General features: G+C 40.3%; 1 protein-coding gene across 1 annotated transcript; it reads right to left on the bottom strand.

The window, feature by feature from the left end:
* Positions 1-16,165: 16,165 nt before the first annotated feature.
* On the bottom strand, positions 16,166-40,560 carry LOC124269050 (monocarboxylate transporter 5-like). Its single transcript, XM_046704062.1, has 6 exons — positions 40,414-40,560; positions 34,515-34,853; positions 33,752-33,895; positions 17,347-18,345; positions 17,031-17,081; positions 16,166-16,265 (listed from the first exon to the last, which is right to left on the bottom strand). The coding sequence occupies exons 2-6, from the start codon at positions 34,711-34,713 to the stop codon at positions 16,201-16,203; spliced, it is 1,458 nt and encodes a 485-aa protein (XP_046560018.1). The 5' UTR covers positions 34,714-34,853; positions 40,414-40,560; the 3' UTR covers positions 16,166-16,200.
* Positions 40,561-72,089: the final 31,529 nt, after the last annotated feature.

Genomic DNA, 72,089 nt, shown 5'->3' with positions numbered 1-72,089 from the left:
AGGGATACTACCTGAAAATATTATGAAGTAAATATAGGATGGCTACGATTGCCATGATGGTTGGTGGGGCGTTAGTGAATGCCCTGGCATTTTCCGGGAGTAATTTCCTCTTCTCGAAACTACGAGAGTCACACGCGGCTGAAATACAGGAAGAAAGAAAACGGCACGATCTCGCTATTGAGAAATTACAAACAGCACAGACTGAGTACGCTAAAAAACGCCTCCAGAGGATCGATTACATTAACGAACAACTCAGGCGTGAAAACCATGCCGTTCAAACATTCCACGATGTCGACGATGCAGCGAAAGAATACTACTTATTAACTGGTAAACAATTGGAACCACTGAATAAACCCACACTCGCTCAGTACTACACACCATCCAAAGGGCAAATGGACCGTGAACTGGTATTCATAGCGCTGGGTATTGCAGCGACTGCGTTGGTTGCGAAACAATTAGACTAAATACTCATATAAGTATGCTAAACATGAGACCTGCTCCATACCGATGCGAATACATACTTATGGGGAAGAAAGAAGCCTGTGATAAGAGATGCAGGACTCAGGGGTACTGTTGTTTCCACATGGGAAGCCCGAACTACACGTGTTCTGTGTGTGGCATAGGGTCAAAGGGCACTACTGTTTATGTAAAGCTCACGGAGCGAACGTAGTCAGACATCACCTCATCTACGAGAATAAAAAGGCCTACATAAAAGAACGTAGGCGACTTCTCAAGATAACAGTGTAAGGCGGGAGGAGTTACCTCCCTTTGCCAGTGACCCAATTAGAGATTATACACACATACGTATAGCTATGTTTGTGAAAATTGAGCCCAGGGAAGTTTGCCTGAGTATCTCTGGTTAAGAACATACTCAAAGAGAAACTGAATTATGGGGACGCTATAAGGATTTCAGGTAATATCATGGTAGTGGTATGGATTAAAGTGCCATGTTAAGTACACTCGTCCCTTCACATGTGATGGGGGCATCACGACTGTGCATCAGATATATTGATTTACTTGTTACATGAATACAAGTAATACAAAACACCCTACTATATTTCAAGGATGTTCCGGGTGGGTCGAGGGAATACTCGATAAGGTGTATCTTGATTTTTTACCTTACTGTGGTCCAATTAGACATTAATTCTCTTAGGTGTGTACGCAATTATGAATACTATACGCGAGCTTAAGAATATCGCCAGAAGCCGTGGTGTGATCGGGTATTCTCGAATGCGAAAACCAGCATTGTTGAGATTACTAGGTTTAGAAGCCCCTCCCACGGTAAAACAATTAAAAGCTCAAGCAAAACAGCTTGGGCTCACGGGTTATTCAAACCTGGGGAGAGCCGGGTTAAACGCATTGTTATCACATGCCCCCGTAGCAAAACCTCCCACTGTAAAACAATTGAAAGCTGAAGTTCGTGATTTGGGGTTAGGTGGGTATTCCCGTATGAGTAAACCACAGCTTGTAGAACTGTTACGGCAGAATAGAGCTATCGACCTACAGTTCGTGCGCACTGAGCGCGCTGTAGGTAACTATTTGAGAGGTTGGCGCATGCACGTTGATAGGAACATAAACATTACAGATATTAAGCCACTGATAGCTGATAAAATAAATCAGGAACTAACCAGTCTGGGAAGTATCAAGTTTCAGATCACAGTTAAAATGTCACTTGATAAGCAGGTAGGGGGAGGGGTCACTGAGTACGTTCAACCTTACTTCAGAGGTAGGCAAGAGGTCGTGACCCATATAGAGACCATAGACGTATCTATCGATACCAGTTTTCAGCAGATACGGGAATACCTAGAACGCTACACACACTTGGGGTCCGGGTGGGCTGTAGATAAAATCGATAATGTCTATCTAGACATAGCTAACTACGTGCCGTTCAGAGGCGGGTCATACCTAGACTTGCCCCCCCTACTATAGGAAAAAACAGGCCATGGTAAACGTTAAGAATAGAGGAGACGATTGCCTGAGGGTAGCTATCAGGTCAGCCTTGTTTCCAGCTGACACTCATTCAGACAGGCTTTCTAGCTATCCCCAAGACGATGGGCTCAACTGGGATGGTATAGATGAACCAACCCCCATATCCCAGATCACTAAAGTAGAAAAACAGAATAATCTAGCTATAAATGTCTTTGGACACGAAGGTAACACAACAATAGTACACAGGGTCAGCCCAGTGTTGGGGGTCCAAGTTATCAATATATTCATGATCCAACGAGGTGAAAAGTATCACTACACGTGGATAAAACATCTCAGCCGGTTGTTGCACGACCAGTCGAAACACGTTGGGAAAAAAACACTTTTGTGTGCGATGCCTACACGGTTTCAGCCGAGCTGATTTATTAGAATCCCACCGGGAGGATTGCCAAGGTGTGGGGCAGACGGCCATACGGGTCGACATGCCAAAGGAAGGTGACAATATCCTAAAATTCGACAACCACAAGAACCAAATGTCTGTGCCTTATATCATATACGCCGACTTTGAAGCCTTGGTCAAACCTGTTACAGGTGGGACCCCAACTACACAGAAAACACAAGAGCATGAAGCCTGTGGGTTTGGATACATTGTCGTCCGTTGTGATGGGGAAACGAAAGCTCCGGTAGTGTACAGGGGTCCCGACGCGGCTGAAAGGTTTCTAAAGTGTTTGCAGGAGGAAGAAAAAATTATTAGGAATGCACTGTATAGAGTCGCTCCCATGCGTGTGACCCGAGCCGACAGGCTAGCTCACGCCTGTAGCAATAACTGTCACGTGTGTGACTCACCACTGAATGGTGATTCGGTGAGAGATCACTGCCACGTAACCGGTAAGTATAGAGGCGCCGCTCACAGCGCGTGTAACCTCAAGCTTAGAATCAACCCTAAGATAATAAACATCCCCGTTGTCTTTCACAACTTGAGAGGGTACGACTCTCATTTGATCATGCAGGCCATCGCGAAAATCGATGGTAATATAACGTGCATCCCCAACAACATGGAGAGATACATCTCCTTCAGCTTAAACTGCCTTAGGTTCATAGATTCAGTACAATTTCTATTGTCTTCATTAGACAGTCTGGTCAAGGCCAATGATACCTTCCCTATCACTGACCGATACACAGACACCGAGACTAGACCCCTGCTTATGAGGAAGGGGGTGTACCCCTATGAGTACATGGATAGTTGGGCCAAGTTCGCCGAGACCAGACTACCCCCCATCAGAGAATTTTACAGCAATCTGACAGACTCGGAAATATCCCAAGACGATTACTCGCACGCGATTAACGTATGGAATAAACTGGGTTGTAAGAACCTGGGGGGATTATCACGACCTGTACTTGAGGACAGATGTACTGCTGTTAGCCGACGTGTTTGAGACGTTTAGGCGGACATGTTTCAAGCAGTATAAACTCGACCCAGCATGGTATTACACCAGCCCAGGTCTGTCGTGGGATGCCTTGCTTAAAAAAGACCGGAGTTAAGTTGGAATTGCTTACTGATTACGACATGCACCTATTCATTGAGAAAGGCTTGCGAGGTGGGATCTCCATGGCAACCAAACGATACGCGAAAGCAAATAATCAATACGTGAAGGGCTACGACCCTAGCAAGCCAACCAATCACATTCTCTACCTCGATGCCAACAACCTGTACGGATGGGCCATGAGCCAGTATCTACCCACAGGGGGATTCGAATGGGCGTCACATGAGGTCGATGTTATGAGCATCGCACCGGATTCGAACAAAGGTTATATCCTCGAGGTTGACTTAGAATACCCCAAGGCATTACACACATCACACAACAGCTACCCCCCTGGCCCCCGAACGTATGAGGGTTAACCCAGACTGGATGTCTGAGTACCAACATAACTTGTTAGGTGGGCGGGTGACAGACGTTGAAAAACTCGTGCCTAACTTAATGAATAAGACCAAGTACATAGTTCACTATCGCAACCTACAGCTGTACCTGTCGTTGGGTATGAGGCTGACCAAAATACACAGGGTGCTCGTGTTTAACCAGAGCCCATGGATGGAGCCCTACATCAGAATGAACACAGACCTCCGAAAGCTTGCCACCAGTGACTTTGAGAAAAATCTCTATAAGCTCATGAACAACTCGGTGTTCGGTAAGACTATGGAGAACCTGAGGAAACGCGTGACCGTGAAGCTGGTTCGGTCGAATGAGGAAGACAAGCTCAGGAGACTGATAGCCAGTCCGGCATTCAACCGTAGCAAGATATTCACCGATGACCTAGTTGCCCTACACATGAAGAAAAGCCACATAAAATTCAACCGGCCTGTTTACGTGGGGATGAGCATCCTCGATTTATCCAAACACCTGATGTACGACTTTTACTACAACGAGCTTAAGAAACAGTACGACGACAGGTGTGAAGTGCTGTACACTGACACGGATTCCCTGCTGATGGAGATTCAAACCGAGGACGTGTACGAGGACATGAAAAAACACCTCGATTTGTACGACACCAGCGACTACCCCAAGGACCATGCCATACACAGTACGGTAAATAAAAAGGTCCTAGGTAAGATGAAGGACGAGTGTGCTGGCACGCCCATAGCCGAGTACATAGGGTTGAGGCCTAAGATGTACTCCATACTGAAAGCCGACAATAGTGAGATCCGGAAGGCTAAGGGTGTTAAGAAGTACGTGGTGAAACAACACATCAAACACGCCAGATTCAAGGAAGCCCTGTTCAAGACCCGTACCTTTAGACATAAAATGAACACACTTAGAAGTGATGGCCATAGGATATACGGGCTGACTATAAACAAGACGTCTCTGTCGCCTATGGACACTAAACGTTGGATAGCTATTGATGGGATAAACACGTATGCGTATGGGCATGAGAAAATTGAACCAAGACATGTCACGGAACCAGAAAAAAGTTTGAGGCTATTTACTATAGCCCGCGTGGGTACTGGAAAGGAGCTAGCGCTGTAGATAAGCTGGCTAAAATGGCGCGAGTACCGCCGGAGGAAGCCAAAGCGTGGCTTGAAAAACAAGCCCTGTGGCAGATCTATTTGCCACCACCACGCTACGTGCCTAGAAGGAAGTTCGGTATTAACATACCTAATAGCGTTCACCAGGCAGACCTACTGTTCCTACCCCACGATAAAAGGTACAAGTATGCCTTAACAGTCGTGGATGTGGCCAGTCGCTACAAGGAAGCCGAACCCTTGACCACGAAAGATTCGGTCCAGGTAGCCAGAGGATTCGAACGCATATACAAACGCAGTCCGCTGACGTGGCCAACAGAGCTGCAAGTTGACCCAGGGCGGGAGTTCATGGGTGCCGTGTCACAACTGCTAGCCAAACACGATACAAAGGTCAGGCGTGGCACGGCCGGAGCCCATCGCAGCCAAGCCATAGTTGAGAGATTTAATAGGACTTTGGCTGAGCGCTTATTCGGCCATCAGTATGCTAGGGAGATGGCCACCCCGGGAAAACGATCAACTGAATGGGTCACGAGGTTACCTAAGGTGGTGTCGGCAATAAACCATGAGGTCACCCGTCTCACCGGCAAGAAACCGGCAGACGCTATCAAACTAAAATCAATAGTTGCACAGTCGGCCGCTCCTTTGCGTGGGAAGGAGAAACAGATACCAGACAGGGTCCTAGTGAGGTATCTATACCAGCCGGGGGGAACACGAGGGTGATAGCCGTAAGCGAGCCACCGATCCTATATGGTCAGTCAAAACTTACAACATAGATAAAGTGGACATTAAAGCAGACGAGCCTAACTTGTACTACTTGAGGGATGGGCCGGGCAGAGGGTTTGTAAGAGAAGAATTATTGATCGTACCGTACGGCACAGTGTTACCGCATAGTGTCACGTGATCAGGAAAGTGCTAGTTCAGGATAGACCCGTTAAACCGAGATGATTCAGCTATGTCCCCGGTAGCTCAATCGGTTGAGTGGTGCGGCCCATTATGTATAGTTTGCGCGAGCTATACATGTGGGTTCGTATCCCGCCGTTGCCTCAGGAGATTCCTTGCAACTTTGTGTGATGTGAGGTGTTTCGGTAAGGAATCAAGATCATATCAGTTGGGTCGCTGAAAAGCACTTAGCTGAGCGGGGCACTCTCATGGTGAGAGAAAGGCAGCCGGCACAATTCCCAAGGGGAGGAAGCGCAACATCATCTTTCGATTTCACCCTTGGGGAATTGTGGCTGCCGGGACATTTTACTACTTTTTAGAACCTTTCTATCTTTCTATGTCATAGCGGCACGTTATACACACTTCAGCCGCGGGAGTTCGCATCCCGCTAGCGTCCCAAACTTTTTCATAGTAGGGGTAATGGTAGCAAGAGCTAAGGGTCCGACCAAAGCCTTATTTGGGGAATAAGGCTTTGCAGAGGCTTTTGTTGAACCTGGTCCCGGACAATCATTCCCTCTACTACTCCTTCGCAATGGTCAGAAGGTATTAATTTCCCATTGCACAAAGGTGGATCTCGTGATTGTCCAGATAATTATAGAGGTATAACGATGTTGTCAATCTTTGGCAAAGTATATATTGGTATTATTAACAGTAGAATAACTAACTGGGCTAATGATGAATCTCTTATTTTAGAATCTCAGTCCGGGTTCAGAGCCGGATATTCTACGGCTGATAATCCTTTTACTCTGTGTGCACTTGTGCAAAAATATTTATCCAAGAGGAAATGTCAACTCTATTTTGCCTTTGTCGATTTCAAAAAGGCCTTTGATAGTCTTAATAGAAATAAGTTGCTGTAACTTCTTCGCAGAATTGGTTTGGAGGGAAAGTTGTTTCGTAACGTTAACAGTATGTATGAGGTATGTAAATGCTGTGTCAAGACAAATGAAGGTTTTTCAGATTTCTTTGAATGTCCGAATTGAGTAAGGCAAGGCTGCGTCTAGAGTCCTGTACTATTTTCCTTGTTCATTAATAAGTTGGCGAATGGAATAATTAAGTAAACAGTAAAGGTATCCAGTTGTATCCTGATATCATTGAAGTTTTTCTGTTAATTTTCGCAGATGACGTTGTTCTTGTTGCAGATAGTGTAAATGGTCTGCAGAATCGTCTTGATATTCTCCAAAGTTATTGTGAATCATGGGATTTGACGGTTAATATGTCTAAAACTATAATAATGTTTTTTCAGAAAAGGTGGACAATTATCACGTTTAGAAAAGTGGACCTACAGTGGGAATGTAGTTTCTAATTATCACTATCTGGGTCTAGTTCTTACAAATCAAGTTTTTCACAGAGCTGCAATTTTGTTGCTATAAAGGCCAAGAAAGTCTTATATGAAGTTTTAAGAACGATGTATCCCTATGGGCAGTTTACCGATAAGGTTTGCTTAACAATATTTGATTCTCAGATTATGCCAATGTTATTATACGGTTCGAGTTGTGGGGCTTTCGGCGTCTAGAGTGTTAAGAGAGAATAGAACATTTATCGATTAAACGGTTTCTTAACATTTGTACAAGAGCTCCGAATGTTTTAGCTATGGGCGAATGTGGCAGATTCCCAGTTTATTTGGCTTCTTTGTTGAGATGTGTTAAATGTTGGCTTAGAGTTACTCGTATGCCTAGTCAAAGGTATCCACGTAAAGCTTATGAGATGTTGTACACATTGGATAATGTTGATCGCCATACATGGGCTTCATCGGTTAAGCAAGTTTTAATTAGCTACGGATTTGGTTACGTTAACTATTTTTGTTAGAATTTAAGCAACGTGCTACTGATATCTTAACTCAGGAATGGGAATCTAGCTTGCATTGGAACAGTAGATATGACTGTAATTTTTCATTCAAATTGAATATACTACCGGAATTGGATTTAACTCATTGCGACTGTTCCTTGTATCGTCGTGACTTTGCGAAACTGCGTATTGGCATGGTCAGATTACAAGTTGAACTTGGTCGATATTATAACGTAATAAGAATTCTGCAACTGTGCAAAGTGTGTACGTTAGACATGATTGAAGATGAATTTCATATTGTTATGATATATCCAGCTCATGAGAGCTTAAGATCTAAATACCTACCGTTTGTCTGCACATCCTATGATATAAAAACTAATTTCATCAACCTAATGGCATCTAACGATACAAACGTTATTATTAAGCTACAACTTTATGTTGTCTGTGCTCTACGTCTGAGACATCAAAATTTGGTAGCATGCAAATTCCAACCTGCTGTATCATCTGTATATGGGTCGGAGGCCACACATGCGGAATAAAAAACGATTGATTGATATAAAGAAAGTAAGAAGAAAATCTGATATTACAATGTTTTATTCATTACGTTTACAGTGCCAATACGTAAGCATGCACAATATGATGTACCAATATGCCTGCATGTCTGTATTATGGGCCCTTGGCCTAGAAATACAGAAATAAAATATGTCTGTCTGTCTATCATATTCTATTGGTAATAGTAGAATTACAAAGTGGCTAGAAATTACAAAATGAGGTGGTGGTTCAGGAACAGAATGGCTTCCAATCCAAGCGTAGTACTCAAGAACACATTTATAGTCTATATTCTGTAATCAACAACAGAAAGGTAATTAGGAAATCTACCTTTGTGTGATGAAATGAAAGCGTTTGATAAGGTAGATAATGGTTTTGTAATGTCGCCGACTCTGTTTCTATTTTCATTAATAGTGCACTTCAACAGTGCAGTTTGGTTGTGGTGATATGATAATCAAATATTGTGTTCAATATAAATATTTAGCTATGTGGATACATGTATTTTGTGATTATAAAAAATCAGTGCAAGAAGTGTCTAAATCTGCCAACAGAGCACTTTGTGTGATAATGACCAAGTTCAATGCTCTTGGTGGCCTCTCTGTTTATACTTAATATAATAATATTTATACTGCCTATACGTAATTACAGTGCTTTTGTCTGGGGTATGAATATGTACAAGGAAATCAAGTATATACTAAATAAGGCCATCATAATTTTCTTGGCAGTGAGGCAAAAACAGTTCTAACACAGCTGTCAGAGGTGACATGGGGTGAAGAAGTTCATACTAAAAAATCAGGATTGAAGTGTTGAGATAGTTTCATAAAACTGTAACAGCCCATAGTGATTATTTACCAGCTGTTGTTCATAAATGGTCAGTCAGAGGAATGTCTTCATGGGACTATAGACTCATGGAACTTGTGAAGAAACTTCAGATTCACGGAGATCAGGATGTAATTGATTATTCCGTATCAACCAACAGATCCAACTTCCTCAGCTGTGCTTTACATGTGTTAGACATATTGGATAGAGAAAATTGGAACTCAGATTTATTTAATGACAACAATACTTACTTAAATGGTAATAAATTAAGAACCTACAGACTGTTTAAAAAAGGAAATATCTACTTCAGCATTTGCGAGCATGCCATTTTGAAGAAAACAAAGAAGATTAGTAGCGTCACTGAAGTGTGGAAACCTACTTCTCAACATTGAAAGATTTAGATACAGCAAACCTATTACTCCCTTACATGAAAGATTGTGTGTACATTATGTGCCAAAGGTCAAGTTGAAATTGAGATTAATTTTCTGCTGGAATGTTCATATTACAGTGAATGGGGCTTACACCCCAGAGGCATATGGGGGTATTGTCTGAGACCTGGTTGGTGTCCCTGTGTTGGAATAATTTTGTATATTTCTGTATATGTGTATATTTGTATAATTCTGTATATTTCTGTATATGTGTATATTTGTATATTTATGAAAACAAATATATTTATTTATGACTTCATGTAACCATTTTCTGAAAATGTACCTAATGTGTAGAAGAGAAATATACCAAATTGAATTGCTGAAATAGAAAAATCGATATGAAGTATAGTGTGTTAGACCGTTTGTTGGATCGAAAGAGATTCAGAACAAAGCGTCCGGCAAAAGGTGAGTTAGTGAGTCCGTCCGAGTGAGTTGGTGTGTCTGTTCGAGTGAGTCCGTGTGTCTGTTCGAGTGAGTCGGTGTGTTTGTTCGAGTGAGTTGTTGTGTCTGTCTGAGTGAGTTGGGGTGTCTGTCCGAGTGAGTGGGTATGTCTGTTCGAGTGAGTCTGTCCGAGTGAGTTGATGTGTCTGTTCGAGTGAGTCCGTCCGAGTGAGTTGGTATGTCTTTTCGAGTCTGTGTGTTTGTTCGAGTGAGTGGGCATGTTTGTTCAAGTGAGTTAGTGTGGCTGTTCGAGTAAGCCAGTGTGTCTGTCCGAGTGAGTTGGTGTGTCTGTCCGAGTGAGTTGGTGTGTCTGTCCGAGTGAGTTGGTGTGTCTGTCCGAGAGAGTCCGTGTGTCTGCCCGAGTAGGTGGGGTGTCTGTTCGAGTGAGTCGGTGTGTCTGTCCGAGTGGGTTGGGGTGTCTGTCCGAATGAGTTGGTGTGTCTATCCGAGTGAGTCTGTTCAAGTGAAACCCTGCGTCTGTTAGAGTGAACCAGAGCCTGACCGAGGGAGTTGGTGCGCCTGTCCAACAGAGTTGGTGTGTCTGTCTGATTGAGTCTGTGTGTCTGTCCGAGTAAGTTGGTGTGTTTATCCGAGTGAGTCTGTTCAAGTGAGACCCTGTGTCTGTTGGAGTGAACCAGTGCCTGACCGAGGGAGTTGGTGCGCCTGTCCAACAGAGTTGGTGTATCTGTCTGATTGAGTCTGTGTGTCTGTCCGAATAAGTTGGTGTGTTTATCCGAGTGAGTCTGTTCAAGTGAGACCCTGCGTCTGTTAGATTGAACCAGTGCCTGACCGAGGGAGTTGGTGCGCCTGTCCAAAAGAGTCTGTGTGTCTGTCTGAATGAGTCTGTATGTTTGTCCGAGGGAGTTGATGTGTCTGTTTGAACGCGTTTGAGCGTCTGACCGACTGAGATGGTATGTCTGTTAGATTGAATCAGTGTGTATGACTCATTGAGGTGGTGTGCCTGTGGGTAAGGTTTGAATGTGTCTGTATGCTTATCCGAGAGAGCTGGAGTGTCTGATTATTATTATTATTATTTTTTCTCCTATGTGTAGTAATGTTTTAGATGTTGTGTCTTATGAGGCCCGGTTGTTACATACATATATTTTACCATTGTATATACTCTGAAACAACATGACACGGTAGTAAACTATTCAATTATGTTTTACATATTAAAAATTGTATGCAGCAGAGAGGGTTCGGGTGATCCTGGCACAGTCAGGCTGGTAAGGCTCATCATCAGCTCAGGGCCCTTGCCCCCTCTACACGCAGCCCAGACAGCGAATGGGACTTCTCCCAGGAAACGCTGCCTAGTCGAACCCACCAAGAACTTTCCGGAGAATATGAAGGCTCCCCAACACTGCAGCCTTCTGCATTACCCAGAGTGTCAGAAGGGCTGTGCTCCCGGTGGAGAACCCGGGCACTCTCCTGATCTGCGCCAAGAGATCAGGAGGTACCAAACCAAGGGCACCGAGAACAATGGGGAGCCTGACGACAGTGTACTTGGGATGCAAGCGAGACATTTCAAAGGCGAGGTCCGCATATTTATCATGCTTTTCCTTAATCTTGTCAATCACATTCCTGTCAAAAGGGATAGAAAATTCAATGATATAAATAAATTCATTGGCTTTATCAAAAAGGACAAGATCAGGTTTGTTAGCTGGAATTCTTCTGAGGCTGTATATGGGCCTATTCCACAGAAGTTTGAAAGCATCATTTTCCATGACGCCCTGGACATGTTCAGGGTCGTACCATGGATGGACCTCGGAGTCAAAGCCACAGGCATGTCGGAGACGGTAGTAAAAGCAAAGAGCCATGCCATCATGTCGTTTAAGATATGCTGTTTGTGCCAAGGAAGGGCATCCACTGACAAGGTGTTGGACAGTCTCTGTAAATTCATTGCAAAGTCGACATTTCATGTTAATATTCTCTTTAAGAATCACATTTAGGCGATTACGAGTGGGAAGTGACTGGTCCTGAGCAGCAAAAAGGAAGCCCTCAGTTTCACATTTAAGACCAGCCGACTTCATCCAGGCGAAGGAGTCGGTGGGATTGCTATTCTGTTCAACATACTGCATGTAGACACGATGCAATGGCTTCTCAGAAAGCTTCTCCACAAAAGACCGACTCTGGGCAGACTTGGTAAAGGACTTCACCTGGTTTACTCCCATCGCTGTACCGTCCAGCAGTACATTGCCATCAGCAAAGTCAACCTCAAATTTCAGATTCTGTCCAACAACCTTGGCATGCTTAAAATAGCTGTGGAATTCCTTGCTTTCATCATGAGTCTTCACATGCATCACCAGAGGATCATCCGATAAATAAATATGTGCAAAAGTACACAATAAAATTCTGTCATGAAGAGCCTCCACATTAATCAAACCCCGACCTCCAGAATTGATTGGCATGTATAAACGGTTAAGAGAGGAACGAGGGTGATGGGCTCTGTTATCAGACATGATCCTTCTGGTCAGACGGTCAAGACTCTGGATGTCTTGTTTTGTCCAATCAACTACTCCAAAGGAATAGGAGAGGACTGGCACAGCAAAAGTATTGGTGGCTTTGACCTTGTTACGAGCATTCAGCTCTGAGCTCCAGATTTTCTTTAAACGAGATTTATACTCGGCCCGAAGTTTTTCTTGAATTTGGGCATTCTGGAGCTTGTCTCGAACTTGCATTCCAAGATAGGTGTAGGCCTGATCTTCCACAAGATGCTCAATAACTCCTCCCCCTTGTAACCTGACCGATCCATCATTAGTTACCTTGCCACGTTTCAAATGAAGAGTATTACATTTGTCGAGTCCAAATGTCATGCCAATATCATTAGAAAAAGACTCGACAAGGAGAACCTGCTCTTTCAAATTGGAATCTCCTTTGGCAAGGAGTTCGATGTCATCCATGTAAAGGAGATGAGTAAGAGGTGTTGGGGATCTGTGCTGAGGAGGTCCGGGATGGTAACCCTCCTCTTTATTGAGCAGAAAGCTCAAAGGATTTAGAGAAAGACAAAAAAGCAAAGGACTAAAGGAATCCCCCCTGAAATATTCCCCTTCTGATTGGAATAGATTCCGAAGTCTGCACCTGCCCTTGTGAGTACATCTCAAGTTGAGTCGACCAGCAACTCATCAAAGACTTGAGTAAATCAATCAGTCGCTCAGGGAGGTCAATACAATGAAGAGACTTCAGAATCCATTCGTGAGGGACAGAGTCGTATGCTTTTTTGTAGTCAATCCAGCACATGGAGAGGTTGCGGTGATAAGTTTTAGCCTCTTCCAAAATCATTTTCTGTACAAGAAGTTGATCCTTGCACCCCCCAACATCCCTTTCTTGCTCCCTTCTGCTCTCTGTAAATTATATCATTGGAAGAGCAGTAAGATGACACGAGGTTTGTCAAACACCCTGTGAATATTTTTGTATTGTGTATTCAAACATGTGATAGGGCGGAAGTTTTTGGGATCAGTCAAGTCTCCTTTCTTGGGGAGAAGTATTGTGCGACCTTTGCAGAACCATGGAGGAACATCACCTGTGTCCACGAGAGTATTGAAACAGTGTAGTAACGGTGTTTGGACACAGGGGAACAGTTTCCAATACCGGTTTCGAATGCCATCAGGCCCTGGAGCTGTATTAGATTTGGACTTTTTTATAACACTTTTCAGGCAATCTGGTGAGATGTAACAGACAAACGACCTAGTTACCTTCTCATGCATTGCATGGTCATAATCACGGACCCATGGTGCCTCAAGGTTACAGTTGCCGGGTACAGACCACAACTGTTTCCAGAACCTTTCATTGGCATCCATGGGAGGCCGTTTGTCATGTTCACCATCACCTTTTGTTTTCAGTTGCCTGTAGAAGTGTTTTTCATTGGTTCTAAAAAGTTTATTTTGTTTGATGAATTTATTTTTCTTTTCCCATTTTTTCTTTCTTTCAGTCCAAACCTTTATTTTGGCCTTAAGGGAATCGACAATTTGGAGAAGTACCTTTTCTTTTGTTGTCTTGTATTGTATTTTTAATTTTCTCCAAATTGCCTTTTGTCTTTTTGACATTCGACTGCCTGATGATCTTAACTTCAGGCACAGCTCTATCCAGGAAATGTCAATTATTATTATTAATATTATTATTATTATTAATGACCTGGCTGAAGAAATTTAAATCTAAATTGACGGAGTTATGTTGAGTACACTACTGTACGCTGATGATATTGCTATGATAGCAGGAGACGAGTTGTCCCGACAGCGGATGATAATTGGTGTAAACGCTGGTGCTTAATTATCAACAAGAAGAAAACTAATGTTGATCATTACCGACTCTTTTGTTTCAATAGATCCCAAGTTGCATTCAGAACTGGCGATGTCACTATGGACTATAATATCTGGGCGTTTGGTTGCAGGAAAATATCGATAGGCACTTTACAGCTAAAGAAATTGCTAAATCTGTTAGGCGAACACCTGGTGTTATCATGTGTAAATTCAGATCTTGTAGTGGTTTGGCTTATAAAGTCTTTATTACTTTATACAATAAACTTGTCCAGCCTATCTTATGCTATGGGTACAAACCAATTCAGTTGTATAACTTCTGTACTAAATAAGGCTTGTATATAGAACTGTTTTTTAATATTCTTAACAATTTAGATCTCCGCGTGGTGGACCTGTATAATATGTCTAAATTGGAATTCCATTATGTCTCACAGTGGATGCGATATTCATATAGTTAGAATTCGAATAAAGTACTTTGAAATGACAGAGGCAAACCTCACTGAATAAACTCCGTACTTATTATTAACATCTGAGCCATATGTTACTGATATTCTACCTAAATCTTATCGCAATACACTTAGTAAGTTACGATGCGGTACCTTTGGAAATAGAGGTCTGTAGATTTACACGCTCCAAAACACCTTCAGATGATATAATTTATAAATGTTGTGATGGCAATACGATTGAGGACGAAGCTCACTTTTTGGTCAGCTGTCCGCTATGTTCGGATTTACGATATGACTTCTGGGAAAAAGTATTAAATATTAACCCTTTTTTCACTTGCTGCCTACTGAGCAGGCCACATTTATGCTAGGTAATGTTAAATTAATAAAACCCTTAGCTGCATTGGTTACTAAAACGTTTAATATACGTAAACGCACTTTGTAGTCCTGTAATTAAACATACCACACTTCACTTTTGCTTGTAAATATTTATGCACTGCTACATGTTTTAGGTATAATGTAGTGTCTTGTGTCTTGTAATGGTTAGGTTTCTTAGTATAAATTAAGCTTGTTCTCTTTTAGGGTTAGGACAGGGTTAGGCATAGGCTTGACTAGAAAAGATACACCAGGCTTAGGCTTCTGTGGGCTGGTACATTTAGCTCTTGAGGGGTGAGGACCAACTAGGCATGTGCCTAGTATGCTTTTCCCAATTGAAATACAATGGGATGGGCCAGTGCATGAGTATCTCATGAGCAGATAGATCAGTCCATTGAACTTTTTTTGTAGGCATTTATTGGGTAATTTTCAGAGCAAGAATTTTATTGGGTAAAACTTGTAGGTTAGGGGGTATCAAAGTGCAGATTATTTTTTACTCTGGGGTCACTATTGTTTCTGTAGACTAGGTATTTTTAATAGGGTTTTCACTTTTCATAGTATCCTTGGAGGCATTATTTTGTTGTTGTTTATTTAACTTAGTTTATTGTTGATTCCGGGATATATATTTGTTGAGTTTGAAATAAATTAATTTTCTTTATCAAATCTTGTGTTCTGTTGTTATTGTGGCTTCAAAGCAGTGAATCTTGCGGACCTGAGGACCTGAGCAGGATCCTCCTGTTACAGTCTCATAGGTCGTATGGCCGGATGTTATATTTTATTGAGTGTTTTAAAGTGTCTATGTATGTTTTATGTATAACATGTGACACACAAATAAAATATTTTCTTTTTCTTGGTAATCTCTTACCATCTCAGGAACTGAAAGCTTAGTTTATTGAGGAATTATCCGCAGGTCACATATATGTTCTGTGCCTGGTCGGCTCAATTTAAAGCCTTGCATTCTTAAGCAGAATTTGTAACTATGCATGAGAAGGTATGCATTGGAGCTGAGTTCACTCAGCCGATGTATCTGTCCCCATTGGGGATACCACGCACTGAGTCAAGAAACGCATGACAAGGGCCATAACTCTGTAACAACTTGCAACACGGTTTCCATTTTCTGATCTCCATCATGTCCTGACGGCACATACCAAATTTTGTTTCCCTGCCCATAACGGCTTTTGAGAAGATCTGTCCCCATCCAAACCACCAAAGATTTCAATGTCTACTTATGTTGACTTCTTGGCCAATGGAATACACAAGGCGAGGATGGCACTAGTGATGAAGCAGGCACCTGCAACGGAACAATGTACAAATAAAATAGAATAAAAAATATATGTACCTATATCCGGTGTCCTCCGCCGTGGTATTGCTGATATATTGCTAAAACAGCGTAGACCTATACTCCCTTACTATGAAATATGCAGACAACAATGAGGCACTGATGTTGGGAGACATTTTGTACTGAAACAACTAGACAGCAAGCACATTAAATGTATATTTACAGAAAATCCGATGTTTACAAAGAAACGTGTTGTTTCTAAAAAATGTACGATTGTGGTTTTCCTTTTAAATTAATTGTTTGTCTTTATCAGAAATTAAAGGAAACCGCCTCACAATCAATGGTTTGTCAATTGTTTGAAACTGTTGTCCTGCAGGTTCAGCATTCTTGAACATGGGGAGTAAACAATGAAGCATGCAACTTTATGGATGACATCTTGTTTATTGCACAGAGCGACCTTTTGATGTAGATTCTTACACTGTTATCAAGTTAAAGTGATAACGGTGTAGGAATCTACATCGAAACGTTGCTCTTGTCAATAAACAAAATGTTTTCATCCATAAAGTTGTATGCTTCATTATTGGTTTGTCATACTGTTTAGTCCAAGAAATGGGACACGAATGTTTATGTCTGAACAAAACTCATAGTGCACACTTACTCTCTGATCATTTAGTGGACTTTTCTCTTTCAACATATTTTCATCTGGCGGGTTGCATCAAACTCATTTTACTTGTTTCTTTACACTTTACATCAATATTGGTGATCACAATTACCTACCTGAGAAAAGAAACGAATACTCATACACTCCAGTACTTTGATAGATAAGACCTGAAACACAGTGTGGTGGTTCTTCATGTAACATATGTCTCAGTTTGATGATAAAATAGTTTAAGGTCATGACAAAACCTAAAAGCTTATGTACCAAAATGCATATTTGAGTATCTATGGCTATGCATGTTTCATGATTGGTTCATACCTCCATGCACCAGTCAGGTAGGGAGTTACAAGCCGTGTATTAACACATTAATTAATGCAGTATAGTATCAGCCGCTCACACATTCACCGGCAAAATATACGTTCAATGTTAACCTACTTGCAATGGGTGGTCCGACCGTGTAGCCGAGTCCAAAGGAAAAGGAACATACACCAAAGCCAATGGCCAATTGAGATCGGCCTATCAGCTCAATGCATATAGGACTAACCAATGTAAAAGGTCCCTGACTGTATGTACCATACAGGACACTGAAAATCATTTGGAGACTGTACGTATTTGAGAGCACGGGGAGTAGCAGAAGGGACACCCCTGACATTCCTAGTAGTCCAACGTGAAGGATAATGTTTCCAATAACTGGATCAGAAGAGGCAAAACCAGCCAGCAGTCCGGAACAAAGCGCAGGCACACCCATGACAGTGAACAAACTGGCAGACTGAGCAGGTGTACTGCCTTTCACTTCAGCAAAATTTGGTAAATGAACCATGCAGACTGCATCCCCAAGAGACCAGAAAATGATACTGAGCAGATACAAGAAAAATCCATTTGTGCAGAACAAGGATACACATTGAGGTAATATCCTACTCCGTGAGTTTTCAGTTGTTACATGCGAGCTGTGTTCAAGCTGAGATTCTGCCGTTTCATTACCTTTCCCAGGACTGTTGTCTTTAACAATCCGAGGCAAATCAGCTGGAGAACAATGGTTCTCGTCATGTTGTTCAAATTTGGCGATCGTATTTTCTACAGTTGAAACATGATATTGTGATTGCATTTTCATTGCAGGCTCTCCTTGTGCATCACAAATCTCCTCTGTGCCTTCTGGGCGGGCAAGATCTATTGACATTGACCCCTCTTGCATCGGTGTGGACGATGGTCGAATTAGAGCTCCAGCTAAGCACACATTGAATACAATGGCACCCAAAATAAGCAACGCGCCTGATAAAGTGTACATCTCTAACAGCTGAACTGTTAATGGTCCGATTGCCAGCATTCCTACTGCACCTCCAGACATGCAGATACCGTATGCTACTTGGAGTCTCTTATTGAAGTAGTTGCTTGGAGCCACGCCACACACATTAGCAGCCAGACCAGAACCTAAACCTGTGGATATAGATACATACGTTCGCAAGTTGTGGATGCATACATCATTGAGTTATTACGTGTTTACAGAATGACCAACGAGGTACGAGTAATTACGGGAAATGTGTAATAAATGTTTTCAGTCCCATGCTTTAAAATGTCCTGTCAGATCTACGTCCACTTTCAGAGGTTATTGACTTATGGTGACAAATGGTCAGCCATGTTTACAAACGTGGACTTAGTGTTAACCTGTTGTAATTACTTTGATTGTCAACTGAAACTCATGGTAAATGAATGTTTGGTTGACCATAATGTGAAATCATGTAGGTGATCAGAAACTATATGTTCCTGTCTTGTAAATCTCGAATCAGCGAGACTGTAGCACGTAAAATATGCAAAAGAATCCCCTGGATTTGGAAATGAACACACACACACACACATATACGGGGTGACGTCACAGGGCCTGTAGGTGACGTAACCTCGCAAATGCAGTGATCCTCCTGATTAAACCACAAACAAATTGGCGACCATAAGAATCCGGGGGGTGTCCGTCAAGCTAGTGTAGCATTCTCGATTGCTGCTCTCAGTGTTTTACCACATAAAATATGCAATTCAGCAAGCATTAAAACGTTTACATTTAGAAGGAGGCTAGTAAATGTTGTGCTGTCTATGTAAAGATCTCTACAATACTAGAACGCAAGACAGGTGTACCTCGATGCTCTTAATTACACACGCCCTCCCGTATATGCGAAGCTTACTATAATACGAGTAGGTAAGGCGGTGATATTCTACATAAATTAAATGTATTCTGGGAGGTAGAAAACGGTTCAGCAGCAAGAGTGGTATGGCGTGTTGAGTCCTGTTGCGTAACTCGGATCGTAAATCCAAAGCGGATGATTAATATCAGTTTTGAAGGGGGTTTGTAAATGTTCAATACTCTCTTTAATACTAGACCGCAAGACAAATGTACGCATACTCTCTAAATCACGCGTCTTCCTATCTGCGTAAAGCTCTCAACAGACTAAGAGAACGAGTTTGCTGCTTCATAAATTGTGTCAGATGACAAGACATCTTGCCAAGGAACTGAAGTTAGGCTTTCAACAAGGTTGTCTTTACCAATCAGGTTGTAATTATAAATTGTCCTTTTTAAAGTAATATTGTTCAGAATATTGTCCTTACAGGTGACGAAAATCGGACAATGGTCGCTATATATTGGATCAGACACGCCTGAACATAACACGCTATCAACATTCAATACAAACAAGAAGTCAATCAATGTTCTAGAAGTGGGTGTGATCCTAGTGGGTTCGATTTACATATGATTTGTATCCATTTTGCTTCTAGTATTGATAGGTGATCCATATCGTTAACGTAGAAAGTATTCTTAACATATATAGCAACACCCCCACCCCGGCTTGGGCGGTCAGTACGGTAAGGCACATGACAATTTGGAATCGAAATATCACTCTGAGGAATACCGCTATGTAGCCAGGTTTCTGTCACACAAATTACATGATATGAAGAGATTTCGGACGAGAGTAAATCTACTTTATCCTTCAGACTCCTTACATTTAAATGAACAATCTTCAGATTACTGTCATTGCAAGGGCCAGGGTTTGTATGAATATCGCCACAGCATAGTAATAAAATTGAAATGTAAATAAAGATGGGAGTTTTTAGTTTGAATATCCAGACAGAAATAAATAATATAGATAATAAGAGAAACGAGCAGCGTGCCTTGCTCGAGATATGCAAGTGAAATAATCCAACCGCCTGCCTGTACTGAGCTATATGAACCGGCATCTGGCATAAGTAAAAAGTAAATATACATATGGACGGTTGGGAAGCGTAGGTAAAGTTTTTTGCCAACATTTGTTTCATTGTAAAATGACATACAGTACAACATAAGCAGAGACAAATAGCATACAAAGTAAACAGAAAATTCCTTGTTGAAGTTGTAATGCGCACAAATTATATTTATTAAAGCAACACAAACAAAAAGTAAAAAGATAAAAAAGCAGATAATTAATATAATCTGCATAAGAGGAATGTTTTGGTGGAATGGGATTCAGAATAGGTGAGAGTTGGCGACCGTGTCAATTGAGTTGAGAACGCGGCGTGCATAGCAAGATGCTCGTGCATGTGTGTCCACTAACTAGGGGAAGTGTTGTGTAACATAGCAATCATGTCGGATATGTCGTTGGATAAATTACTCTCATTTTACTAAAAATGTGAGTAATTGTGTGAGATTGTGTCAATTGTAACAGTGTAGATGGCTAAATTCGTTATGTTAGATTATTTGACAGGTTATTGTGATGAAGCATTAAAGGGAGAATTACAGTTTATGTAGGAAAGATAAAATATATATGTAGTAATATATACCCAGAGTGTCTGTCACTGTCCCCGCTATGACCCATATTTTTTCAGTATGCTTAGCTCTAAGGAGTCCATACACTATTTGTCATGTTTCATGCTCTTTTTATGAAAGTTATTTAGGATGTATTAGGGGTGGATGTAAGACTTGTTAAGTTGAAGTTAACACAGTTGAACTTCATACTGTCAAGGGAGATCTAAGGAGAAGGCCCTTTTTGTGAGTACGTTTCTGGTTTCTTTAGCAAAGTTTAATAAGTAAATTTATCAATTGGTGTTGAGGATTATGACTGGAGTGGAAACATGATTGAATTTGTGCAGCAAGATCATCTCTTGTATAGACATTTTAGTTCCCCTAAAGTTTAGAAAGGTCATTTGTTCACACAGCTGGTTCTCGCAAAGTTGTATAGGAACAAGGTGCTTAAATTAGCACATGACTCGACCCTGTCTGGTCACTTAGGAGTGAAGAAGAGCCTGGATCGAATTCGCTCTAAATTCCTTGGCCAGGGATGCATGGAGATGTGCAGCGATATGTAGCCTCCTGTGATGTATGTCAGAGAACTGTCCAAACGGGAAGGATTTCTAAAGTCCCACTTGGAGTTATGCCACTGATTGAGACGCCATTTCGCAGAGTAGCTGTGGATATAGTAGGTCCTATCTCTCCAGTAACCAGTAAAGGCAACAGATACACAGCAAAAATAACTCGGTTTCCGCAATGCGGAAACCTGGTAGAAAGTGGACTGAAACTTAAGTTTCCACCTAGAATCCAGTGAGTTTCCGTTCTTTTACATTGAGTTTCCGCAATAACGGAAACTTACAATTACCCACTTTCCAAGGGTTTCCGCAAGGTTTCCGTTACCCACACTCCAACATGTTTCCGCAAGGTATCCGTTACCCACACTCCAAGAAGTTTCCGTTGAGTTTCAGTTAACTTTGAATCCATCAGGTTTCCGCAAGGTTTCAGTTATTAAGACTCCAACAGGTTTCCGCATAGTTTCAGTTACCAACAATCCGACATAGTTTCCGCATAGTTTCAGTTCCCAGCAATCGACATAGTTTCCGCATAGTTTCAGTTACCAACAATCCGACAAGGTTTCCGCATAGTTTCAGTTACCGGTTTCAATTTCAGGTTCACGGGTTTTCATATGCGTTTCAAAGAGCTAAATGTAAACATTCTTCTTTATTTATATCATAAACTCTTGTTCAAAACAATATAAGCAATTTGTTATTATCATGACATTTACTAAAAGAAAACAGAATATATAATAAGATTCATTGTTTTATTTTCTCAACATTGTATGGATTAGCATTTAAGGCAAATAAAGATCATACATATAACTAGTAATATAGCACTAAAGAACAGGGCAAAACATGTTGGCATAACTCAATCCAGTTTTAGAAATCATATATCATTTATAACAAAGTTGTAATTTTTCATCAGTTAAACTTTCATTCACTTATTATCTTGAAATAGCATGTTAGATACGAAATTTATTTCTAAAATCAGGCTAATGATGAAAAATAACAATAACATACAACTTAACACAGTGATAAAACATAGTTGCATCGGACATTTATTTGCACGCCTTGGCATTCAGCCACACACTCTATGTCACAACTATCGCCAAACATCCACTATGATATACAATAACAACATACAGCTTACAATACAAAAATAAAATAAAATTACATTATGAAATTGAAAATAAATTCAATTAAATTGCAAGAGCTGGTCAGTAAGCCCCTGTAAGGGCATCCCTGGGCGGAGATCCCTCTGTTACTTTGGTTGGATGCCTCATCCTCGTCCTCCTGTTGGCCTTGACGAGAGCAGTGGAGGTGTAGATTCTTTCCAAGTCCAGTGTCGTCGTGTATGCCATAAGCTTGCTGGACTCACAGACAAAGGGGACGGAATGCAACTAATTGACGTCATCTTCGTCACTCACGACTGGTGATGTCATGTCTATGGTGAGTGTTGTCGCTACCTTTTTCTATCGTCTATCTGGCCAATCAATAGATGCAAGTCTGTTTGGGCGTTGTGCAAGTTTCTGAAAATGGCAGGTTATAACGAATTACTAGGTTATTTTGATGAATTACACAAACATCAATCAACAAGAAACTGACAATGCCAAGGATGATTTAAAATGAGTAATCCACAAGTAAGTTTGAATAAAAGAGAACTAAATTGAACAATCACACTTTGCACTAGTTTTCTCAAAACTCAAATTATGCAATTCATCACACTTCATTGACCGAATGTAATATCTTATTTTCTAAAGAGGACACAGAATCTATACAAAACTTTGCTCTGGAGTTACATGCTTCCCAGACCAGAGGTAGTAATATGTTATATATAATATCTGAACATTTATTGCATTTTCTATGTAGTAATAATGGTACTAGTAATAGATTTTCATCAACGTTGTGGTGTCCACCTCCGTGATGTTGCTGGAATATTGCTAAAAGCGGCGTAAAACCAAACTCAGTCAGGCAGTTGTATTGTTGAAGGCACAAGTATATTCACCCAGTAGTGACTGTATGTTTACACCATTACGTCTTTGAGGTGTATTTAGAAGTGAATAATACAAGACGCGAATGTTTCCGGATGTCAAGGTCTTTATTATGTGAAACACAATGTTTCGGAGTGAATGCTTACACCTGACGAAGGGTAAGCATTCACTCTGAAACATGTTTTCACATAATAAAGGAGTTGACATCCATAAACCTTGTCTCTACTCTATGAATTGGAAATAATTTAGTACTTATAATGAAAGTCACTACAGATAGGTCAAAATTACCTTCACACATGTTTCAGCTGACCATCCTTGGTCATTCGTTATACAGTCTGCAGACTCATCATCAGCTGAAAAAATAAACAATAACACGTTACTTTTCTTTGCATTTCTCCATTCATTCATTTGAGGTTTAACAAACCCCCAAACAATTGCAGCGACATTTATACCAACAAGCAAACTACAGATTTATCACTTTAAGGTTATGCAATGAGTAAGTGAACGGCCTGACATAAACATCCTGATGAATGAAGTTCAGTTATCTCATGTGACATAACCTTGGAGTAATTACGGTATTGTAAAATCAAGGGGTCAGTTTTACTGCCATTTCACACAGGTGTGAAGTTTATTTGGTCCAATTTGAAATCATGATTAAGTTACCGGTTATTCAAATCCATTTGCAAATGTAACTTGAGTATGGTTCATTTTGTGAAAATGTATCTAGGGAAGCATAATAATAAAATATTCAAAATGAAATTACGTCTATGTTTCATAGTACCATAAACACATACCTTCAGTTAGAGAGGGTGATCTTTTCTTCCAGGAGTGGTCGTGACACGTTTCCTCTCAACAGCCTAAATGGATAAAACAAATCAATTAATATACAATCTATTTGCTATATTTTTCAAAATTGTAGTATATTTTTCGATAGACACTTATTTTACTTCACCATCCTTTGAAAATAGTTCGTGCAAAACTGTTTATACAGTCAGGGGACTTAAATATACGTCAGTCGGCAAAATTCTCATAGACTTGCATGCTATTTTAGTGTAGCTATGTAATTTTCATTAATTCAGTTTTCCATATTTGGTTGTCAAATTATGCAGGCTGTTAGGAAATAATCTTGGTCACAGATACATAATTTTCCGCATTGTAGTTACATGAGCAACATATATACAACATTGCGTATTCTTTCCCCATAGACCGCCATGTTAAAAATTGCCATAACCATGACACGCATTGAATTGAAAATAAAACGGAAATTATGTCTTTGAAGCTGAGATGATTCAGAACCCATGTGCAAAATATGAACAATATCAAACGGATATCAAATAAATTCAAGACATATTTCTAGCTGCATCAAATTAACATGTAAGTCGAATAATGCATAGTGGCGAATACCTATGGCCACTGGCTGTAATTCGATAGATTAGCTTGATTACCAATCCGGATTATCTGTACGTAAAGTAAATAATTCATAAAACGTTATTTGACAACAAAACAAATTGGTCTTACCTGACAGGGTCGTGGTACTGCGAGTTTTTCGCAGCCATTTCCATCTTTCTTTTCCAGGTAGCGAATTCTCTCTTTCAGTGCTTTGAGGAAAACTGAGGCGGCTTTGAAAATCGCGACTCGCAAAGGCTCACGGGAAAAACACTTTGTTGTTGTTTTTCAATCTAAATCTAACATTACATTTTGACAATATCTTTCCGCGTTATACAACAAAATAAACATACACTATACACATAAAATGTCAGCTGTGTGTTTTTATAATGATTTAGGTAGTCTCGCGTGGACGTGATCCGGTCGCCATTGTTTTATTTGTTTACATTGCCGACATCAAAGGGGACCGTGAAAGGTGGAAATGAGCAGATTGAATGTGAGTACCCAACAGTGGGCTTGTATGGGCTTAAGGGTCTTCTCATCGCATTATGGGCACTAATTGCTCCTCCTCAGTGTCAAGCATCAACATGTAGGCCTAGAGAAGTGAATAAATCTGAAAACATATTCACGTTACTTTAAAAGTCCTCATCGAGCTCCATGAGTCCTACTCATGAGAGATTGTGTTAGTGGCAAATAGGTGATTTTTCAAAACCCTGCCAGGAGTAGGCAATATACGTTCTGCTGGACGTAAAACTTCACCAGGTAAGTAATTTACCTATTGAGCTCAAAACATGCACATGTATTAGACATGCTTATATCATGTTCATTCTTTTCAGTTCTACACGTAGATCTACGTACATTCCCTGTATTATAACTTTACTTATCTAATTATATGTGATGTCAGCTCAATATATCTACGTGAGCGAGTTTAGTATTACGCCGCACTCGGCAATATTCCAGCTATATGGCGGTATTTATCCAATTATACCAGTACATCTTTTTATCATTTTATTACCATTAAAACAATTATAACATATACTTTACACTCATAGCTTTGTGTAATAATTTAGGTAATCAATTATTGAACCTCTTAGCCTTACAATGCATTGACACAAGTCACGTATAACATTTCTAAAAGAATCATTGTTTCAATTATTTGATTTACAGATACGTATTGTGGATCCACTGACTTGTTGGAGATTGACAAGAGGCGTGGCTTGGTAATCATTTATAGTTACACCATACCATGCTCCTAATTTCATTAAAGGAAATCTTAAAACAATATTTTTTATTCATCAGCATTTAGTCAAAAACAAGTAAACACTAAATAGATACATAGAATAAATTTCTTTATCTTTGTGAAAAATATAATCACTCAAAATGTAACAGTGCGTGGATTCCAGTGTAACCATAAGTTTAACATATGTTATATATGGATATATGGGATTACACTTTCATAAGTTAAGATATGTTGATATGTTTTTCAGTTCCAAGAAAAAGACCCAGTTTTCTGTCCGCACTGCCAGTCGTTTGTTTCAAGGAAACAAGGAATCGTCTGGAATGGACGGCAGTTTCTCATCAGGTTAGTCCATAATACTTCACTTCATAGGTTTCATTTAACGACTTCAGTTTGATCTATCCCATTGCTATCCATCATATATCAATAATGAATATATTTAATTATTGTAATTTGTTTGATTGGCATTTAGAAGTTGGTGACAAATAAGAAAGTAAGAGAGTTTATGGATAACAACTTCTTTATTATATATGATGCGACGTTTCGGTATGGATTCTTATACCGTTGTCGAGCAAGAGTGTAATTATTGTATACCAGATATGTAACTGTAACTGAAAGTGAATAAGTTGTGTTACACATTTTACAGTTTTAAATTAAATTAAAGGTCACATAAAAAAATAATATTTTATGTTACTATATTGCTGGGAATGTTTCCTTAGAGAGTTGATAAAACTAAGAAATACCCACGATTTTTCATTCATGGGAAATGTTAGGTTTTGTATGCTTTTCTCAGTTGAGTTGGTCATTTCAATTTGAATAAGATCACATATATAATTATGTGTTACATTCAGTGTTTAAACATAATTCGTATCTATTTAAAATATGTATGTACCGTTTTACATATGCTTCGATTTCAATTGGCGATTTGGTAGTAGATGTTACCTTGAATATGAGTACAGTAACAGTAATAAATATTACAACAATTTGCTTCAGAATACTGGGTTGGCTGTTATTTTCTGGTACCAATCAATAAAATAAGTGACATGTCAAATGGAAGATACAATATACATGTATACTACATATCTTTCCTTTGTGATTGTGAAAAAATATTTTGGTTACATATACAAATTAGTCGTTCTAATTATATAATTTCATTGTGATCAGATGTACCACTGTGCATGTTTATGAATATGTATAAATGTGTTACTTTGGCTGTTTTGCAGTTTTACTAAGCATTGTATGTATTGTATTTGCAGGATGATGAAGAGTCTGTGTGGGATGATAAGGATGGCAACGATGTTGTGCCAGACATCAACCAGGACTCTTCATATTCACCCACAAATCTTAAGTAGAGCATACACCATCTGTTTGCGGTTGTGGACTGGTTCAAGCCTTGTTGTAAACAACTTGGTTATATTTCCCCTTTCTGTGTGGCAAAACTCAGGCTCAACTCAAGGCTCTGCGTCATATGTACCACATCAGAGGATTGTTGGCTGCTCAGTGTGAGTGCAACAGAAGCTTCATGGTTGTAAGCAAGTTGCCAAGTCTTTACTATGTGAGATTGTTAGTGTGTACATGTTAAGATACATTGAGACAGCTTCAAATGTACACTTCATGTATATGGGCCCATGACCTTTCATACAATAAACATTTGAATTTGAAATCTGTTTTATAAATACCACAGCAAATATGTTATGCCTGCACTAGTAGACCTCATTTCATCATATGCATAAAATGTTGTAGGGTTTTGACATATTTGTATTTGCATATTCATACAGAATTTGTTTTCTCCAATGCTGAAAATTCCCTTTTGATATGGGCATGCATGCATGCAGACATGCAGACATGCAGACAGACAGACAGACAGACAGACAGACACACAGACAGACAGACAGACAGACACACAGACAGACAGACACACAGACAGACAGACACACAGACACACAGACAGACACACAGACAGACACACACACATTGTTGAGTACTGTTGAAATGTGAGCTATTCACAATAATGAAACAGATGAATCATCACAGTGCATGTGTCACTGTGTTTGTTGTTTTTCGGGTACAATGTAATAAATTGTACATTCACAAGTTATGCAGAATGGTAGTGAGTGAGTTGCATAGTCACATCGGTAGCCATATCGTGACTATGAAAGTCGTAACTCTAAATTTGTAAATGTGTACATGAAATAAAACAAACTTATATACTTACCTGTCTTCGAAGGACAGTAAAATAACTAATCTATCACAAATGTACACTAAAAACTGGCATGTAACCATAAACACTTTACCGGTACAGTATAAAATGAGCTATAGATTGCCAACACCTGAAGGTTGATCAACATACTAGGGACTACGGCACGAACAGTACTTTTGCTTCCTGCATTGACCCTAACTGGATTCTGTAAACAGAAATTATCTTGCAAATGTAACAATAAGTAAATATAGTCCCCCAATGGAACAGCACAAAGCTAATTATAAGTTTGCCATTTCATCTAAGCTGAAACCAACAGAAACCTAGCGGAAACCTACATTACCCAGTATCCAATAGGTTTCCGCAATAGCGGAAACAAAGTCATTTCTCTTTGAATGTTTCAGCGAACTGAAACTAAATGGAAACGCATAATGATAGTTTCAGTTGTAGAAATCAGACGGAAACCTAGATTTGTTAGTTTCAGTTTTGTAAACTATGCGGAAACTCGTATTGTCTGTTTCCGGATACTGAAACCTAGCGGAAACCTACATTACCCAGTATCCGTTAGGTTTCCGCAAAAACGGAAACTAAGTTATTTTTGCTGTGATACATACTTACCATAATAGATTTTGCCACAAGATATCCTGAAGCGATTTCATTGCCTAGTATTGAGACTAAACGTGTTGCTAAAGCCATGCTAGAAATCTTTACAAGGGTAGGGGGTCCGTTAGAGGTATTATCAGACATGGGAAGTCAGTTTACTTCAAATATTATGAAAGAGGTTAGCAGACTACTGTCAATCAAACAGAGACTACCACTCCTTACCATCCTATGTGCAATGGTGCCGTAGAAAGATTCAATGGCACTTTGAAAACTATGCTTAGACGGATGTGTTCAGAAAAACCGAAAGATTGGGATCACTATATTCCAGCACAGTTATTTGCATACAGAGAGGTTCCACAAGAAAGCACAGGATTTTCGCCTTTTCAGCTTCTTTATGGCAGGACAGTGCGTGGCCCTATTAGTATTCTCTATGAACTCTGGACTAATGAGAAAACTGAACCAGATGTCAAGAATATGTTGTGGAATTGAGAGAGAGGCTTGAGGACACTTGTCAGTTAGCCAAGGCTGAATTAGGAAAGTCGGCCAAAAAATACAAGAATTACTATGATGCTCGGTCAAAGGACAGACGATTCAATGTTGGAGATGAGGTATTGGTTCTCTTACCAACAGATCACAATAAACTCCTTCTTCAATGGAAGGGTCCATACAAGGTCTCTGCAGTTCAGGGTCAAGCAGATTACCGGATAAAGATGGAAGATAAGGAAAGGATGCTTCATGCCAATCCACTCAAAAGATATGTAAAGCGTGTGGAGGAAAATGAGAGTGCTGCATGCATAGATTCACCTGATGACAATGTAAACAACATCCCTAGCATGTCATCACTAGAATATGTTGCTACTGCTTTTGTGGATTTTGAGCATGAGGAAACAGAAGGCACTTATATAGAACTCCCTGTATTGCAAAGTTCTGAGGAGTACACTGACGTCCAAATAGGCCATTTGCTGGATGAGGAGCAGAAGATGGAACTGAAAGACATGTTAGAGGAATTCAAGTCAACCTTAACAGATATACGAGGGAGAACCAACTTGGCATACCATGAAGTCAAGCTTATCTCTGACACTCCAGGGAGATCTAAACCATATTCAGTACCTCATGTTAGCAAAGAACATATTGATATGGAGATACAGAAGATGATCAAGCATAGTCATCTCCCTATGCTTCTCCAGTTGTTCTGGTTCGTAAATCAGACGGATCACTTAGATACTATAAATTAAATGCTATTACAGTCTTTGATGCTGAACCTCAGCCTATTCCTGAAGATCTCTTCACCAAATTGAATACAGGAAAATATTTCAGTAAGCTGGACTTGGCGAAAGGATATGGGCAAATACCCCTTCAGGAGGATGCATGTGAGAAGACTGCATTTGTAACCACTGAAGGACGATTTCAGTTCAGAATTATGCCTTTTGGTATGGTGAATGCAGCAGCAACATTTACCAGAATGATGAGAACACTGCTAGCAGGAATTCCTAGTTTAGTCAATTTGATAGATGATATCTTGATCTACACGGAAACGTGGGAGGAACAATTGTTAATCCTGAGGCAGGTACTCACTAGAATAAGAGATGCCAAGCTGACACTTAGACCTACAAAATGTCAGGCTGGATTAAGGGAAGTAGAGTTTCTCGGGCATGTCATTGGGAATGGCTCATTGAAGCCCGTCCCAGCAAAAATCCAGAAAATTAGGGAGGCACAGGAATCAAGAACAAAGAAGGAACTTCGTTCTTTCATTGGTTTAGCAAGTTACTACCGAAAGTTTATTTCTGATTTTGCTGCAATTGCTGTACCTTTGACAGATCTCACTAAGAAAAACAGTCCCAGTCATCTGCGATGGGAATCGTCACAACAAAATGCATTCGATACGTTATAGAGTAAGCTCTCCACTGACCCTATTCTGAAGCTTCCAGACTTTACAAAGGTCTACAAACTGATGCCTCCGATGTGGGGATTGGCTCTGTCCTACTTCAGGAACATTGAGAACAGTTGTTTCCAGTTGCAAATGCCAGTAGAAAGTTGTTGTTGCGTGAGAGAAACTATGCGGTCAAAGAGCAGGAGTGTTTGGCATAGTCTGGTCTATCAAGAAATTTGGTTCATATCCATATGGTCGGGCATTCATTGTTGAAACAGATCATCAGCCATTGGCATCCTTGTCCAAAGTGAAATTACAGAATGCAAGAGTCATGCGATGGGCCTTGAGTCTACAACCATATAGGTTTACAGTCAGATGTTTGAAGGGATGTGAGAACCATGGAGCAGATTTTCTGAGTAGGGTTGCATGCTTGCAGAATGGTAGGAACTAAAGAGTTCACTTCTACAAAAGAGCAAAGTGTATAAAATAGTATACTTAAAGTATACTATGATTTCTGTCGAAGGCCTAATGTCATGTTTCATGCTCTTTTTATGAAAGTTATTTAGGATGTACTTTGGTAGGGGTGGATGTCAGCCTTAATGTGGGAACAGATCTCCAAAACACACCATTTCATTTATGTGCAAAACATGCATTTGGTTCTCAATGTGCTATATAAAGTCTTGTTAAGTTGAAGTTAACACAGTTGAACTTCATACTGTCAAGAGAGATCTAAGGAGACGGCCTTTTTGTGAGTACGTTTCTGGTTTCTTTAGCAAAGTTAAATAAGTAAATTTATCACTTGGTGTTGAGGATTATGAAAATATTTGTCTTTTAACATTGTTGCTCGCAGACACTTTGAGAAGCAGTTTTGGTGTTATTATTTTAAGAATGTTATTGTGTTAGATGTGTTGACACGACATGTTATGGTTGTCACCACGTGGCTAGCGAGTAGGTATTTTATTATTTCAGACTTGGGGAATATTGCTCCCACTTATGTTTTTTTGTAGTCAAGAGTTCGTCAAGATATAAGGCAGTACTACACTATTCTCGATGACAACAACAGAGCTGTTACACATCGTATACAGGATTACATCCATGGACTATTTTGTTGTGGACATTCTGTGCTTATGGACCATCAGTGAACTTTTGTGTACTTTTGACCATTGTTTGCCTCGCCATCTGAATGTGATTGGATGTACATTTGTGCTGATACAAGATACCCTGATTACCAATATTATCTTGTGGAGAATGTCGCTGTTTCATGCTACTGTTTGTGAAGTGAGGCTGTAATGTAATACACATATTTGGCCTAAACAGGTTTTATTTCCCGTTTGTAGTAATATGTGCTGAATATCCATTGGGTCTACTTTTGATTTGTGACATTATTTCCTACCAATCCAAAGATAAATTCTGGTATCTCAATTTCTCTTGCACGTTCATTTTAGTTATATTTTTAACAATATCTTATCTCTAAAAAGGGGAACGATTTTGCATCAATGGACGTCAAATGATGGTCCACTATCATTCACCCATATTTTTCATTCCGGCAGAGCCGGAAGATCATGAAAATCGATTATAGGGGACCTGTCATAGAACCATCATTCCCTATGCTACTCGAATTGTAGCGAGCTTTACACGGGAGGACTTGTAAGTTCGAGTGTCTAGATACATTTGTCTTGCGGTCTAGTATTGTAGAGAGCTTTACACCACGACATTAACAGACCTCCTTCAAAATTGATATCTATAGCTTGCTGCCCGCTTCATATTTACAATATGAGGTAAACAATGCAACTTAACACGCTTGGCAATTTTTACCTCCCAGAATACATTATCTTTATGTACAATATCACCGTCTTACCGTCTCGTATTGTACAGAGCTTTACATAGACGAGAGGCCGGCGGTGATTTTATATAATGTATAAAGATGGGATTGTATCCTGGCAGGGATGCTGTGTCCAAAACACTAGAAACCGTGGACGAATTTCGTCTGCGACAAGTAACCAAGATCAAACACCAACTCGAGCGAGAACAAGATGTACGAAGCACATTGAAACAAAAAGTACCACAGAGTCGTGAATGCCATTGACGGCGTGGATTCAGCACTAGTGACAACTAGCATGGAAATAACAGCCTTGGTATCGGGGCTGGCGGGAATAGCTCTCAAATTCATCTCATCGGCTTCAATGAAAGAACTGAAGCACAAGATTAGGGTTCTAGCTGATGCCAAGTTGAACACAATCGTCAACAGCGATCGCCGACAGCAAGATCACAGAGCAAGAGTTCCGTCTGGTCTTAGCAGAACTCGCCAAATACCATAGAATGAAACATGAGTTTTGAACCAAGGCCTGCACGACGGGCGACATCGACGAAGACAACAAAAAAAACTCTCATAGAACAGGGCAGACAACAGGCCAGGCAAGCCTTCCTTTCCAAACCCAAAGAGATAATAGGCAAATAACGCTGAACTGTTTCCTCGATATCAGTGTAAATCCATAAAATAATCTGATGGTTTTATTGTATTTGGTAAAACCGTTATAGTGGTAAGATACCAAGGTATGTTATTTTTCCCGTCTTTCAGGAAAGTTTGGGCTGGTTCTACGCGAACTCTAAATTCGGTGTCGAACCTGCTCATGTTTCTGGTTATCCAGAGAATTTTTGAGTTCCCCGTCCACAAATGATTCCGTATAGTGAGACTTCCCTTTTAACGCAAGCTCCAATCTTTGGTTTGCCCAAACAAAGGTCCCATCTTTAAGCACAACTCTACTGGATCTTTGTCTTGCCCACTTACACCAAAGAGTGTCTTGGCACATTTGTCTTGCGGTCTAGTAATGTAGAGAGCTTTAGATAGACAGCACAACATTTACTAGCCTCCTTCTAACTTTTAACGTTTTAATGCTTGTCGATTGTATATTTTATTAGGTAAAACACTGAGAGCAGCAATCGAGGATGCTGCAATAGCTTTACGGACACCCCCCAGATTCTTATGGTCGCCATTTTGTTCGTGGTGTAATCGGGAGAATCACCTCGACCTTGCGAGGTTGTCGTCACCTGCAATCAATAATGACTGGTGACGTCACCCCAGGATTGTGTATTTGTGTATGTGTGTGTGTGTGTGTGTGTGGTCGGCACGTGTATTGCGATTATTATTGTAAGACAAATTCTTTCTCTCTTCATTTTGTTTTGAAATCAAGAATCAAAGTGTCACATTCACCACACAGTACAAGCCAAGTATAAACAGCAAGTATGTTGAATCTTACCTGCTATGACTCCAAATGTAAGGATCAAACCAGTGACAGTCCTACAAAAGGATGCAGCTGTCAGTCCTACAAACATCAGTATACCAGCCAGAACACCTGTCCATCGGTTTCCAATTTTGCCTTGAATAATTCCTGCCAATGGTCCTGAAAAAATCCTTCATTAGTTTGTTTGGTACCGTAATGATAGCAAGATACGAAAGAAACACTTGACACGTTCAGCTCTCGAAAACATTGGACAAATTTTCTGTTTACATCTCACCGAGGAAGATATGCCAATAGCCGTCTGTCCGAATTTCATTTCAAACATTTTTATCTTTGAAGGAACCATATATTTCTTTCATCATACTGTTTCCACACCAAACGTGCTGTATATGTTGCATATTTTGTGTTTTTTCTTCCTCTAATGAACTTCAACATGGAAATTATTTCGTAGTTGAGCATCAAACATTGGTCATTTATGTATTTTGTGAGACACCGAATGTGTGCCCCTTATAAGTTCACAATGACCCTGTTTGCCAAAGACTGACTAACAACAATGTCTTCCGAGTCTTACAAACTGTTGGTTCTTTATGAACTTCACAGATACGTACGCCTGCTCAAATCAATGCCAATAGCTATCACCTAATCGACCAATCAATCTACCTGTCAAGAAAGTACATCTAGATGCACAATACAAAATTCCTATTTTTCTGAAGCTATCATTACATAACAAAACATTAAGAGGTACAATAATGTAATGGAGCCCAGAAGCAAGTTCACTTACCACTCATTGAGTACGTGCCAAGCAATGTTGACCCTACCCACGATACTTTGACCAAATCGCCATCAACCTCATCCAGAATGGCCGGTGTAATGACCCCAGGAGAGGAGTTTAGAGCACCACAGAGCACCTGCATAGCAAAGCAAGCGACACAAACCACCCATGCATATCCGCGATCAATGTCCTTTCTCGGGTGCTCCATGGTTGTATTTGCGGAGCCAAGGTATTTTCAAACTAGCATCCAGTGTTTTGTCCTTTATTCTTGAATGTGTCTTCTTCCTCAAAAGGTGAGTACCGTTTGCATCTACTTTGTATAGTATTTCTGGCGTGTCAAAGCGGTTCCTGCAAAACAAGCAGCATCTGTTCCACAAATAATGAAGGGATAAGACACCACGTTTAGAATAGTGTTGATTTTTGTGTACATTTTCAAACATTCATTTGGTGATAATTGCATGTAGACCTCGTTTTGGAACCTTTGAAAATGTTCACATCTTGATTCATAAATAACCATATCTTTCCAATATCTTGGAAGCTGCGTTATATATATAAACTAAACCAAAGTATTGTCATTAATGGAATACTTCGTACGGTACTGTATAACGTACAACGGACATCACTGTATGGTAGCTATTGTCAAGCTTTATTGTCGGTAGTTTCAGCGTTGTACGTTTTGCATGACGCCAGGGAGACACAACGTCTCGCAGTTAAGGAAAACAAGAAAGGGAATAAACCAATTTAGAGAACTTGGAAGTTAAGACTACGCTCATTAAATCCTCAGGTCCCCAACAAACAAACCCCACTATGGAGCCTTCTCCCTGTCATGGCGAATCACTTGTCTACGGAACTGGGTGCTGAGGTTTGATATCAGTTTACAATATTCATAAACGCTTACAATACCAAAAACTAAAGTATGTTTATGTCTTCTATATTTCAAATGTTTGGAGATACGTTGTATCACTGACAGATGTCTCCATTACCATTACACCATGTATAATAATCACTTTCAAACCCCATGAGTCCTTATATTTCGTCACATTTCTACTTTACATAAGAATGCTTATGCAAATATACATTCATTCCCTTCAGTTCAAGCATCATTACGAAAGAATATAAATATTTCGTTTCATGAACATACATTTCAAGCTCTTAGCACAAAAAGACACAGTTTCAAAGGCAATATCATTTTCCACACAAGATGTTGCCCATGGGCATAGGAGCCCAACATTCCACACCTTATTCCAAACATGAGGCAACACATGCAAATCCACTATTTCACGCAGTGTTTAATGTTCCATGTTTATGGGCATACAATCCATCATTTCCACCCCATGTTCCAAACATGAGTGAGTGAGTTTAGTATTACGCCACTTTTAGCAATATTCCAGCTACATTGAGGAGGGTACACCAGAAATGGGCTTCACGCATTGCACTCATGTGGGGATTTGAACCAGGATCTTCGGCGTGACGTGCGAACGCCTTTACCACGAGGCTACCCCATCGCTTCTCCAAATATGAGGCAACATGGAGATGTACTGTTATGTCCAGAGTATGATGCTATATTTATAGCAGTAAACTTCATTGAATTAACAAGCATCCTTGTAAGCTGTATTAATCAACAGTAAAACTGTCACAGCGGGGTTAAACCGGAAATAATCTTCACACATAGTACCCATGTTGGGAATCGAACTACGGACGTCGGCGTGACGTATTTGCCTTTAATGGCTTCAAACAACACTAAACAGACAAGTCTGTCAATATGAACCACTGTCAATTGAGCTCCAAACTTTGGTTACCTAAGTTTATTTAAACTGATTTTGTTGTTTTTATCCACTCTGCAGTCATGTGTCTGTAACAGAGGAAGTGGTGTTAATTTTCGTTAATGTGACAATGGCCTAACATATTTCACTGTCCGTGGTCTATTGGACAGTGGGGATTCGTTGGGTAGCCTAATGGTTAAAGCGTCAGCTCGCCACGCTGATGACCAGCAACATGAAGTTAGAAACGGATTCGGGTTTGGGGATTCGGGGTTTGAATCTCGAATCTGTTTTTTTTTTACATTCGTGATTCGAATCTCAAATCTGATTTTTTCGATATTAGAACCTCAAATCTGAGTTGTTTTTAAACATTCGAGTTTCGGGATTTGAATTCCGAATCTGAATAAAAAAAATTCACAGTCGTGGATTCGAATCCGGAATCTGAATTTTCCACATTCAGGGAATGTATGCGTGATGTTGGCATACTTCTTTGTAACCTTTTACAGCACATTGTCTCTACCACCATGCCCTCTTGCAATATGGGCTCTCTGGATAATGCCAATAGCGTCTTCGATGGAGACGAAATATACAGGATCGTTATGTTCTTCTTTCTTCCTAATCAACTTCTTCACATTCCCGCTCATCACGCCGAAGACACGAGTTCGAATCCCCACATGGGTACAATGTGTGAAGCCCATTTCTGGTGCCCCCCGTCGTGATATTGCTGGAATATTGCTAAAAGCGGTGTAAAACCATACTCACTCACTCACTCTTCACATTCCCGCATTGAAGGACTGCATACTTCTTGGGCAGATGATACTGATGGGAGGACTTCTTTGTTGATGATTCAGCTTCCAGCAATTCACTCTTGGAATTAATACTCGCTTGTTGGTGTTGTACAATTCAAACAGGTGACGTCTGAAACGCAACTCTCTCTCAGACTCCATTTTGGATATGAACCTTTACAGGTGCGGGTGTTATTATATAGTGTTTCTAAATGAGCTCAGTTCTCAAATGGAGTCAATCTCAAATTTGCTCATCAGCAAAGCCCATAGTTGGCCTTGTAGAATGGATAAAGGTCTTACAATCACACTCCACAATCAGTAGGGAGGAATGTTTAACACAGTTACCACAATTACAAAACAAACAAACCTTGCTTAATTGACCCTTTGACTTCGGCTAGCTATTGATGCATTATTGCCCTCAAATGTGTCAATCCCAAATTCTCTCACGAGAAGTAAGAAGGAATGTGTAATATAATATCTAGAATTACAAAACAAACAAACAGATTTCCTCCTTGCTTAATTCCCTATTTAAGATAGCTATTGATATATTATTGCCCTCAAAAAGTGTGTTTCAAATTATTGACCTTGTTTGTCTTTCTTCGATCTTTAACGAGAGCTCATGCATACAAGCAGGGGAAGAGCTTCAGGACCGGACTATCTCCGAGGGGTGCATGGCAACGTCAAGGATAGATAAGTTTGACGGTTGAAGGTGCAAAGAGTATAGTTGCAAGGACGCTGAAGTTCCGAATTCGAAATGTGTAAAGGAAATGCTTAATAAGAGTTCAAATACCGAATACCGAATGCCGAATGTCGAGATCTGCAAAGAAAATTCCCGAATATGAAAAACGTTCAGATTCGTGATTCGAATAATTCCAAATATACTGTAAGCCATTAAAAACGCAATTTGTATTTGTTGTCCTGAAACTGACTAAAGTTCTATTGAAGATGTTTTCCTGCAATACAGAGGATGTAGAGATAAAAGGCGGTTATTCTTACCCATTTCGAGTTCGAGTCCCGTAGCATTCCTCTCACATGAACTTTGATACTTAAAACTGAACGTTTGACATTTCTCGTAAACACAACCACATTCATGAAACACGTTCTGCACGTGCATTACCTGCACCCAGGCCCTGTAAAAGCACAAGGAATTGTGGAACTCAATCACTTTGAGAAAATGCCACACTTGACACAAGGCGAAAGGAATCAGGTTATCGTATGGTCAGCCAAAGTGCTTCAGATGTGATGATTGCCAGGCACTTTAATGTGCATCCATCCACTGTAAGTCGACTCAGACAACGTTTTCGGGCTATCGGAAGTGTTGCTGATCGTCCGCGACCTGGTGCACCACCTGTGATAACAGCTTGACAAAACCGCAATATCCGAGTTTCACACTTGCGAAATCGGTTCCAAACAGCTGATGATTAGGCAAGGAGGACAATTGGGACAAGGCAATGTCATTTCAGCGCCCAAAGGTGCAAAGACGCCTTGCTGCCTTCAACATCCGGTGTCGTCACCCGTACCGTGGTCCAACCTTATTGCATCGCCACAGATTTGCCAGACGGTGATGGGCAGCAAATGGGGCCAATCTTGGCAACAGGACATGGCCAGATGTCATTTCTTCAGATGAATCCAGGTTTAACTTATCCTTTGCAGATGGACGTCAACAGATTTATCGACGTAAAGGAGAAAGACTTGCGCCAAACTGTGTCCTTGAACATGATCGTTTTGGAGGGTGGTGTCATGATCAGACCACAGACCATCAGAGGCTGCAGACCATCCAACAGCTGTTTCTGAGTAATGTGTGTCTGTCAATGCCCCAAAGACTGCGAGCATGTCTTGCAGCGCACGGTGGACACACACGATATTGACTGCAAGTGACCCCTCCTTTGTGTGATGTCGTTGTTGCGTCACTGATATTGTTGTTGACTGGACATTTTCAAATGAAATTATTCACAGATGTTCACTTAAAACATATCACCAGTTAGGTTTATATATGTTGAAATTAGTGTGAGAAAAGAAAGTATGAATGTCAAAATGCATTTTTAATGGCTTTCAGTATATGAAAAACATTGAGATTCGAGATTCAAATCCCCGATGCCCCATCCCGAATCCGTTTCTAACTTCATGTTGCCCCTGAAGATCCGGGTTCGGTTAACCACAAGGGTAAAATGTGTGAAGCCAAGCTCTGGTGTCCAAGACGTGGTATTGATGGAATATTGCTAAAAGCGGCGTAAAACCTTACTGACTCACTAATGGACGTAACGTCTGCCTTGGGAACTAAATATTGGTCGGTTGATTTCCTGACCGAGTAACAGCAAAAGGCTCTATTATCATGGTTTGCGCTTAATGCAACAAAATAAGTAATGACATGCTCGCAGCTGATATGATGTTAGTGAGTCTGGTATTCAACAAAGAAGTTTAAGCAATATTCGTTGCTTGCTTTACACGGCTCGCCTTCACTTTCGAGTCTACCGAAAAAGTCTTGTTAAGACAACATTGCACTATGGCTAGGTGAAAGATGCGAGGCAGGTAATAAACATTAGCCACTGAAGCGTGAGCCTTTGTTTAAGGGCTATAGTCTACATCTACAATGCGACACGGTTTAAGAAGTATACAAGCGTGTGTGCGTTTGTTTGTAATATGACTGTTCGGTTTAAACATATTTATTTCTGATATATTGTTCAGAAACTGGATCGGCAAACAAGGAAAACGAATGCCTCTCCAGACAAAACAACATTTATGCGACTTGCATTTCATAACATTATTACAAAAGTACATGATATCAAATATAACATTAAGCATACATTATACACTAATGTAAACATCCATCCAGGAAAAATAATTTTAGTTCTGCAAGGGGCCAGATGAAAACTTAAGACTGATTAAATCTGTTTGAAGTGATAGTAAAGTTATGTACTGATTTGATAATGTCATGATTTATAGACCTAGGTAATTCTTGGTTACCACACAGAACGTCATTTATGTTGTATCCATGTTTGAAAATGAAATATATCGTTTCTTATGGCATCATAGTTGGTACTAATGGTAATAATAATGAATATATATATACAACAAACAAACAGCCAACCAACCATTGATTATTCGCATGTTTATATCATGCTTAGCATGAATAGTTACATGTATATGACTCCAATCCGTTTACATCTGTAGTGATGTTGTTTATAATGGTTTAATACGTGTGTATGATTAATCGAGACGACGGCGATCTAATTTTATCCCAAATGACTTCGTATTGTTGTGCCTTTTGAACATGCACTATGTATGAATATATACTACATAGAAATGGACTATTATTGTCATCTTTTATCGTCAACTGAAGTGTATTGTAGTAGACAAACTTACCCCTCCTGTCCTTGTCGATTGTGTTGGAGCTACGCACCATACCGTCGGGAACAGTAAACAGCAGCCTGTCGCTATACGCCTTGGTTAGTCTACTGCTGGCTTAGACTAGATGTGTGCATGTCAGTGTCTCTCACTGCACTTAGTCACCCTTTGCTCCGATTTGCATATCTTTGTCCACGTTGTCTGGTTTAGAGGGAATGTGATCCACTTATCTGGTTTCCTGTCAATTAAAAGAAAAGTAAAGAATGTGCCGTGTATACTAATGCAATCATTTTATCTCCATGCTTAGCTCGGATCTTGTTGACCTTTGTTACAATTACATACATACATACTAACGCCGATATCCCGCGCCGATATCCAGCTCAGCTCAGCTACTCAAAGGCGCCTTGTGTTTCCCTCGTTCACTGGATGTCAATCTCAAGAGCACATAGTATTGTCAATCTCAACTCCCTGGGGAGTATACAACTCTTGCAGCCACTAGGCGCACCGAGTTATTGTGGAATTGCCATCCTTACGAGGTACCCATTCACAGCTGGGTGGACTGGGATACATAGTCACAGTACTTTGTCCGAGGCCAGCGAGGTACTTTTCATGTGGCCACCATCTGGTCATATACCAACGGATTCGTGGGTTCTTTTAAGTGCACAGGGTTGTGTGCTGTACACTAGGGGTTGTGACAACACAGAAAGAGTCTGCACACAAAGTTGACTCCAAGGTTTTTCCACCCGGTCACAGGTGGGCTCGATCCCGACACCTCAACCTCGCTGGATCACTAGCCTGGCGCCTTAGCCAGCTCGCCCACCGCGCCCCCAATTGTATATAATCCATCTGCATTCCCATTATAATGGGATTGAAAGTCTTGAAAAGATGAGTGCATTAAACAATTTTCCCAAGATGAAAGTGGCAGTATCAGTATAATATATAGACTTCTCCTGAAGATAAAAGTGATCACTAGCCTGGCGCCTTAGCCAGCTCGCCCACCGCGCCCCCAATTGTATATAATCCATCTGCATTCCCATTATAATGGGATTGAAAGTCTTGAAAAGATGAGTGCATTAAACAATTTTCCCAAGATGAAAGTGGCAGTATCAGTATAATATATAGACTTCTCCCTGAAGATAAAAGTGAAACATGTTAGAGAAGATCCGTGTCGTGTGATTATTTCAGAAACTTCTTCTTATATACATGTATATATGACGAAGTATATATATATATATATATATATATATATATATATATATATATATATATATATATAAGAAGAAGTTTCTATATATATATATATATATATATATATATGTCAATAAAAACAGAATGCCTTTTTCGCCAACATGTTTCGTTCTTTACTCTTCAGGAGATTAATAACGGTTACAGTATGACGTCATGGCATATATATTGTGACGTCACAATAGGGACAACATTCCTGAGCGACAATCTATATATACGCACAATATTTCTTACACACCCGTGGGTGAGAAACCCATGTGAGAAAACTGGTATCACACATATGTGTGAGATCGATTTCTAATCCCGTGATTGGCTACTCCATGGTGATGACCTAGGGTCAGGGTATGACGGACTACTTTCCTGATTAAAATTCATTGATAAGTTACTCGTGCTTCAATCGAACAGAAACCTGTTACTCGTGCCAAAAACACCCCTTTACACCTACCTGTTATTTTCGCGATTACAACATAAACAGGTATTTATACAATGAGTCACAAGTAGAATAAATATAACACAAATCTATTTATTTTCTAATTCCTTTTATTAAAACTCTGATTTCTAGTCATGAATTCAAAATGGCTCCAACAATCTGTGATACCCGTGTAAACAATTATGCGAAAATCACCGTTAGACATAAAACCCTTGATTCCCTTCCAATATTCAAAATGTACAATACTTGTACTTTTACTGGAGAGATGCGACAAGTGTCATGTGTCGTCTTGCAAAAATACCTGACACGATAACGTCAGTGTCTGTCGAGAGATCAATTTGCCTTGTTGTTTCTTTGCTGCATTGATGAAGATGACATTTTTCACTGATACACATGATGGAGACTCACTTCCAGCTCCGAGATACTATGTGATTCTAATGTTATCAAATTCACTCATGACAATCTGAACCAAAACACAGTTGTTGAAACAATGTACAACATGGTACGTTTTGCAAGGCTTCATGAGTGCAAATGGCGGCACACGTCCTTTCTGTTCAATCGAACATGTACAGGAACGGTTGATCTACACATAAGTCATTGCTCAAGATATTCCTCTGACACATGATAATGAAAAGTTTATGTCTTGATAACTTACAGGATGTAATCAACTCACATTTCATACTGAAAACTCCATAAACTCCATCACATTTTAAGTGGCAGTTTCTGGCTCGGGAAAACGAGAAGGATGTGGCGAAGAAGAGTAGTCCCCCATTGACAGTGAACGTAACCTCAGCAATGTCACATTCAAGCACACTGGGTGCACCTAATTACACACACTCAAAACCTTTGGCTCCGGTCGATGGTAGAACATTGAGCGTAAACTGGTACACAAGTACAGATCCTCAATGTTCAGAGATATCCAAAACAATCTTCCGAAGATGACGACAACCACCAAGCGATAACGATGACGTCACACACTCAAATATTTTACGCTTGCAAGAATTAAAATCATCCACATTTGCATGGTAACATCATCGTTTTAGAGGGTTTAATTATTTTCAGTGATCTTATCTAGTTATCATTATCACCATTGCTTTGATGATGCGAAGAGGTGGCAGAAAGTTTGTTGTGGAGGGTCACCATTGGGATGAGTAGTGATTAGGAAGCCAAGTGACGTCACTCATTCATAAACGTTGTGTTGTGTATTATTGCGCACCTACGATTAGAAAACATGAAATTTGAATCTATTCGACCATAAATGATACGATTTATGTTGTAAGAAACAGATTACTGTACTCAATCTGCCAGATACCATTTATCTTACAACTCGTTGTTTCAAAACGTATTTAACTCGCTTTCGCTCGTTAAATACGTTTTGAAACAATTCGTTGTAAGATAAATGGTATCTGACAGACACTCGTTTAGTAATCTCTCTATATATATATCCATTTATTACATGAGAACTTAATCAAAACATTAATGTCGACAAAACGACAGCTTTTTAACACATACGAACACGATTACTGATATACATAGGGACCATACTTATCATGCTAGTTGAGACGCTCACTCGTTGTTAATCTTATTGAACATGGTTGCCTTAAAGCATGTTAACTGATGATCAAGATCACATCGACAGTATTGGTCGCACAAGACGTTTCATGAAGACTTCACGACAAAGTGAGTGAGTGACATAATATCTATCGTCACATCGGCAATTTCTCAGCCATATCGTGGACGAAAACAATTTATACAATAAAAAATAGAAACATTTTGAAGAGTAAAACCTGTCGACGATGGACAGTAAAAATACTAGAGTATCACTGATATAAATATAAAACTAGTAGGTAAAACTAAAACATTTCATTAAAGAAGACAATACAATATAAAACACGGGCTATAGATCGCCAAGAACTAAAGGTAGATCACCATACTAGTTGGTTTACGCCATCCTTTCAGCAGCTGGCGATGGTAGGAAGGTTTAGCCGGAATTTTAAAGAACACAAAATACTACGATTAAACGTCTGGTTCAGCGAAAATGTCTTTGAAAGTGTTTGGGACTTACGTACCCTCCCAGGAGGACAATAATGTTACGATACTTTATCCCCTTTGAGAATACAGCCACTGACAATCGCAGTTGCTAACTTATACTACCATTTATAAAATGACATTTTATCTTTTACAAGATATATTGTTCAAAATTTATCCAATAATTTCTGTAAAAGCAATTGTTAAATGATAATTTACATTACAATAAATAGCTCCTTAATTGTTAGGACACTAAAATATTGTTCCCTTGTGATGTAAAAATCAATACAGTCAAGCAGGACATGCTTAACCGTCATTCCGTCATCAAAAGGGATACAAAACGGAGGATCGTGGCCAATGCGACATCGTCGCATAATGACCTCCTCAAATCTGGACTGACAACCCAAGAAAGTTTAACCGATAGTTGGCTTGATTTGATGTAATCTATTGATACCTATTTGGGTGACCCACTTCTGTTGCATTGGATCATGGATATAAGATCTAACAATAGCTTTGCAATCGAAGTATGGGATCAGAAGAGTATCCTCACCTTTCGATAGGTATTCATGAGTATATCTTGTGTACGCCAATACGACATCGCCGCATGATGACCTCCTCAAATCTGGACTGACAACCCAAGTAGGTGTAACAAATATAAGGTTTTATTGCATATAATTTATTGATACCAACTTTGGTGTCCCACTTCTTCTACATCAGATCAAGGATGTAGGTTCTAATGCTAGCTTTGTAATCCGAGTAAGGAATAACAAGTGGTGTCACAGATTTGTTGAGAGCTGCTTTAGTAGTAATATCAGCCATTGTGTTACCAGAGATTCCAACGTGGCTTATTGGCCAGTAGCAAGCTCATTATATAATTCAATTATATCGATTAAAAGTGGATTGTTGCAAGAGAGATTTTTTATAGCCTGAATCCAAGAGTGAGTGAGTGAGTTTAGTTTTACGCCGCACTCAGCAATACCCCAGCTATATTGCGGCGGTCTGTAAATAATCGAGTCTGGACCAGACAATCCAGTGATCAACAGCATGAGCATCGATCTGCGCAATTGGGAACCGATGACATGTGTCAACCAAGTCAGCGAAACTGACCACCCGATCCGTTAGTCGCCTTTTACGACAAGCATAGTCGCCTTTTATGGCAAGCACATGGGTTGCTGAAGACCTATTCTACCCCGGATCTTCATGGGTCCCTGAATACAAGAAAGAGAGTCGGAAAAGATTATATACTATCCCAAAAACGAAACCCATATGCCAGAAATCTGTTGCGAAAATGTTGTATTTTCAAACATGTATAACTCGTCCACATATGGACTTTAGTGCATGAATTTGTACACCAGGTTAGAAGAAGGTAATGTCTATACAACCAAGTGGATCCTTTTAGATAACGGGGACGTTGAGTGCGATGGTGACGACGTAGCACACGGTCCCAACGTCGGAGTCTCCTGGCTCTCAGACCAATCTCTTTCAACATGTTCCGTACAGTTTGACCGGATATCCTCCAAAGTCCAGGCACCCTGGCTACGGTGCTCTCCCCTGTGGCAGTACGATCACGCAAATGTAGAACCCGGATGTACCGATCTTGGGCTGCAGTGGTGAATCGAGGTCTGCCTGTACGGCGACGGTCATTTGTTATACCTGTTTGGTTGTAACGAGCTACAAGCCGTGATATCGTGCTCAGACTAACATTCAGACGCCTGGCAACAGAAGATTGGTAATCTCAAGTGTACATTCTTTCAATGGCGATGGTCTGTGTCACAAAGTCAAGACGTGCCGTAGTGATTTTGACCTTAAAACAGCTGCAAAATAAATGCCAATTTCTGAAAGTAATCTGGATATTTATTGCCAGACAGTGCATGCGGTTTGCTGCACAATTTCAACTGGAAGGTGATTTCTGTTACGTTGTGGCGATGCTTTTTCATCTTTGTCAGAAATCTCATCAAAATCAACATTTTAAGGTAAAATCGATTTTTTACTTGTGCAATTGTGCAAAATCATGTTATCTACACTTTTGTTACATATTGTTTGAACACAAAAGGTAATAAATATGCGTTTCTTTTGGATAGTATATATTGTTTGTTTAGGATGTTTATTAATATATTTAAGGCTGTTAATATATCGTTTGCTTCGGCTGTGAAAATTGAGCTGTGATCTGGTATTCGAGAAGATATTGTTCGGGATCCAATGACAGTGGCACAAGTAACTGCGCCACCATCCTTGTAAATAACGATTTGTATGACAATGTGCTATATTTATATTTTGATTGATTAAATTCTTGCTTTTATTGTAATTCATTAGTTTCTGATTTTTTTAATGCGGTTGATGTTAGGTCAACGTCTGGTCTGACCAATTGTCAAGGAGAAGAAGAATGAAGACGAGAAGGAGAAATATTTTCCAGCTCAATGCTTGCAGCAGAAATGAATGGTTTAATTCTGAGACCAAAAGGCGAAACAAGTAAAGATTTCTTTTTGTATAAATCCTCATAGAGGGGATTGAAGATACATTTATATGCAGGGTTAGATTTGTTAGAGTACAATTTTGTTATATATTGCAAAGATAGTTTTATACGGCGATGTGTAAGAGATGACTCATCTGCCTCGACGTAGAGACTGTTCTAAAGGATCAAAGACAAACTACAAGTAGGTATCTCGACGTAGAGACTGTTCTAAAGGATCAAAGACAAAGTCTCAGGCCTTGGTGGTGGTATATTTTAGGTATTTATTTTATGGTAAGAAAGTCAGATGAGAGTAAAAAATAGGTCCCAAGGACTTGGCCTCTTTTACAACCTTGATGGGTGTGGCATTTTGAAAATACCTCTTGGTCTGTGTACGGTTTATATTTTCAACAGAAATGTATACAGTTTGTTTAAAGATTTGAAACCGTTTTCAGTTGACCATTTATGAAATTTATTGAAACCAAGTAATTGCCTCTCTGTTGTATGCATATTGTTACCACGAAAAGGAACATTAAAATCATCCACGAAAAGACATCCATCAACCGAATTATTTAAAACCCTTGAAAGGCTGTTTATTTTAAAACTAAATACTGCCTTGTGGGACACACTGATCCTGATTATAATGACCAGACAGTGTTGAACCCACTCATACTTGAAATTGTCTGTCTTTAAAAATGTGAGATAAAAGAGGTAAAACTAACCCTTAAACTAAGAACACTTAATTATAATCTTCACCGTTATTTGACTCAAAATTAAGTTTTGTCTTTTTACTGTTGTTTTTGATATCTTTCAAACTCAGGTACATAATTTGCTGATGATGAATTTTTTTGGCAAGAGTTTCGCCAATTTTATTTGCAATTTTAGATTTGTCAGTGATTACATTATCACCATCTTTAAGATGGTGAACAGGAGATTGGAACCTTTTGGAGACATAGTTCGTCCAAGATTGCCGTTTGTTTTATTTGAAGGTACGACGTGCCTTTGCATTGAGAATTTTAGATCTATTTAAATTTTGGACAGTTGGATGGTGGCGGAAATAATGCTCCGCTTTTTTCCTCGCTTTTCTGGCTTGTCTACAATCTGGTTTCGTACATGTGGAGTCGTAATGGACTTTGCTATACACTCATAAGCTGTTTCATTTACAACGTCAGCAAAAGTTTTAAGGGGATCATTTATATCATTGAAACATTCAGGTCACAGTTTAGATTTAAATATAGTTTCATATAAGCCCCAGTTAGCCTTCGAATTCACGACAGAAAAAGAAGCATCAGTCTCTTATGTGGCCGAGCATGTATATCAAGTAGCATGCTGACATTAGGGTGATCGGTAGACGGCATTGTGTACTGTCGAGGGATGACATGCCCCAGGTTTATTTGAACAGCGTGTAGAGTATCGTGTTAGTGTCGTGATAACATATATGTATGCACACCACAACCCATGTGGATGCATAGATATGCAAACAAACATCACAGATGACCTTTCAAGGACGTACCTCAGTTGATCAACCACGCTTGATCTTACCCCCATACCTAACAACAACTACGAATTAACACATACATACCTCAGTTCTCTTACCCTATGCTAGACTACAGCTACGAATTAACACATACATACCTCAATTCTCTTAACCCCATACAAGACAACAACTACGAATTAACAGATGCGTACCTCACTTCCCTTACCCCATACAAGACGACAACTACGAGTCCGCCTCCGTGGTGTAGTGGTTAGAGCGTCCGCCCGGAGCGGAAGGTCGCGGGGTGGATCCCCGACTGCGTCATACCAAAGACGTGAAAATATGGTACTTGTTGGTCCCTGCCTGGCGCTAGGCATTAATAGGTACAAGAAGGACTGGTCGGCTCGGAGTCAGTATAATGTGTCTGAGTGGGGTATTCATGCTTCATTGCGGCGTGGTATCTCAGTGGGCTAGCACTATAAAACCAGCTTAAGTCTGGGCTAGTACAAGCAGCCGCACGTACACATACACACGCATGCACGTCATATGGGCGAAATATTCTCAAGCACATGTTAAACCAAATTTCACCTCACCTCACAACAACTACGAATTAGCACATATGTACCTCAGTTCCCTTACCCCGATACAAGACAACAGTTACGAATTAATACATACATACCTCAGTCCCCACACCCCATACCAGGCATCAGGTATTATCTATGACCTAATACCTTATTTGCCGTACACCGCACGAGACAGCGGGTTGACCTGTCACACATATATTGTATCTGTCACTCGCCATTACTTGTAGGACAAATACATGTACATACGAGGTCTCACCCAGAGTCGGTGCAGTGTAGTCCCGATGCCCAGACTGCGCCTGTAATTCAAGGCTGCTAGGTCACTGCAATAGACAGTAACAGCAGCAGTTAAAGGCGTAGGTGTTCGTCACAAATCAAGGCTTTTGAAACTTTGGGGAGTGAGTGAGTGAGTTATTAATTAAAGGTCACATCGGCAATATTTCAGCCATATCGTGACGAAAACAATTTATACAATAAAAAGTGAAATGAGAACATTTGATATTGAAATGGAATATATGTACGTTATAAAAACCTGTCGACGAAGGACAGTAAGACAACTAGAATATCACAATTACAACTAAAACTAGTGTGGAGAGTTAAAACTAATAGCACTTTTTGGACAATACAATATAAAAACAAGCTATAGATCGCCAACACCAGAAGGTAGATCACCATACCAGGGACCATGGGGACTTACAGTACCTTGGCTACCTGCATGGACGAAACTTTGTGGACTAACTAGGCATTAGGCCAGTTGAAATCGACGTAAAAATAAAATACCAAGCCAGTTATTGCAGAACATTGTTCACAATAGCTGTCCACTTATCATGCGCACAAAACCAAAGAAAAATCAAGAATGGGAAAATATGTTTTTGAGGGTGTCCAAAAATGGGACCAAAGCTTTGTTTTCAGCAAACTACACAAAAGTAGTTCTCAGAAGATAGCACCGTTGCTATGTAAACAAACACCTGTCAACTTCAATTGAAGACAGACACTTACTTCCCACAATTGTGTACTACGTTTGGTAATCTGACAGTACATTGCCACAATCTTGGGCCTTGATAATGGCACTGTTATCCGTGTCTTGGGGTGAGCCGAGAGGCAAAGCAACACATCTGTTTTACTGGAGACTGTAGTCGATGTTGAAAGCAGACTCAGATCCTGCTGGTAATTATCATACATTGATGTTAACTCTATTAAAAATACTTGCAAAATTTAATTTGTACAGACTCTATGAGTTTACAATGGCTGGTGCCCCAAACTTCAGCTCCATAACATAATATAGTTGAGATCATACACTCAAATATTTTAAAACAAATCTTTACAATTGACACTACCCATTTTTTCTCTTAAAGGGATTTACAGAAAATAATGTCTTATTGGCATGAGAACAAAGAGATGTCTGAGCTTTACTCCATACAAGTTTTGGTGTAAATACAAATCCTAAATATTTATAAAAGATACATCTTAATTTGTTTACCATCATAATACCATTTTTCATAATCTTTTAGAGGCCCACCATTTCTAAAACAAGAATCTTAGTCTCAGATTAACTGACATAGCAGTAGATTTACAAAACTTCTCAAGAACTCTAATCTTTTTCTGTACTTGGTTTACATTTATCATGAATTTAATTAAAATGGTCTTTCAACATATTCAATCATTTGAGAATGCCAATACCATATGGATTCTCAATACCAAAGAATTAACTTGAAAACTGTCCCATAAGGCGTTTTCTCTAGATGCCTTGATGAAAAGAAATTCTTTTTTCGTTCATGACAGCTTACGAGAATCTTCAGATCAGCAAATTATATATACTCTTAAAATAAACCCCATGATTATCCAGAAAGTGTTTGGTAAAGCCACAGACGGCTATTAAAGCCTCTTGGTCAGAATAAAATGTTAGCATCTGGTGTGACCACCATGAGTATCGATAACAGCTTGGCAGCGGTGACTTATAGAAGAAAGGAGATGCCGAATGTTGTCTTGAGGATGTTCTGATACTCTTGCTGAAGTGCTGTGTGCAGTTCGTGTAGTGTCTGAGGTGGAGGATTACGCTGGCGCAAGCGTCGATCGATGTTCAATGGGGGACAAATCCAGTGATCGAGAAGGCCAAGGTAAGACATTGCCGGAGGAAGACCTGTCAAACACGTGCAACCGTTGAAGTTGAACTGGTCGTCTGGTTTTTCATAGCCAATTGCGCACAGATTTGTGGATGATGCGGCCGTGGTGCTTGAACGAACATGTCTCAACCAGGTAACTCCAGGTCGACCTGACCTGGGTCTGACATTAACACCCCTAGTATTTTTGTATCGGGTCCATAGGTTTGAGATGGTCTGTCTGGACACGCTGAAGTGCCTTGCCACATGATGCTGCGATGTCCGTCCTTGTACACAGCCGATGGCGTTGTGTCGTTGAGCTTCTGTCAGTCTTTTCATTCTCTTGTCATCCATAGTGGCTTAAAAGCAATGCGGCACCCGTGAAGAGCCACCTCCTCGTGGTGGGTGCTGGGTAACGCTAAGAGCTCTTCAAACCCCGTGTGGACCCGGGGGTATATTTGAATCCACCAACCTGTTAGCCGTGGGTTGCGCCCTGTGTCGGTGGAGGACGGGGAGTCTGGTGGTTGAGGGCACTGGTTCCAGGAACAGTGTTCCTTTGCCCAACACATCACTATGCCCCTTACTTCACCTGGACGGGTGGTTGAATGTGCCCGGTTCAACCAATCGGCTGGTCATGACAAGCCCTGTGTATAATTGTGTTACACATAATACTTCAACTTTTTAAAATGTTTTGGCCAAATGATCTTTCACTTGAATTTCAAGTGCATCTTTAATAATTTTGTAATTTGCCTAGAGTCGTATACCCAGAAGGCGGTGGCTCATGGGCCAATCTAGTGGAAGAATTATTCTTTCAGTTTCACTGCTTGAGTATATCATCCGAGTATCCCTGGTGCTGACCCGCTTGCTTTTAGCATTGTCTTTATGATACTCCCCGGTGGGTGGGGAGCTCGGATGATGAAACTTATACACTTACTATGGATAACCCCAAGCAAACTCAAGTAAAAGGAATCGTAAGAGACCGGGACCAACTGTTTGCTGATATGAATGAACTGGACATCGTCTCAGAAATGAAGGACCAAGGAGTGACTTTTGTGAAACGCTTCACGACCTGGAAAAATTCTGAAAATAGACCAACAAATACCTACTTATTCCATTTTTCTTCTCCGGCTGCTCCAACATCAATTAAAGCGGGATATTGCAATATCAGTGTTGACATGTATATTCCAAACCCACTGAGATGTGTTAAATGTCAAGAGTATGGACATGGTGTCAATAGCTGCACAAATTCTATAACATGCGCTCACTGAGGGTGAAAAACGCATGTAACTGAAGATTGTGATAGTAACTTCAAAAAATGCACAAACTGCTCTAGCACTCATCCATCTTTTTCCAAAGAATGTCCAATATGGAAACAACAAATGGAGATAAACGCCAATCTTGGCAAAATTATGTATCCAAAATAAATTCTCGAACGCCCATGTCCAAAGTATGGAACATGGTACAGAAAATTAAAGGTAAAGGCACTAAATCTAGCGTCCAACATCTTGAACATGGAGATCAATTACTTACCGATAAACCAGCGAATAAACTGGGTGAACTCTCGCTAAACACTCACACTCTTCTAATTATGTGCCTAAATTTCAACAATATCAAAACCAACAAGAAAAGAAACCTATAAATTTCAATTCAGATAATATGGAAGATTATAATGAAATATTTTCTATTCATGAACTCCATACTGCTCTTGATCAAGCTCACGATACTGCTACAGGAGCTGATAACATACATTATCAACTCCTGAAACACTTACCTAAATCATGTTTAGAGACGCTCTTACACATTTTTGATGATATTTGGACGTGAGGGAAATGTCTTTCCTCATGGCGTAACGCTATAGTAGTACCAATACCTAAACCTGGACGTGATCATACGGATCCGTCCAATTATCGACCGATTTCACTAACTAGCTGTGTTTGCAAAACCATGGAATGCATGATAAATAATCGACTTGTTTGGTACTTGGAAACAAATAACCTTATAATAGATATACAATGTGGTTTCCGTAAAAACAGAAGTACTGTCGATCACCTAGTGCGTTTGGAATCATTTGTTAAAACGCTCTAATTAATAAACAACACGCTGTGTCTATCTTTTTTTATCTTGAAAAAGCATATGACACGACGTAGAAATATGGCATTTTAAATGACTTACATAGCTTCGGATTGCAAGGCCGATTGCCTCAATTTATAGCCAACTTTCTAAATGACAGATAATTTCAAGTCCGCGTGGGTTCTACCCTGTCTGATCATTACAATGAGGATCAGGGTGTCCCACAAGGCAGTATTTTGTCTGTGACTTTATTTAGTATCAAGATAAACAGTTTATCAAAAGTTTTAAATGATTCAATTGATGGATCACTTTTTGTGGATGATTTTAATATTTCTTGTCGTGGTAAAAATATGCATACTATTGAACGGCAAATGCAGTTGTGTCTAAATAAAATAAATAAATGGTGTTGAGAAAATGGTTTTAAATTTTCAAAATCCAAAACAAATTGCATACATTTCTGCCGTAAATACAAACCACATAAAGACCCTGAACTATTTCTAAACGGCACACCTATCAAAGTTGTAAAAGAGACCAAGTTTCTGGGTCTTAATTTTGACTCCCACTTGACGTCTTGCGCATGTTAAATCTCTCAAGGCTAAATGTTTGAAAGCACTCGACTTGTTAAAAGTTGTTTCCAATTCAAAATGGGGAGGGGATCAAACTACCCTACTTCACGTATACAGATCACTCATTCGCTCCAAACTTGATTATGGCTCAATTGTATATGGTGGAGCCTGTAAAAGCAACCTTAAAATGTTAGATTCTATCCATCACCAAGGTCTCAGACTTTGTATTGGATCTTTTAGAACTTCTCCTGTTGACAGTCTATACGTCGAGGCAGATGAGCCATCTCTTACACAACGACGTATAAAATTATCTTTACAATATACTACAAAACTATACTCCAACAAATCTAACCCTGCATTTAATTGTGTTTTCAATCCCCTCTATGAGGATTTATACAATCAGAAACCTTCTCTTGTTCCGCCTCTAGGTTTAAGAATTAAACCATTCATTTCTGCTGCCGGCATTGAGCTGGTAAATATAGTTCCTTCCCGTCTTCTTTCTTCTCCTCCTTGGCAATTGGTTAGGCCACAAGTTGACCTAACATTAACCACTTTTAAAAAATCAGAAACTAATGACTTACAATATAAACAAGAATATAATCAATTAAGAAATAAATATAATTCATACAAATCCATATTTACAGATGGGTCCAAGGATTGTGGCGCAGTAGCTTGTGCCACTGTCATTGGATCCAGAACAATATCTTCTCGATTGCCTGATAACAGCTCTATTTTCACAGCAGAAGCAAACGCAATACTAACAGCTCTTAAATATATTAATAGACACCCCAAATATAAACAATATATCATATTCTCAGATTCTCTTTCTTGCCTTCAGGCCATTCAAAATCTCTCTTGTAAACATCCACTTTCAATTGAAATAATTGAATTGTATAATGATCTTGCAACTGGCTAATACGACATCGTCTTTTGTTGGTTACCCAGCCACGTTGGCATTTCTGGGAACACAATAGCCGATCTTGCTGCCAGGGCAGCACTCAAGAAATCTGTGACACCACTTTTTTTATTCCTTACTCTGATTACAAAGCTAGCATTAGAACTTTCATCCGTGATCTGATGCAGAAGAAGTGGGACACCCAAGTTGGTATCAATAAATTACATGCAATAAAACCTTATATTGGTTACACCTACTTTCATTGTCAGTCCAGATTTGAGGAGGTCATCATGCGACGATGTCGTAAATTGGCCACACAAGATATACTCATGAATACCTATTGAAAGGTGAGGATCCTCCATTTTGCATCCCTTGTGAAGACAGAATCTTGCTTGACTGTGTTGAATATTCCATCACAAGGGATAACTATGTATCCCCGAGGGGGGTTAAAGTACTGTAACATTATTGTCCTCCTGAGAGGGAGTCCGAAAACATTCAAAGTAAATTTCAACTTCCGTTTTTTAATCGTAGAATATGTGTAAGTTTAATGTATGGCTAGATATATCTAAATTGCTAACAGCTGAGGGGTTGATGTAAATCCAGCTGGGGCCCATGCAGGAAGCAAATGTACTGTAAGTCCCCATGGTCCATGGTCCCAGACAGTCCAGTGATCAACAGCATGAGCATCGATCAGCGCAATTGGGAACCGATGACATGTGTCAACCAAGTCAGCGAGCCTGACCATCCGATCCCGTTGGTCGCCTCTTCCGACAAGCATGGGTTACTGAAGACCAATATTCTAACCCGGACCTTCACGGGTTCCTTGCAGATGTGTATACAACATGTGTCATATTTGAGATTAGTCTTCCTCAATAAAGTACAGATTCCAGTACTTCTTTGGGTTGCTTTCCGTTGACTTTATGTGCTGACGAGTAGGTTCTTTACTCTGAGCATTAAACTCAGCCCCAAAAGTACTAGAATCCCTGATTTATTAATAAGGAGTAACCGCGAATATAACACTTTCATTTGACCACTTGCTAGAAAGACATCGTGTATTTTAATAGCCTTGGCAATTGGAGCCAAATTGACAAACGTCAGAGGGGTGCGCAGAGTACGTGACGTAGAAGACCAATTGTCAGACTTCCATTTATATAGAGTGAGTGAGTGAGTGGGTTAGATTGCTGACTTTGTGTGCTGACGATTAGGTGCCCCACTCTGAGAGTGTTGGTTCGAATCCAGGATGTGAACGATAACAAATTCTAGAATCCTATTCTACTGAGAAAGGGTCATCGTTTATATTTTACTGAGAAAGAGTAAGCGTTTATATAACACATGTTGCATTGGACAACATTCTGATTGTGTAGTTGCAGATGTGGGCGTTGAGTGCTGTCTGAACAGGTTTAAATGTATATCTCTGAATGCGGTAAACGTTCACATTTTGTGTTTGATGTCAACCGACTTTTGTTTTCCTTATCTGCTTGTACAAAATATGTCTGAGATTTTTAACAAAAAAATGAAAATGATAATTTGATACACGTGGGACTATTCAATTTCAGTCTGAACATTCCCGGGATACCCCGTTATGTAGTGAAACGTACAGGTCCACTGGAACCGTTGTGGTTAGTTTCACAATCAATATTTATTCAAACATGTAACTGTCTAATGCGTTCTTTTTCATGAATGCCAAGCTACGACATAAATCCATTAGAACACCTAATCGCCAGGAAAGTCACTCTCGATTATCTGGGACCTCCACATAATAAATGAATGATTAATGAACTCAGCAATGCAAACATAACGCTTATCATGCTAAGACATTCTGCTATGTCTTCAGATCATGGTGCAGTAACGATATTTGAACGATCACTAACACGAAGGTAGTTGTTGTGTTGTGCCAGAAGTGGTTGACTGCATAACACTGCATGACAAGTGGTTCAAGCGTCCGTTGCACACTGTCTTATATCACCTGGTACCCGTGAAGATCCAATCACTGACATCTTAAACTTTGATTTCGCTGATAAACCAGCCGGCCTACCCAGCTGTGTATGTAACTATATTACTATCTTTAAGTTAATACAAAACAGAATGTGTAACATGAGACATACAACTCATAAACAACTCTGTTTTGTCACAAGGAGTTTTGATGATGTTATGTTCGTTTTTTGTCTTAAACATATTTTATTCATTCAAGAAAGGGCTTCGACACAAGTTATCTCCCGATAATTACACAATTCATCTTAGAACAATGTACACAAGTAATAGACATAGGCAAGGTTATGTACAACAGAAGTTAATTGAGAAAACATTTTGTTTGAGAGATATAGATATGTACATATTTGAAAACATTTTGGTTTTCAGTGATTGAGAGACCTGCATTGCCATGTAAGATAAGAGTTCTTTTTCTTGTTGATCTTAGGGGTTTTTGCCTACAAGAAAATCTGCTCGGACTGGGATGTTTCAAAACTTTTGTAATAATTTTGTCAGAATGCAACTATATCTGTGATCTGGTATGCAAGAAGCGACCGACGGGATTGGGTCGTCAGGGTGACGTGGTTGACACGTGTCGTCGTATCCCAATTGCGTAGGTCGAAGCTCATGATGTTGATCACTGGATAGTCTGGTCCAGACTTGATTATTTACAAACCGCCGTCATATAGCAGGAATCTGCTGAGAGCGGCGTTAAACAACAACCAACCAACCCTTACTGTTTGTTAGTGATTCCAAACTAACCGTCAGTGCAAGAGAACACTGACAATTCGCTGGTGGTTTATCGTACAATCACCTCTGCTAATATTAGATTGTTTTACGCATACGGATAGTGTTTTGTCCTTTATCTTCCGAGTGTTTTATCTTCCGAGCAACGGGTATCATTTTAAACGTTTGTACACAGCCCCACATCTCGCATACATACACAGGTGACCATGGCGTTGTCTTCATACTTGCACAATAAACACTCATGAATGCCGTCCCTGGTATGGTGATCTACCTTCAGTTATTGGCGAATTATAGCCCAATTTTATACTGTATTGTTTTTCCCCTATAGTTAAAACGTTTTAGATTTAATTACTACTTTTACATACATATCTGTGATATTCTTGTTGTTTTACTGTCCTTCGTCGGCAGGTTTTTTGTTAATATACATATATTTCATTTCAATATCAAATGTTCTCGTCACGATATGGCTGAAATATTGCCGATGTGACGTTAAATATTAACTCACTCACTCACTCATGAATGTCAAGCTACGACATAAATCCATTACAAACCCTAATCTCCAGGAATGTCCCTCTCGATTATCTGGGACCTCCACATAATAAATCAACTCAGCAAGGCAAACATCATGCTTATCATATACAGGACATTCGGCTATTCAAGGGTGATAAATGCCTTTAGATCATGGTGCAGTAACTATATTTGACCGAACACGAAGGTATTTTGGTTTAGTTGTGCAAGAAGTGGTTGACTGCATAACGCTGCATTACAGGTGGTTCAAGCGTCAGTTGCACACTGTGTTACATCGCCTGGTACCCGTGAAGATCCGGGTTATAATTGATTAACCCATGCTTGTCGTACAAGACAACTACCAGGGATCGGGTGGTCAGGCTCGCTGACTTGGTTGACACATGTCATCGTATCCAAATTGTATAGATCGATGTTTATGATGTTGATCACTGGATTGTCTGGTCAGACTCGACTATATACAGAACGCCGCCATAGAGTTGAAATACTGCTCAGTGCGGCGTAAAACAACAAAACAATCCTAAACCAAAACTCGTGGTAACTGACTTAGTGACTTCATCATGAACTGTTCAAATGCCAGATATGTATCAAGTTATGAACCCGCATCTCAGTTGGATCGATTGTCATGATGTCAATCACTGCATTTTCTGTTCAGACTCGATTATTTCCAGACCGTCATACTGTTGAGTCCGGAATTAAACAACAATCAAATAAGCAACATCACTGAAAGCTGTTTTCGAATATGCAAGCATTTAATGAATACCTCTTTATGACAAAGTTCACAATCACTGACATCTTAAACTTTGATTTCGCTAATAAACAGTTACTTCTTACCCAGCCGTGTATGCAACTATATTGCTATCTTTAAGTTCCAACACAAAACAGAATGTGTAATGTGAGACATGCACAACAAGTTTCTGATGATGTGATGTCTCCAATACATTTGCGCCAAGTGTGTATTTACTGTAACAGTGTGGGAACGCTGCTTTTGTTTGTTTGTTGACGGGTTAAAGTGACCTCTAGATACCTATTAAGTCTCACCAATCTAGTGAAGATTCCTTCAACATTTGGCAAAACACAGAGCTACGTTGTATTTGTACCTTTTCATATTCACCCAACTATGACAGAGCATCTACTCACTTTATACCGACGGCATTAAGTAATTTAAATTACCGGTATACGCCCTCTGCACGTGGAACCCGCAGACATCTATGTGATCAGAAGAATCAAATCAATCTGTATTTTTGCCTGCTTCACTGCTGCCTGTAGACGACATAAGGCATGACGACGTTTGTCATGTAGCTGAAAGAAACGAGTTCCCTTGTGCCCTTTCCAAAGTTTTAGTAAATACTGACAGACGAGTGAGTGAGTGAGTATGGTTTCACTCGGCCTTCAGCAGTATTCCAGCAATATCACTGCGGGGACACCAGAAACGGGCTTCACACATTGTACTCCCACGTGGGGAATCGAACCCGGGTCTTCAGCGTGACTCTTTGACCATTAGGATCCCTCCCGCATCTTGAAGCCATGGGGGCGGTGGGGTAGCCTAGTGGTTAAAGCGTTGGCTCGTCACGCCGAGGACCCGGGTTCGATTCCCCACATGGGCACAATGTTAAGCCCATTTCTGGTGTCCCCGCCGTGATATTATTGCTGGAATATTGCTAAAAGCGGCGTAAAACTCTACTCAGTCAGTCAGTCAGACTTGAAGCCATGGCGAGGCGACATTGAGAGTTGACACGAAGATTGGTAGGGTTATTTCCCTTTATCTTTCCTGATATGCCTCCTTCTTGAGGTGAATCCACACTCGGCTGACATTTCTAATATGATTAGGTAAATCTTAAATATACAAGAGCATAGTTTTAATAGTAGAATAATGTTCATGTAATGTTTGGCTAAATTTCTCAATAATCGCCAACCCTAAAGGGGATGGTGTAAATCCAGCTGGGGTCCATGCTGGTTGTTCAAGTACTGTAAGTCCCCATCGTCCCTCGTAAGGAGATCTGCCTTCAGTTTATATATTGCCTTACTATGTTTTAGAAATCCACTTTTAGATATAGATGTTAAACTGAAAATTCTGGTTTTTGTGATAAATTCATGTTTTATTGTCCTTTAGGGACAGTTTGCTTTATAATTTACATATATTTATTATGCATTTAGACCTTGTTTTAGTCACGATATGGCTGAAACCCTGACAATGAGACTGTATCACATTGAATATTGTAATTTGAATCAGTCACTCACTCTCTTTAAACCATGAACTCAGTATCTTTATTTCATCGTCATGTTCTTGATTCACGTGATTCCGAGAGAGGAAGGTTTCAATGTGGGTTTATATAGCTTTCAACCTGTATGTTTTAGGACTAAATGATCCATTTAGAAATGCTACAATACAGCAGTAATATTGAATAATTGTTTGATGTTTAATTAACTCATTTTTCATTTCCTCAAATCCGTTTTACGTGATCTATCAAATCAAAATTCTTGTATATGACTTTGGGAACAATCTGGATGAGAGAAAAAACGATTGTGGATGTTTTAGGGCTCCAATGACAGAGATACTTGCTGGGTCCCATTAACACACATATCATGCAAGCAGCGGGGCGTATTCGGCTTGTTCCTACAAGATACTTCGGATAAGTACCTGTATTAAACGGAAGCGATTTCACTGAACCCACACATCGACTATTCCCTCGGCGAACAGCGCGCGCATGTATGTTCATGAGATTTGCGTTGTGCTGGACGCATGAACTTGTGAAACTCCGTGTATCATGAAATGTGGATTCATCAATACATACTGAGATGACCAATGGGACTGAGGTGACCTGAATGTTACCCTCATGTCCACGTCCGATGCTTGCTACGTTGCCATGCACACCCTCTATATACTGTCGTTGTTCAGTAGCTTGTATATGAGGGTAATTTTATTCTCATTAATGATATGGTCAAGCCCGCATGTTATAGTGGGCAGCGGCTAAGCAGATAAAATGTGCATTTAATGATAAAAGCATGAAACTTTGCACATCTATAGACCAATGCACAGTGAACATTTAAGGATATGGAGGCACTCAAAATAATTTTCATTTGCGCACGAGAAGTAGATAAATAATATTTTGCCTTTTCTGTCTACTGCCTGCTATCAATACCCAAAATACTGGTCAAACATCTTGAAAACATCTGAGTGAATGTTATGAACACTGGCTCCCGCACCAGTGCATGTAAGTGAGGACTGTAGAAGTGATGCACTTGCATCGATTGTTACACCTTTGCTGAACAAGATACCAACTCCTGACAAGATTTTTGATGCTTGGTGTAGTGTCGTTCAGGGAGGGATACTAGTATACTGTCCACTTTGATCAGTTCATGTGATCATTTCATGGACTTTGAGGACATTTTGGAGCCTTCACCATGGTGATGACAAAGATGATGGGTGCTAAGATTGAGGCCATGTCTTTAGATTCTTTAAAAGGTTCTGAGGTTGTATATCTGCTGGAATCCCTTACTTCTAGCAAACTGATCAAGACTCTTCCACTTATCATTATACAGGCTTCTGATAGATCTGCGTAGAGACTGGGAAACTGATGCTCTGCTGGAATAGCCACGCCTTGACAAGTATTTCGTGATATGCTCCATGCGTGCAGATGGAAGGCACCCGGGTTTTGATGCTGCTGCTTCATGTGAGGATAAGGTGAGAACGTTTGACCAATCTGGAAGTTTTAGAACCGGATTGCCTGCCAGCTGGATGAGTTGGCTGTCCTGGTCGTCAATGACTGATTGGTGAGTCGAGGGACCCAGTGGCTAATGGCTCGGATAACTGCCTAACCTCCGTGATTGTTGTCAAGTAGATTCTCTTCTGGAGACCACAGCCCTGAGGTTACATCTGTGACGCATCTACATACAGATGCAGGTTAAAGCTTGCGCTCGCTCAGAAGGTCCCTTCGCATACCTTCGATTTCATCCTCCACCATTGGAAATACTGTAGTAGGTGACGTGGTAGTTGTGACCTGCTGGTCCAGGAGTGAGGTTAGAAACCTCTGGATGGGTCATCGGTTGCATTATGCTCCTCGTTTGGCAGCACCCGTAGGCTGAAATTCAACTGACGTTTGAAGGTAACGGCTTGTTGAAGTGATTTAATGCCAATGTCTGGGTAGAAGGTGCATCTAATTACCATGTTCTGCAGGAAGCTCCCAATGGGCTTGGTTACCCGTGTGAATAACCACGGGCCATGAAAATGCCAAAATGTTAGAACCCTCCACTGGTAGTTTTGATGGTTGAACAGGAATCTTAGATACTTTCTGGATCCTTGGGGATTGGCATATGCAGATATGCATCCCTTAAATCAATGCTTGCCAGAAAGTTGTTCTGTCTTATCATCTGCTTCAGCTGTAGAAGGTGGAGAATTCTGAACTTCTCTGGCTTCAATAAGTAACCGTTGCTGAACTTCTTCATATTAGTCTGGACTTTTCTGATGAATTGTTCCTGGGAAGCAAGAAGAATTGAGGAGCAGAACCCGAGTCGAGTGCCTCTTCGGGTATAACTTCTAATGCTTCTTTGGATAGAAGTGACTCTATCACATCTGTGAGCTTGGGTTGTAGGGTTTCTGCATAATGTATCTACGGAAGATAGAATGGAGCGGAATGTTCATGTTCACTGGAATGGTATATCTTGTCCATAAGATTTTTGTGATGAATGGGTCTTCCAGAAGGTCCCAGTTTGCCAACACTTTCTTGTTTACGTAGTAAGGTGAGTTCCACCGATGCTGAGTTGATCCGGTCAGAGATAGACACCTGGTACTTCTGCTGACTGACCATGGTGGAGAAAAGCATATGTTCTTTGCCGGACTGTGGATCTTTGAAGTGTGATCATCGCCCTATTGATGGATCTGGACATGGCGAGGCCCAGGAAGATTCGTCTGATAAAAGTATCACGCTGGGCAAGCTTCCTGTCTTCGATTCTGTAAGATCTGCTTTTGGAGGCTGCCAGCAGGTTGTAGTTTTTCGTCCTGCCCGCAGGAATGGTGACATGCCGTACAGAGGGGAACGTTTTAGTGTTGATATGAGATGTGGGAAGACCCTGCTTTCAGGTAGCTTTGGTTCTTGATGACTTGAAGAGTTTGCTCCAGTTGGTGGTAAGGTGAAGGAGGACGATCCTTCGATGGGAAGCTATGGATATCACGTCTGCAATCGAAGTTAGTAGTTCTTTGTCATCGCCCTTCATGACATAAGTCTCGCCCTGTTGGCACTAATATGAAAGAGTCACAGGCATGGTCACATACATCCGCTGCACATGCACAGCTTGGAATGTATATATAGAACGTCATCCTTGTGCATTTGGATGTTTTGTATTGAACCAGAAGATGTCATTGGAGCAGGGGAAACAACGTGTTCGAAGAAGAACGAGTTTTTCTCGGTTCCCATGACATCTTCAAGTGTGATTTTCATAATAGATGTGTTTTTCTTTATAGATGACACGAACATATCGTGAACACTTTCACATGACGAAAGGGATCGGGTGGTCAGGCTCGCTGATTTGGTTGACACATGTCATCATATCGCATGAACATGCTGTTGATCACTGGACTGTGTGTCCAGACTTGATTATGTACATACCGCCGCCATATAGCTGAAATATTGTCGAGTGCGGCTAATAACTTCACTCACTCACTCACTCACTCACATGTTGTCTGGCTAATTTGTATGTTGGGATTCATGTAAAACTCAGGCATCTGTATTAACTGAGATAGCATGTGCTCCCTCGTTCATGTGTTCTCATTATACAGGATTAATTAACTTTAGCACTATTCTTATTGTCAGGTTCATACTGTAAAATGTTGTAATTCGTCTAAGTGCTGAATAGAATTTTTGGTAAACTTTCGTCTTTGACAGATTACAACAATTGAAAATTAAAAACAAATTTCTTTATTGTTTTAACTAAATGCCTGTATGTTCACAATCCAATGCTACGTACCGCCATACATATACGTACAGAATAATGCCCAATATTTCGCTCACAGAAATAGTTCAAATAAACATATGCAATTCAACATATTCAATTTTCGCACCAGACAAGAAAAACTAGTCAAGCTTCCTTGACTAGAGATTCCCTATAAGGGAAGGATGGGAGTTCACGCTGCGTAATCTGCCTGACTGTAGGTTTGGTAAACTTTCGTCATTGACAGATTATAAAATTGAAAATTAAATCAACAATGTCTTTATTGCTTTAACTAAATGCCTATATAGCGAATAAGAGAAATGATAAAGCAATCTGTCAAACAGTTTTTTAAACCCGCAAAAACACAAAAGTACACCAATATCTTTAAAATATGAAGAAAATATTATTCCCATGGTTACAAGAAAATGCTGAAATTCTGTAATTATGCTAGAAACATTGAGGGACCGACTCCGAAAAGTCTTTTGGTATTCTTATGTGTACATAATGTTCATAAAAACTGACTCTGTTTTCCATCTCCCGACTTTCATGACTTGTTTAGGATCCTGACAATTCTGAATTGCCAGTGTTGCTTCTGTTGGATTTTGCAGAAAACTGCTTGGAAGAAAGTCCGACATTTTATGGATTGTTCTAGAATCTGTGACACAGTAGATGCCCGCACGCCTCTGTGGGGTGCATACAGAAAGAAAACACTACAAGTATCCGTTCGGAGAGTCTGTCCGCTCTGTGTAATCCTTCAGTGTCTTTAGAGGTGCAACTTCCTACAATCTGCAGGCTGAACCAAAACCAGTTCGTGAAGTGTCATATTTTTATGCCAAAGCAGTTAATAGCCAAGGACTGACTGACTGACTGACTGAGTTTGGTTTTACGCCGCTTTTAGCAATATTCCAGCAACATCACGGCGGGGACCCAGAAATGGGCTTCACACATTGTAGCCATGTGGGGATTCGAAGCCGGGTTGTTCGGCGTAACGAGCCAACGCCTTTACCATTAGGCTACCCACCGCCCCAATAGCCAAGGTACCATGCGCATGAAAGACATTTGATTTGTGGTAAACTCGTTGCTCCTAGTCAGGTGTGTCTGGGCGGCATAATGTACCGATTTCGGGGGCAATATCTGTTGAGCGCAACATAGCCACCAGAGCCAATAGAGTCATTGCCTTTTGGCGGAGCTGTGTTATTGACAACATTCTGTTATCTGGCCATCTTTGAAACAAATCACTCAATGCTGATACCGGCATCACTGTGGAACGCTGCATAGGAACCTCTGTACCAGACTTAACTAGAGCTTTACTAATCTAGATACATCGGGAGTGTGTACCATGTTCCTGTTCTGAAGATTCATAGTTTCATAAAGACAAGATATAAGACTTTTTAACTGACATCTTGGTTTAGGTGATGAACCTACAACCTTACGCAGAAAATCTACTAACTCAGATGCACTAGTAGGTGGAAAGACACATTTCTCTCCAACATAAAAATCTCTAATTTTGTTAACATATGAATTGTACAAATGTAGAGTACTCGGCGCCAAAACATGTGATATCTGATCAACAGCTCGATTCGTCCACTCAGAACAATTAACCGTTATTATTATTATTATTTGATATTTATATAGCGCACATATCCATGTGCTGAGTGCATCTCAAAGCGATGGTAGTTTTCCCTCGATCATTGGATTTCAATCTCAACGGCACATCTTATTATCAATCTCAACTCCCTGGGGAGCATACAACTCTTGCAGCCACTAGGCGCACCGAGTTATTGCGGTTGTCCCATCCTAAAGAGGTACCCATTCACAGCTGGGTGGACTGGGACACATAGTCAGAGAACTTTGTCCAAGTTTTACTGCACGTTGCTGTACCCGCAACTAGGTGTTTGCACGTATTCATGTGGCCACCATTTGGTCATATACCAACGGATTCGTGGGTTCTTTTAAGTGCACAGGGTTGTGTACTGTACACTAGGGTTGTGACAACACTGAAAGAGTCTGCACACAAAGTTGACTCCAAGGTTGTTACACCCGCTCACAGGTGGGCTCGATCCGGCACCTCATGCTCGCTGGATTACTAGCCTGGCGCCTTAGCCAGCTCGCCCACCATGCACCCGTTCCCTACTCCTCCAAGCGAACAGTTTCCATTTTGGAATTGTCAGTGGTTGCGGTGTTGCCAGTAGTGGAAGGCAACAATGTCGGTGACGAGGAAGTTTCAGAGGTGAGCAAAATGATAGTTTCTGTAGACGATGAAACCACGTCTCATCTGGCCACCGTGGTGCTATCAATGTGGCAAAGGACTTCGTGGATGCAACTTTCTGTGGAATGTCTGGTATCAATCTGAACGGAGGGTTGACAAACTTGTTGCGTACATGTACATGCCAGTCGTTCTGATTCGGCCCGTCGACCCCGTGAGTGTACCGTTCGCATGCTCGACTGTTGTAGACTTGCAGCTGTGTGGCCTGATACAGCGCAAATCTGTCCATCGTGTGTGATTCTGATAACCCAACAGGGAGCACATTCCATTGATAATACCACCCATGCCAATAACATCTTAAGTATTTTCTATCATCACACTGTGAATTGGTACATAATGAAATCCATCCCTCAGATCCAGAAACTGTCATTTGACTCAATAATGTGTGACAACATAAAGAGACATAATCATATCTAAATGTTGGTACTGAACAAAAGGAGTTCACATGTTGCAGATCAACAATTAAGCTCGACTTATGACTGCGTTTTGGAACAACACCTAGAGGATGCACACGACATAATTTATCAGACACTGATTGTATTGCTCCAGAAATTATCAGTCTTGAAATCTCTTCATTATACAAAGTTAACCTGAGAACTTGGCTGTGTAGATATCTCTCTCACAAGGGATCAAAATTATCATTCCACTAGTCTCAAGGATATGTTTCGTAATTCTATTATTTTTATTCTTGGCTTCTTAAGAGAAATTGAACTGATAGATACATTTTGAAATCGATATGTGTTTTTAAGTTGGATTAATATTATGATGAACTGAGAACATAGATGGTGGTGACACTAAGAGGGTTAAAGTAGTGTAAAAATATTGTCCTCCTTCCGGTGAAACATAGGTCCATTGTTGATGAAATTACATAATTTTGTCTAGTGTTTTAGAAGTTTGATTGACTTGAGTATTTTAAATATTGGCTAGCATAACCTACAACCACTGATAACCAAAGGGATGGCGTAAATCCTGCTGGGAAATCATGTAGGAAGCAAAACACTGTAAGTCCCCTTGATGCCCAGTAAGATGGTCAAACTTTGGTTGATAGTGGTTTATAGCCTGGTTTACTGAATCTACTATCTTCTTGTTTTAATTATGGCCAGAGTTGGATTTATTTTACAATTGTGACATATCCACTTATTTTACTGTCATGTGTCGACAGATATTTTAAAATTGATTACCTTGTTTTCATCGCTATGTATGGCTGTAATATTTTAAAATGTAATATTTAAATATGTAACATTTTAACTGACGCACTCACTTACTGAGAACTTGACAAACGATAATTGTCTTGAACACTTACAGACGGAGAGCAATGGGAGGTAAGTTAACGCCATTCTGAATCCATGGCAATATAAACTCTGGACATCCAATATTTTACCATCTCTGGTAACACTTAAGTAGAGTCATTACTGTTCCTGATTCACTCGAGGTGTTATTTTGAAAAGGTGGTCCGACCCGGAGACCGTAGGAGAATCTACCCCTGAACCTTGTTAACCCCGACCACGCCCACGCCCAAAGCCCGAAAGTAGCCACACTGGTGGTAGCGTTACGTAGGGTATTCAAGGACACTTCATTAAATGAACATGTATTTCTCTGCAATGTCCTATATATCCTTGCAGTATTGCGGTCAAAGTGGCCTTGAACTACCAGAGATGACTGTTCCTCCTGCAGATAACGTATCTGTGCGAGTTGAACTTGATATAGCTTAATTAAAGTGTCCTGTGTAATGTTTCTTGCATTGGCCACATGAAATAAAAGTTTCAATGTTGTTACACTATAACACGCACACCTTCCTACAGCTGTCACGTGCTCTTGATCCTCACGTTTAATGCCCTGCTTAGAACCCGGTACTTTCAAGTCTGCCATATAGGCTGGAATATTGATGAGTGCGACGTGAAACTCAACTCACTCACTCACTCAACTCTGCAGGGTTTTGTTCATTGTTTACAGTATCACATATCCCTGAATATCCAAAGCTACATTTCGTATAAAAGCGGTACCCTGGGCACTATTGTGCTGGAATCACCTCAGGATTTAAATCATCACTTGACATATCATCAGTCCTATCTAGCACAGTTGCTATGGCTATCCCGCACTCCAGCGGTTGGGTCAAAGTTCACTGAACCATGCGGTCCCGACTGACTATAAACGCACTAAAAGATATTAGTCAAGCGTCTAAAATATAACAAATGTAATGGTCTCAACTATCTAACCTATGTCTTGTATCACTATTCTGCACTTTCAGTTCCTTCAAAGCTTCAATTATCTCATTTAACTTTCAATCTTTTTTCGTCAGCCTGTTCGGCCATGTTGGCGGATGTAGCACCAGAAAGAACAACTAGCAACCTTCGTTGACTAGAAATTCCCTATAAGGGGCTAATGGGAGGTAACTTCAGACAGATTTTATGAAACATGCAATTATGCTCCTGTCTTGCTTGGAGGTATTCATTGGAATGAAGTCACATTCTATAATTTGTATCTGTATACATTTTGTCACTGTCCTCTGAAGATATAGTATTCAAGGGATATAAAATAACACGGTGTCAAAACAACTGATGTTTTATATCTTTAATGGGGTAAATAGTTTCCCATCGTAACACGGACGTCAGAAGACCATAGATTCTGCTAGAGTATTGGCCAAAATGTCCCACTGCATTTCACGCCATTTACAAAGAAAAGGCACAATATCGTCGTCTATATTCAGAAGATTCTCGGAATCTACTTCTAGCCATACTTCAATGGCAATGTTCATTCCATCTCATTTCTCTACAGGACAGACCCACGTTCGTTGAGAGTTGTCGGTGGACAAGTCTGTAGTGGGTGCTGGCCATGGTAAGGTGGTTTTGGTCTCCTGCTGGTGGTACTCAGTAATTATACGAGTTTTACGCCCGGTATGCCCTTGTTTGTCATTCTGAAACACAAAACGACGTCGATGTCGTCGCACAAAACGGTGCCTCAACTACGCTGCACGGTGGTACTGCCAGTGACATGACCGTGAATAACATGTAAGGTGCACTGACAGTCACAGTCACAGTGATTCCACTATTACAGAGCCACCCCTAAAATCATCATTTTGTCAAAGGTAACAACTGAAAGAGACTACAACTGACTGACTGAGTTTGGTTTTACCGTTTTAGAAATATTCCAACAATATCACGATTGGGCTACCCATGTGGGAATCGAACCCGTGCCTTCGGCGTGAGGAGCGAACGCTTAAACCACTAGGCTACCCCACCGCCCCGCAAAAAGGGTATAAACTTGGACATGTCGCTAAGAATGGTGACGTCTTGTCTTCGGGAACAAGGATACTCTCAAACAGATATACATGTAAACAAACTGTTCAACTGAAAAGTAACAAGTCAGAGAACAAACATCGAATTTGTATTAGGCAATATGTTTACCACTTATGTGCCACACTCGCAGATGTCCTCCATGCTTTTTCCAAAAGATCTTCTGAATTTGTTTATAAGACCCTCAGTGCTGTAACCATGATCAAACAAAGTTTGAACAAGAGTGGTATCATATTATCACTTCTTCATATCTCCGTAGAAATAGCGTGCTTGATTGTGAGCGGTGTAGTCACACCTGCTGTCACACTCTCGTGTGGACAGTTATAGTTGCACTTCCCCATGTTGATTTACTAAAGCAGCATGACTAAAGGTTCTCAGACAGCAACACATGTCCTCCGTGCATGGCCACAAAGGTGTTTCTCCTATTCCTTCACTCTCACCATACTGATTGCTGCTGCTGACATTGAACTCATGATCAAGCATATACCTGAAAAAGAGAGTCATCGTTTACATTTTCCACTGCAGTTTTCTCAAAGATGAGTTATTACATAAGTCTTTAGTAAGTGTATTTCTATCACGTGGACACGTTTGTCTCCACATAAATCCCCTGCTATGTGTTTCCGAACATCGTTTGAACCTCTTCCTATGCAATGGCCGCAGAATTAACTGATGCCAGTGTCTTCCGGTACCTGCATATCTGCAGCATATAGAAAATTATCAGTCGGAACTGGACTAGAGTGAGAACATTGCTTGATAATGACACAATCGGATGTTACCCAGACACACTTCTGTACTTGTTCGAAATTTTACACAGTCATCATGAAACATTTTACCTGCAAAAACATATGTGAAGTCATATACTCGGCTTGACATGTATATCCAACCTGCAATTGAAACAAAGCTATCAATATTATACTATACACACTACACACAGTGAGTTAGTGAGTGAGTGAGTGAGTTTAGTTTTTCGCTGCTTTAATCAATATTCCAGCAATATCACGGCGGAGGACACTAAAAAATCGGCTTCACACATTGTACTCATGTGGGGAATCGAATCCGGGTCACGAGAGCACGCTTTAGCCACTAGGCTACCCCATCGTCCCCTCATCACACAGACTTGTGTAGCTAAGGGTTATGCATATATCTCTGGAATCAATGTTCAACCCGATTGAAAACGAGTACTGGGTGGCTGGAAATTAATCATACTAACCTATTTACTCACTCGCTCGCTCACTCCACTCACTCCACTCACTCACCATGTCCATCCTAATTGAACACAAGTACTTGTGACATCTTCAAAGAAAATAAATGAATGTCTAGTTATGTCCTTCAATATGAAAAGTTATATTAAAAATATTATCCTTGCTTTCTTTAATTTCAGATTTTATTGATCACTTGATAGTGTTGCTTGTTTACAAAACACCGTGGCACGACAGGAGTGCAACTACATGGATGCTGTTTCAGGCAAGAAATATTTACCTTTTCAGGCAATTGAGTGAATGATGTGTGCTCTTGGCCGGCCAACTACAAATCGCGAACACTTACCCTAATCGCGACACATGGTGTCACCAATAATGTTCTTGTTTCCATTCATTCAACAGATTCTATTTCGGCTTATAATGAAAACTGGCTACTCCTTGGCAGTGACGTTCTATATCACATTTGGTATAATGATCACTTACTTGCTGCAGGTGGTCCAAGTATATCCCCGATTCCACTGAAAAAGAATATAAACCCATAGGCTAAAGACATCTTCTCTTTGGCTACCAAATCTAACATTGCTGGGCCCATTAATGCGTATAATCCTTGGCTGTACGTTCCGTATAGGAGCCCAAATACCAACTGTGTGCTGAAGTGGTCAGAATAAAGAGGAAAAACAGAAGAACTATTCCGGACAGGCCGGCAAGTCCGACGTGGAGCACCGTGTATGGAATTGTCGGATCTGAAGCTATCATCCCTGAAGCCACTCTTGAAAATACACTACCGACTCCCATTGCAGTGAACAGAGTTGCAGCTTCATACGCTGAGCTTCCCTTTCGTTGAGCATAGTTTGGGAGATGGAACACAGCTGCAGATTCACCCAACCTCCAGAGTATTATGCTGATATTGTACACCAAAAAGCCTTTGAGGGGAACAATTTTGCTGTAGACATGGCAACACATTCTTGGTACTGTTCCGATATCGCTTGAGGAATAGATTCGCCTGCGCTTCTTAGACATTAATATGTGGCTCTCGTTAAAGCTTAGAGCATGTTGTTGGAGTGATCCATCGTTCTTTTGTTCCAAATCCGTATCATCAAAAACTATATTTGGCTCATGCATATCACCACATCTGGTTTCCTTTGTGCTTGACTTGACGTTTCTTTCCTCGTGAAGAAAAGAACAGTGTTCATCCGAGTCTTGGTTAGTGGTTATAGTCACACATTGTGACTGTTGGTGGTGTAAAGGCCTTAAAGCCACACCAGCAACACACATGTGGAATTCAATAGCACCGAGAATCAACAGCGCCCCGCTGAGATTGTACTCATTGAGAAGGTATCTCACAAGAGGGCCAGATACCAACAGACCCATCCCTCCACCAGCAATACACACACCAAAAGCTGTAGCCCTTCGTTTGTCAAAGTAGTTTCCAACAACAACTGCTACAACATTACAGGCGAGACCAGTCCCAAATCCTGTAAAAAAAGAAAATAAATAATGTAATACTTAAATAAAGTTGCAGTTTCAGGGTTGTAACTGTCAATGCACTCGCGTTGTGTGTCCTTCGGTAACAAATTCACTTCACACGTGTCCAGCAAAAACTGATTCAGGTTGTTATTCAATGTTGTTGTATTGTATTCATTTCTTGTCATTTTCAGTAATTGTCTTGTTCTGTCTCAATTTCAACATTTTATTGGCATGAATTGATACATGAGGCAAATATCCATATATGACCTGCCAACAACATCCATCTATTTGGAAATTGATGGTAAATACCTGATATAAACCCGTAGGTGAATATATAAGTGCTGGTATCGATTTGCAGAAGGATGCAGCTGCCATTCCAATTAATGTGACCACCCCACCGGCCATTGCTGTTATTCGTGATCCCGTTTTGGCCTGAATCAAGCCGACAGCCACTGGACCTA

The sequence above is a fragment of the Haliotis rubra genome, unplaced genomic scaffold (assembly GCF_003918875.1).
Source record: "Haliotis rubra isolate DU_JTF1 unplaced genomic scaffold, ASM391887v1 Scf1414, whole genome shotgun sequence".
NCBI lineage: Eukaryota > Metazoa > Mollusca > Gastropoda > Lepetellida > Haliotidae > Haliotis > Haliotis rubra.
Note: the sequence above shows the minus strand (reverse complement) of the source record. Positions and strands in the feature narration are given on the sequence as shown.

Bases quoted from the DNA above. Each gene is read 5' to 3' on its own strand.
- LOC124269050 (XM_046704062.1), bottom strand. From the start codon at position 34,713: ATGGAGCACCCGAGAAAGGACATTGATCGCGGATATGCATGGGTGGTT. The intron at 33,896-34,514 runs GTAAGTGAACTT...GGATTTTTTCAG, and splicing joins TGGCACGTACTCAATGAGTG to GACCATTGGCAGGAATTATT. The intron at 17,082-17,346 runs GTAGGTTAACAT...ACTGTGTTTCAG, and splicing joins GGTCGGACCACCCATTGCAA to GTCTTATCTATCAAAGTACT.